At 37.2% G+C, this 72089-nt stretch overlaps 1 pseudogene; it reads left to right on the top strand.

Annotated features, from left to right (window-relative positions):
- Positions 1 to 38847: 38847 nt before the first annotated feature.
- On the top strand, positions 38848 to 58563 carry LOC102119595 (26S proteasome non-ATPase regulatory subunit 14-like; annotated as a pseudogene).
- Positions 58564 to 72089: the final 13526 nt, after the last annotated feature.

Genomic DNA, 72089 nt, shown 5'->3' with positions numbered 1-72089 from the left:
TTCCATCTAGTACTGTGGCATAGGGAGGTGGGAACCCAGGAAGAACCAGGTAGTCTACCTGGGTTAGGGAAAGGTAACTGAAAATCTGGGAAAACTGAGGCAGCTAACATTTGCAAGATAGATGACCAGAAGAGAAGAAGTTGCACAGCGTCCTAAAAATCTGCAGAGGGTCCTCCTCAGGTGTTCAGCACTGTCCTGATAAGAGCACTTATGTAAAGAAACTACCCATGTTTGAGAAAAGAAGCACCCACAAGTGTTAGAGTAAACAGTACTTGGTCCTCATACAAGGCTGAGAATTGTGCCTGTTCCAACAGAATAAAATGGAAAGCCTCATACATGATGGGGAATTGGGCAAAGTGTTCAGTGTCAGTCAGATAATCTCTAATTAACACATTCTAAAATCAAAATCTGGAAAGATCAAACCATTTCCTCATAACTGAACTGCACCCTAGAGCAAAGCTCTAGAAAATTATCGGGAAACTAATATTCAACTGTCTAAAATTTATGATATCTGGCATACATGCAAAATTATCAGGCATTGAAGAAGCCAGAAAATATGACCTCTGCTAAAGTGGGAAAAAAACAAAACCAGCAATAATCAATCAAAACTTGGAGTGACTGATGTTAGAATTAGCATAAAAACACAAAAGTAGTTACTGCATTAGTTCTGCATTTTGTGTATTCAAAACATTAAGTAAAGACATGAAAAATATTAAAAAGACCAAAGCACACTTACAGAAATAAAAACTTTAATGTCCAGGTTGAAAAATACACTATATAAAGAATAAATAAAGATTAAAAATTGCAGAACGAAAGATTAATGAGTTTGAAAACATGATAATAGAAACTAAACAAAATGAAACACAGCAGGAGAAAAAGAATTTTTAAAAATAATTAAAGCTTCCTAACTATAGGATAACTTTAAGCAGCTTATTATACATGAATGGAACAGCCAAAGGGGTTGAAAGAAAAAAAAATGGTTTGAACATATAATGAGTACATTTTCTTTCTAAAGTTAATCAAAACTATTAACCTACATAACCAAAAATCTCAATGGACCTCAAGCATATAACACATGAAGGAAACTACACCAAAGTACGCTGCAAGCATATTGCTCAAAACTAACATAAAAGAGAAAATGTTAAAAATAACAAAAGAAAAAAGACACATTATAATCATAGGAAAAAGTACAAATTTCTCCTCACAATGAAAGTGAGACAACAATGAATGAAGATTTTTAAAGTACTGAAAGAAATATAAACTGTCTGCCTAGAATTTTATATGTAGTCAGTCAAACCATCAGCAGTGACACAGAATACATAAGAAATACTATCAAATGACTTGACCTAACCTAATTTTGTAGAATACTCTATCCAAGAATAGCAAAATACACATTCATCTCAAGTGCACAGAAAACATTTATTAATTTTAACAGGATATTTTAGAACAAAAAGCCCAACTATCAATAACTTTATAAAAATGTACGTCATACAAAGTATGTTCTGTAACCACAATGAAATTAAATTAGAAATACATAAAAAAGATTTCTGAAAAATCCTCAAGTATAGGAAACTAAATAACAGATTGTAAAATATTTATAAGGCAAAAAATTCTAAAGGAAAATTAAAATGTATTTTGAATTGATAATGAATACACAAAATATCAAAAATTGCTGGTCACTACTGAAGCAATTCATAGGTGAATTATATATCACTAAATGTTTATATTAGGAATAAAAAACTGTCTTGAGTCATTGTCCTCAGCTTCTACCTTGAAAACTAGCATAAGAAGCCTAATTAATCCAAAGGAAAACAGATGAAAATAAACAATAAAGATTACAGTGGAAATTATTGAAACAAAATATCAAAAACATGTAGAGAAAATAAATGAAACAAAAAGCTAGGCCTTTGAGAAGATTAATGGAAAAACATGTAGAGAAAATAAATGAAACAATAAGCTAGGTCTTTGAGAAGATTAATGAAATTGACGAGCCTTGAAGCCAGCTAATCACAAAATAGGGAGACGACACAAATGATCAATAACAGGAATATAAAGGTGGCATTGCTACAGATTCTAAAGAAAGGACATTAAAGGGATTATAAAGCAGTTTATTAACAAGTCTATGCAAACAAATATAAAGAATAAAGTAGATTCCTTTAAAGACAAAACTACCAAACTCACTCAAGAAGAAATAGATAAACTGAGTAGTCCTGTATTTGTTAAAAGACACAAAATATATATTTAAAATTTTTTTCCACAAAGTAAACTAATGAAGTGTGCCAACAATTAAGAAAGAAATAATATAGATTGTATAAAAATTGTCAAAAAATTTAGAGAGGAGGGAATGTTTCCGATTTCATTCTTTGAGAATAGAATCACCCTGTTGTCAAAACCAGATAAAGAAAAATGGAGGCTAATATTCCTCCTGAGCATAGATGCAAAAATTATAGAAAAAAAAGAAACAATAACATAGAATTAGCAAATCTAATCCAACCATATTATCAGGGATAAGATATAATAACCACGTGTGACTTATATGTAAGATTTGTTTAAAATTTCAAAATCAATTTATCACAATATTAACACAAAAAAGATAAACAATATGATTACCCCAATAGATGCAGAAATAACATTTGACAAAACCCAACTTACTGTCCTGATAAAGACATTCAGCAAATAGGAATAGGAGGAAACTTTGTCAGAAATTCATCATCTGAACACCCATGTGAGAAATTCTTTAAACATTTGGGAGGAATAAAATATGCAAGGAAATTTCAGCGGCAAAACATAATTTCATATTACAACAAACTATTTATCTGTTTCTTACATATGAAGCTGGGTATGCTAAATCAATCTCTCCCCCTCAACCCACACTTTTGTCTCTCCTCTATTCTCCCTCCCTCTTTTCATTTACCCACCAACTCCTGCCCACCTCCCTGTCCTTCTCTTGTCCATTTCCCACACATATTTCAGCTTCTCTAGTGCCTCATTTTGTTTTGTTTTATTTTATTTTGAGATGGAGTTTTGCTCTTGTTGCCCAGACTGGAGTGCAATGGCACAACCTAGGCTCACTGCAGCCTCCACCTCCTGGGTTCAAGTGATTCTCCTGCCTTAGCCTCCCAAGTAGCTGGGATTACAGGCGTGTGCCACCAGGCCCTGCTAATTTTTGTAATTTTAGTAGAGATAGGGTTCCATCATTTTGGCCAGGCTGGTCTCGGACACAGGGCCTCAGGTGATCCGCCTGCCTTGGCCTCCCAAAGTGCTGGGATTACAGGACTGTTCATCTCATTATTAAATGTCCCAAATCTTCACCTTACTCCCAAGTCTTACCTCTTTCTCTCTTGGGGGAAAGTGGAATTTCAATTCCGTATCTGGCCACTTCGTGCTTTTGGGTTGATGGATACCAGGTGGCTCTACTTTTTACTCATCCACTATGCCATATGCAGATTTCCTCTAGAGAATGTACGAATACAAATCTTGTTGCTGTACTTGAGATGATCAAGCTTCTCTGTTTCTGCCTGTGCCACCTCGTCCCTCTTCTCCCCAGCTCTGTAGGGGTGGGAGTCACTGAGTGGAGTGTGCCCAGTTAATGTGTGTGTTTGTCCATTTGTGTACTCAAACAGGAGTCGGCAGCAACCAATCAGATTAGATGGGCTAGCCAATACTTAGATAGAGCCAATACTTAGCTGGTATGTTCTGGGATAATCAGGACAGCTGTTACTCTTATCCCAGAACATACCAGCTAAGTATTGGCTCTATAAATATCACTTATATGCATGTACATTCATTATCTAACTATATATTCATTCATAATTCCATAATTTGTCGTGTTTATATTAACAATTACATATATAGGCCTTAATAACTTTTCTTGGAATAAAAAGCTCATAAAACCAAATTTATCATCTTAATAATGTACGCACGTATAGTTCAATAGCGTTAGGTACATCCACATTGTTGTTTAACGAATCTCCGGAACTTTTCATCCTGTAAAACTAGAACCTTATACATTTAAATAGCGCTCTGTCCCCCCGGCTGGAGTGCAGCGGCGGGATCTCAGCTCACTGCAAGCTCCGCCTCCCGGGTTCAGGCCATTCTCCTGTCTCAGCCTCCGGAGTAGCTGGGACTACAGGTGCCCACCACCACGCCCAGCTATTTTTTTGTATTTTTAGTAGAGACAAGGTTTCACCGTGTTAGCCAGGATGGTCTCGATATCCTGACCTCGTGATCCGCCTGCCTCAGCCTGCCAAAGTGCTGGGATTACAGGCGTGAGCCACCGCGCCCGGCCCACACTTTTGTTTCTATGAGTTTACTACAGATAAATCATATAAATGAAATCAGATAATATTTGTCTTTTTGTGTTTGACTTACTTCATTTAATGTAAGGTCCTCAAGGTTCATCCAGGTTGTAGCATGTGTCAGAATTTCCCTTCTTCGTAAGGTTGAATAATATCCCATTGTATATATGTAACATATTTTGTTCATCTATGTAGCTGTAGATGGATATGCAGATTATTTCCACATTTTGGCTATTGTGAATAGTGCTTCAATGAATATGGATGTGCAAATTGCTCTTCCATATTCTTCTTCAATGCTTTTGGATATATATCCAGAAGTAGAATTTCTAGATAATATGATAATTCTCTTTTTAATGTTTTGAGGCACTGCTAGCTATACTGCTTTCCATAACAGCTATGCCATTTTGCCTTCTTACCAAAAGTACACAAGCATTCCAATTTCTCCACATTCTAATCAACATTTGTTATTTTCTGGGTTTTTTGTTTTTGCTTTTTAAATTTGAAAGTAGCCCGCCTAGCCCTTTAGTAACATGTAGTCTTTTGGTAACATGTAGTCTTTTGGCTTCATAGTCTTGAACTCATAGTAAACTCTTAATTAAATCAACAACAACAAAAATCACTATTAGCAAATTACACTGGTGAAGTAAATATTCCTTTGCTGATAACTAATTTGGTCAAAAAAATTGAGATATATAATAAACTTTCATGAACACATTGGAAGTTCCATGCAGGACCACTAGTTCACATTATTTACACATGACCAAGAACTACACAGCAACTTCCTGATGCATTATTAATTCCTTGTGGATGCCTTCCTGCTTTTCTATGCTTATCCATAAATGTATGAGTGCTTAATTTAATCTGATATCACTCCCCAAAGCTGGTGCAGAGCTCTATCATTCCTGCTGTCACGGTTAAGAAGGTCAAGTGGCATCGACAAAGGAGGCCTGAACATGAGGACAGACTTCTGGTTCAGACATAATTATAATGTATAGTCAAATTAATATTAAGTTTATGAAAGCTGTATTTTACAAATAATCTATTTATTATTTAAAGGCGTCCCTGGGTTCTCTCAAGCCAGGACTGTTGCTCTGACAGAGCGGAGGCATGCCAGGAACAGAGAGCAGACAAATTGTTCAGCGTGGTTTAATTTTTTATGCATGTTTTATACATAAGTAAATTGGAACATGGAGATTAGATCACACTCCAGCTGTTTCTTTTTAAACTGTCTTGTCCCTTCTAAGCTACTCCAAGACAATAATCAGTGCTTTCTTCTCTTGGGGTTAAATATGAACACAGTGCCAACGGGATACTAACCTGAGGCAAGTGGATGCATGTTTCCTCTTCAGGCAGTGGTCACCATGCATGCCTCCTTTGGCTGCTGCCATCAAATTGCTTTTCAGCTTTTTCTTGAGTTTTTTTTTTTTTGACAGTCTCCCTCTGTTGCCCAGGTTGGAGTACAATGGCGTGATCTCGACTCACTGCAAGCTCCACCTCCCGGGTTCAAGCAATTCTCTGCTTCAGCCTCCCAAGTGGTTGGTATTACAGGCTCCTGCCACCATGCCCAGCTAATTTTTGTATTTTTAATAGAGACAGGATTTCACCATCTTGGCCAGGCTGGTCTTGAACTTCTGACCTCGTGGTCCACCAGCCTCTAACCCCTGCTGGGGTTAGAGGTGTTCTTTATAAAAGTGAGAACCAGAGAGATTAAACCAATTGCCAAAGGTTATCTAGCCAGTTGCTGTGTGAGGTGCTATTAAACAAAGCAGTTTATTATCCTCTGCTCTTAATTAGGTCATACTAAATGTAATCAGAAATTATTTTCTCTAAGATAAACTTTTATTTCAATTCACTAGCACAGAGCTTTTATCTTCCATGCACTTTCTCTGGATGAAATAAATGCTGAAAGAAATGAACATAGAAACAGATCCATCTCACTACAATAGCTGTTTAAAGTTGTCTATGGAGAATAATGTCTATAGGCAAACAAAATAAGTCACCTAACAGGTATTCATTGATTGTTTTTTATATATAACGTGCTGTTTAGGCAATCTCAAAGATTAAAAGATATCATGCAAATGCATGATCGGTATGCTAAAGGAGCATATTCACTGGCTATAGAAAGAAGATGCAAAACAATCCTAACTCCCCCACAAAACTCAAACATCTTGTGTGACAAGTGCATCCCCAAAGGTACTGTTAATTTAAGGACCACCCTAAACAGCGCCTTGCTTTATCTAGCACCTGGGAGCCTCCCCTTCCTGAATGCAACCTTTGAACGTGCTTCCTTCTCAAGTATCCCTTTCTTGTAAGGGATACTAACCCAGGGAAGATATGTGCATGACTGACGGTGGAGGGCCTTAAATGTGATGCAAACATTTGGACATTGTCACGTTTGTGAAGTCAACCAGTGATGCATAAACTGAAAAAGAGGAGTGAATTGAGTTCCTTGGATAGATGAGGTTCCAGATGTTTTGACATGTTATCAAAGTCCAGTAAAGTGACTATGTTATATCAATAATGCAGAACATTGGGTAATTTACAAGTACTCATTAGGAGGCTGATGATCACATTCCCTAAGAAGTTGAGGCAGCCGCTCAAATACGTTTCTTCAATTTCTTTGCCAGCTATAATAGGAAGCTGGCATCTATATGACTTTTTTTCTTATTGAAATCTTAATAGACTTCTGTGTCTCTTACTTACGACTTACAAGGCACTTGGAGCACCCTCAATAAAAATACTCTATAAATACAAAGGCCATATTTTTCTTTAGTTTTAAATGTTGTATTTCCCTCTATAATTGTAAGTGGTGTTTTTACTCTAATCTTCGTAATTTATTAAGTGATTTCTTCTTTTAATATCAGTTAATATTTCAAACATCTTTCCACAAATAATTGGACCATTATGTTACTGGATATGCAATGGTTCACTAAATCGTAGCTATTTCTCAAATACCGTGGTTCAATAGGATGAGGAATCCTCTAAAAAACACCAATTATTGTATACCTTTAAATTGGATTTGAAAAGGAGGAAACTACCTTTGAATTGTGTTCACTTGGATTTAGAAGTCTTCAAACAAATTTATTCATCTATGAACATTTAAGTGGAATGATTTAAGAGACATAAAGTGCTCCATTATCTTCAGGATGTTTGTTTCTTCATCTGGAGAATCAAATATTTGAGCCAATTAGAAGAACATAAACAGCTACACATGATATCAGTACTAAACAAAACAAACAATAACTGCTATTGAAAGTTTAAAGAGAGATTTGTATGGACAAGAATAAAAAATTATAAATCATTAGATAATATACATAGATTATTTCATATACAACCTCCAAATTTTGTCAGTCTTAAATAATGAGATAGTTAATTTCACCACAGTTAACTACTAGGAAATGTTCTTCCAGTTTTTATTTTTATTTATTTTTTTTGAGACAGTCTTGTTTTGTTGCCCAGGCTGGAGTGCAGCGGCATGATCTCGGCTCGCTGCACCCTCTGCATCCTGGGTTCAAGTGATTCTCCTGCCTCAGCCTCCTGAGTAGCTGGGACTACAGGCATGCACCACCACACCTGGCCAACTTTTGTATTTTTAGTAGAGGTGGGGTTTCACCATTTTGGCCAGGATGGTCTCGATCTCCCGACCTCGTGACCCACCTGCCTCAGCTTCCCAAAGTGCTGGGATTACAGGAATAAGCCACCGCACCCCGCCATTACTGGGAAATTTTCTATGTGCTAGGAACTATGCTATATGGTAAGAAAAAAAATTAGGGATGACAGACAGTTTGCTCTGGCAGACATGAGTTCAACTGAGGTAACTGCCATACAAACAAATATTGCTAAACTTAGAACAAAGTTAAAATAACAAAGCCATGACTCAAACATGAGCTGTTGAAAAGGAGGGATTAATTGAGATTTGTTTGAGGTGATTAGGGGACAGGAATGTATGCTAATGGATGCATTTGCTAGGATTATATTGTGTAAGGGACAGGGTATAACAGGATTTATTTCACCTTTGAAAAGCAGAATTACATTTGTTTCCTGTTGTCATTACCACACATGTAGTGGCTTAAGGCAATACACATCGATTGTCTCACCATCATGGAGAACAAAGGTCTGTCAGCAGACGTCCATTTTGTTCTGAGGGCCCTAGAGGACAATCCATTTGTTTCCTTGCTTTTTCCACCTGGATTCTTTGACTCACGATTCCCTTCCTCCATCTGCAAAGCCACCAAATGCTTGATTTTTTCCTCCCCTCTCAGTTTTCTCTTATCACAGCTAGAAAAGTTTCTTTATTTTTAGGGATTGAAGAGATTAAATTGACCCCTCCTGGATAATTCATGATAATCTCTTCATGTCAAGGTCTTAACTTTAATCACATATGACAAATCCCTTTTGCCAGGTAGGGTAACATATTCACAGGTTTCTGGGGTTAGGATGTGGACATCTTTGGGAGAACATTGTTCTGCTTACCGGAGATAATTTAATGTGTGTAAAATTTGTGGTTTTTTCTTTTTTTAGTCAATTTTTTCCTGTTGAGCAAATGGGAAAAGCTTTTTGTTAAATAATAATAATAAATCTCTACTTTAAAGGAACATAGGAAGAGATGAAGAGAGAGAAATAAATACATATGCAGATATCCCTATGTGTACAAAGGTGGCATGTGTGTAATTCATATATATATAATCTTTATGTTGTCTTTTGTCTCAAACATTTTCTTTTTTTCTTTTCTTTTCTTTTTCTTTTTTTTTTGAGACTTAATTTCACTCTTGTTGCCCAGGCTGGAGTGCAATGGCACAATCTTGGCTCATTGCAACCTCCCCATCCCGGGTTCAAGAAATTGTCCTGTCTCAGCCTCCCTAGTAGCTGGGATTACAGGTGCCCGCCACCACACCTGGCTAATTTTTTGTACTTTTAGTAGAGAAGGGGTTTCACCATGTTGGCCAGGCTGGTCTCCACCTCTTGACTTCAGGTGATCCACCTGTCTTGGCTGCCCAAAGTGCAGGGATTACAGGTGTGAGCCACCACACCCAGCCCAACATTTTCTAAATTGTCTAATATTGGGTTGTCTGCAGAAGAGATATTTGGTAAATGCCTACTGATGAATCAAGTTCCATCTCTTTTTGCTATATATATATTTTTAAATTTTTGAAGCTTTAGAAAGTGACCACCATGGGTGCTCAAACTGTAATGAATATGTTGAGATGGTCCTATTTTATCAAAAAAAAATCATAGACAAAGCATAAAACAATTTCTTACACTATATTCATCACTCTCTCTAATCTTGAGCACCGATGAAAAATACAGGTACCAGTCTCCTGAGCCTAATTCCTCATATAGTTTAACCCAAATAAGGAAATTCTTCCCATTGTGCCCTGTCCTGTGGTGCCGACAACTGTGTACTGATGGTGTTGCCTTATATCTCAACTAGTTTTTGCACATATAGGTAATTCATGTGAGTCGTGTTTGTAACGACATTGACAACTAGACAGGTTTCGCATTATAGCCTCATAAGCAAGAGAAAGGGAGGTAGCTCTGCTTGAGTTCTGGTGTTGTGCCAGGAAACAAAAACCAGCAGACCCTGAGGCTATAGTCATCAGCTCAAATAAATACTTACTGAATAGGGGTATAGTAGGCAGTAGTACTTGTTGACTAATATATAAGGAACACACACAGACACAGACATACACTGCATGGACTCCGGATCTGTATCATATGCAATGGTTGTCACTAGCCATATATGATCATTTGAACCTAAATTAAAATTAGTAAAATTAAATAAAAGTAATTCAGTTTCTTAGTCACTGCAGCCACATTTTAGTGCTCATGAATCGTGTGTGGCCAGTACTTATTGGAAAGTTCAGATACAAAATATTTCCTTCATGGTAGAAGTTTTTTGTATAGAAGCTGACCATGTATATAAAAACATATACATGGTCAGGCACAGTGACTCACACCTGCCTGTAATCCCAGCACTTTGGGAAGCTGAGGTAGGCAGATCACCTGAGGTCAGGACTTTGAGACCTGCCTGGCCAACATGGTGAAACCCAATTTCTACAAAAATACAAAAATTAGCTGAGCATGATGGCAGGTGCCTGTAATCTTAGCTACTCAGGAGGCTGAGGCAGGAGAATCCCTTGAACCTGGGAGGCGGAGGTTTCAGTGAACCGAGATTGTACACTACACTTCAGCCTGGGCAACAGAGTGAGACTCCATCTCAAAAAACAAAACAAAACACCACCACCAACAGAACATATACAAATATAGTCTAAATTTGAATTTTGCTTTATAATATGGCATACTGTCAATGCAGTTCTAGTCAAGCACACTTCTCAGATGCAGAAAGACACCATGATAATTTATCTTTTTTAGATTTCAGAGAGTAGATGATATAGATTCCAGTCCATGTTTGAAGGTCTGAGAACTCTTCAGAAACATTGAGGGCAGAAGATTGATGCCCTAGTTCAAGCAGTTAGGCAGAGAGCAAATTCATTTTTCCATCGCCTTTTGGTTCTATTCAGGCCCTCAAGGAATGGAATTATGCTGAATTACGTGGGGGCAGCAATCTGCTTTACTGAATCCACCAGGTCACATGCTAATCTATCTTAGAAACCCTCAGAGACACACCCAGAAATAATGTTTTACCAAATACCTGGGCATCCTGTGATTCAGTCAAGTGGACACATACAATTAACTATGACATTTCCTATCTGAATGCAAGGTTAAAGCCACATATAGCTTCCCAATTCTTTCTTTGCTAGTATGAACCGCATTAGCCCACTGGTTAATAAATATATAACTATGCAAACATATTGTTTAATCAATCAAAGTCATAGTTTTCAATAACTTTGCATTTTTAAAAATTATTACTGTCAGGCCTCTGAGCCCAAGCCAAGCCATGGCATCCCCTGTGACTTGCACGTGTACGCCCAGATGGCCTGAAGTAACTGCAGAATCACAAAAGAAGTGCATAGGCCCTGCCTCACCTTAACCGTTGACATTCCACCACAAAAGAAGAGAAAATGGCTAGTCCTTGCCTTAAGCGATGATATTATCTTGTGAAATTCCTTTTCCTGGCTCATCCTGGCTCAAAAAGCTCCCCTACTGAGCACCTTGTAACCCCCACTCCTGCCCGCCAGAGAACAACCCCCCTTTGACTGTAATTTTCCTTTACCTACCCAAATCCTATAAAACGGCCCCACCCTTATCTCCCTTCGCTGATTCTGTTTTCGGACTCAGCCCACCTGCACCCAGGTGAAATAAACAGCCATGTTGCTCACACAAAGCCTGTTTGGTGGTCTCTTCACACGGATGCGCATGACATTTTGGTGCCGTGACTCGGATCAGGGGACCTCCCTTGGGAGATCAATCCCCTGTCCTCCTGCTCTTTGTTCCATGAGAAAGATCCACCTATGACCTCTGGTCCTCATACCAACCAGCCCAAGGAACATCTCACCAATTTTAAATCGGGTAAGCGGCCTCTTTTTTACTCTCTTTTCCAACCTCTCTCTCTATCCCTCAACTTCTTTCTCCTTTCAATCTTGGCGCCACCCTTCAATCTCTCCCTTCTCTTAATTTCAATTCCTTTCATTTTCTGGTAGAGACAAAGGAGACACGTTTTATCCCTGGAACCCAAAACGCCGGCGCCGGTCACGGACTGGGGAAGGCAGCCTTCCCTTGGTGTTTAATCATTGCAGGGACGCCTCTCTGATTACTCACCCAGTTTCAGGGGTGTCTGACCATGCTGCCGGGACGCCTGCCTTGGTCCTTCACCCTAAACGGCAAGTCCCACTTTTCTGGGGGAGGGGCAAGCACCCCAACCCCTACCCTCCCTGTCTCTACCCCTTCTCTGCTTTTCTGGGGGCAGGGGCAAGCACCCCGACCCCTTCTCTCCATTTCTACCCCTTCTCTGCTTTCTGGGGGAGGGGCAAGCACCCCGACCCCTTCTCTCCATTTCTACCCCTTCTCTGCTTTCTGGGGGAGGGGCAAGCACCCCGACCCCTTCTCTCCCTGTCTCTACCGCTTCTCTGCTTTCTGGGGGAGGGGCAAGCACTCTGACCCCTTCTCTCCTTCTCTGCTTTCTGGGGGAGGGGCAAGAACCCCAACCTCTTATTTTTGCATCCCCTATTATTTTTACGCCCCCTCTTATTTTTGTGCCCCAATCTCTTATTTTTGCACCCCAATACCTTATTTCTCCCCGACCCCTTTCCTGCTTTTCTGAAGGGCAAGAACCCCCGAACTCCGTCTCTCCATATCTCTACTCTCTCTTTTCTCTGGGCTTGCCTCCCTCATTATGGGCAACCTTCCACCCTCCATTCCTCCTTCTTCTCCCTTAGCCTGTATTCTCAAGAACTTAAAACCTCTTCAGCTCACACCTGACCTAAAACCTAAACGCCTTATCTTCTTTGCAACACCGCTTGGCCCCAATACAAACTTGACAATGGGTCTAAATAGCCAGAAAATGGCACTTTAGATTTTTCCATCCTACAAGATCTAAATAATTGTCGTAAAATGGGCAGTCTGAGATGCCTGACGTCCAGGCATTCTTTTACACATCGGTCCCTCCCTAGTCTCTGTTCCCAAAGCAACTCCTCCCAAATCTTCCTTCTTTCCCTCCCTCCCGTCCCCTCAGTCCCAACCCCAAGCGTCGCTCAGTCTTTCTAATCTTTCTTTCTACAGATGCATCTGACCTCTCCCCTCCTCGCCAGGCCAAGCTAGGTCCCAATTTTTCCTCAGCCTCTGCTCCCCCACCCTATAATCCTTTTATCACCTCCCCTCCTCACACCTGATCTGGCTTACAGTTTGGTTCCGTGACTAGCCCTCCCCCACCTGCCCAGAAATTTCCTCTTAAAAAAGTGGATAGAGCTGGCCAGCTGCGGTGGATCAAGCCTGTAATCCCAGCACTTGGGGAGGCCGAGGCGGGCGGATCACGAGGTCAGGAGATTGAGACCATCCTGGCTAACACGGTGAAACCCCGTCTCTACTAAAAACACAAGAAAAATTAGCCGGGCGTGGTGGCGGGCACCTGTAGTCCCAGCTACTCGGGAGGCTGAGGCAGGAGAATGGCGTGAACCTGGGGGACGGAGCTTGCAGTGAGCTGAGATCCGGCCACTGCACTCCAGCCTTGGGCACAGAGCAAGACTCCGTCTCAAAAAAAAAAAAAAAAAAAAAAAAGTGGATAGAGCTAAAGGCATAGTCAAGGTTAATGTTCCTTTTTCTTTATTCTACCTCTCCCAAATCAGTTAGCATTTGGGCTCTTTTTTATCAAATATAAAAACTTAGCCCAGTTCACAGCCTGTTTAGCAGCAACCCTGAGACGCTTTTCAGCCCTAGACCCTGAAAGGTCAGAAGGCCATCTTATTCTTAATATGCATTTTATTTTATTACCCAATCTGCTCCCGACATTAAATAAACCCCCAAAATTAAATTCCGGCCCTCAAACCCCACAACAGGACTTAATGAACCTCGCCTTCAAGGAGTACAATAATAGAGTAGAGGCAGCCAAGTAGCAACTTATTTCTGAGTTGCAATTCCTTGCCTCCACTGTGAGACAAACCCCAGCCACATTTCCAGCACACAACTCCAAATGCCTGAACTGGAGCTGCCAGGGGTTCCTCCAGAACCTCCTCCCCCAGGAGCTTGCTACTAGTGCCGGAAATCTGGCCACTGGGCCAAGGGATGCCCACAGCCCGGGATTCCTCCTAAGCCGTGTCCCACCTGTGCGGGGCCCACTGGAAATCGGACTGTCCAACTCGCCCAGCAGCCACTGCCAGAGCCCCTGGAGCTCTGGTCCAGGGCTCTCTGACTGACTCCTTCCCAGATATCCTCGGCTTAGCGGCTGAGGGTCGACGCTGCCACATCTCCTCGGAAGCCTCCTGGACCATCACAGACACTTTGGGTAACTCTTACAGTGGAGGGTAAGTCTGTCCCCTTCTTAATCAATACGGAGGCTACTCACTCCACATTACCTTCTTTTCAAGGGCCTGTTTCCCTTGCCTCCATAACTGTTGTGGGTATTGATGGCCAGGTTGCTAAACCTCTTAAAACTCCCCAACTCTGGTGTCAATTTAGACAACATTCTTTTACGCATTCCTTTTTAGTTATCCACACCTGCCCACCTCCCTTATTAGGTCAAGACATTTTAACTAAATTATCTGCTTCCCTGACTATTCTAGGCTACAGCCACACTTCATTGCTGCCTTTTCCCCAGTTCCAATCCTCCTTCACATCCTCCCCTCGTATTCCCTGACCTTAACCCACAAGTATAGGACACCTCTACTCCCTCCTTGGTGACTGATCATGCACCCCTCACCATCTCATTAAAACCTAATCACCCTTACCCCACTCAACGCCAATATCCCATCCCGCAGCATGCTTTAAAAGGATTAAAGCCTGTTATCACTCGCCTGCTACAGCATGGCCTTTTAAAGCCTGTAAACTCCCCTTACAATTCCCCCATTTTACCTGTCCTAAAACCAGACAAGCCTTACAGGTTAATTCAAGATATCTGCACCATATCAACCAAATTGTCTTGCCTGTCCACCCCGTGGTGCCAAACCCATATCCTCTCCTATCCTCAATACCTCCCTCCACAACCCATTATTCTGTTCTGGATCTCAAACGTATTTCTTTACTGTTCCTTTACGCCCATCATCCCAGCCTCTCTTCGCTTTCACTTGGACTGACCCTGACACCCATCAGGCTCAGAAAATTACCTGGGCTATACTGCTGCAAGGCCTCACGGACAGCCCCCATTACTTCAGTCAAGCCCAAATTTCTTACCTATCTCGGCATAATTCTCATAAATACACACTTACTCTCCCTGCTGATCGTGTCCGGCTGGCTAATCTCCCAAACCCCAATCCCTTCTACAAAACAACTCCTTTCCTTCCTAGGCATGGTTAGTGCAGTCAGAATTCTTATACAAGAGCCGGGACTGGCGTCCTGTAGCCTTTCTGTCCAAACGACCTTACCGTTTTAGCCTAGCCCTCATGTCTGCGTGCAGCGGCTGCCACTGCTTTAGAGGCCCTAAAATCACAAACTATGCTCAACTCTCTACAGTTCTCATAACTTCCAAAATCTATTTTCTTCCCCCAACCATCGTGCAGGACAATGCTTATGCTGATAAGTTAGCTAAAAAAGCAGCTAGCATTCCAACTTCTATCCCTCACAGCAGTTTTCCTACTTCACATCGGCCACTCCCACCTACTCCCCCGCTGAAATTTCCACCTATCAATCTCTCCCCACACAAGGCAAATGGTTCTTAGACCAAGGAAATTATCTCCTTCCAGCCTCACAGGCCCATTCTATTCTGTCGTCCTTTCATAACCTCTTCCATGTAGGTTACAAGCCGCTAGCCTATCTCTTAGAACCTCTCATTTCCTTTCCATCATGGAAATCTATCCTCAAGGAGATCACTTCTCAGTGTTCCATCTGCTCTTCTACTACCCTTCAGGGATTGTTCAGGCCCCCTCCCTTTCCTACACATCAAGCTCTGGGATTTGCCCCTGCCCAGGACTGGCAAACTGACTTTACCCACATGCCCGGAGTCAGAAAACTAAAATATCTCTTAGTCTGGGTAGATACTTTCACTGGATGGGTAGAGGCCTTTCCCACAGGGTCTGAGAAGGCCACCATAGTCATTTCAGACATAAGTCTTCGATTTGGCCTTTCTACCTCTATACAGTCTGATAACGGACCAGCCTTTACTAGTCAAATCACCCAAGCCATTTCTCAGGCTCTTGGTATTCAGTAAAACCTTTGTATCCTTTACCGTCCTCAATCTTCAGGAAAGGTAGAATGGACTAATGGTCTTTTAAAAACACACCTCACCAAGCTCAGTCACCAACTTAAAAAGGACTAGACAATACTTTTACCACTTTCCCTTCTTAGAATTCAGGCCTGTCCTCGAATGCTACAGGTTACAGCCCATTTGAGATTCTGTGTGGACACTCCTTTTTATTAGGTCCCAGTCTCATTCCAGACACCAGACCAACTTAGACTGCACCCCAAAAAACTTTCATCCCTACTGTCTTCTGTCTAGTCATACTCCTATTCACTGTTCTCAACTACTCGTAAATGCCCTGCTTGTGTTTACACTGCTAGTTTACACTGTTTCTCCAAGCCATCACAGCTAATATCTCCTAGTGCTATCCCAAATCACCACTCTAAATTCCCTCTTAAAGTAAATAAATAATCTTTGCTGGCAAGGCTATGCTGAACCTCCTTAAGCACTCTCTAATTAGATGTCCTAGGTCCTCCCAATTCTTAGTCCTTCAGTGCCTGTTTTTTCTCCTTCTCTTACCTTGTGTCTTCCGTTTAGTTTTTCAATTCATACAAAACTGCATCCAGGCCGTCACCAGTCATTCTATACGACAAATGTTTCTTCTAATGACCCAACAATATCACCCCTTACCACAAAATCTTCCTTCAGCTTAGTCTCTCCCACTCTAGATTCCCATGCCGCCCCTAATCCCGCTTGAAGCAGCCCTGAGAAACATCGCCCATTCTCTCTCCATACCACCCCCTAAAAATTTTTCGCCGTCCCAACACTTCACACTATTTTTATTTTTCTTATTAATATAAGAAGGCAGGAATGTCAGGCCTCTGAGCCCAAGCCAAGCCATCGCATCCCCTGTGACTTGCACCAGGTGGCCTGAAGTAACTGCAGAATCACAAAAGAAAGTGCAGATCACAAAAGAAGTGCAAATGCCCTGCCTCACCTTAACCGATGACATTCCATCACAAAAGAAGTGAAAATGGAAAATGGCCGGTCCTTACCTTAAGCGATGATATTATCTTGTGAAATTCCTTTTCCTGGCTTATCCTGGCTCAGAAATTTCCCCCACTGAGCACCTTGTAACCCCCACTCCTGCCCGCCAGAGAACAACCGCCCTTTGACTGTAATTTTCCTTTACCTACCCAAATCCTATAAAACGGCCCCACCCTTATCTCCCTTCGCTGACTCTCTTTTCGGACTCAGCCCACCTGCACCCGGGTGAAATAAACAGCCATGTTGCTCACACAAAGCCTGTTTGGTGGTCTCTTCACAGGGACGCGCATGACAATTACCTCTTTTTGAATCTGTAAATTTGAAGTTTCTGAAACAAAGTGCCAAGCACTTGTTTCTTGGTATTCAGTGTTTTACCATTTTAGCCTAGCCCTCATGTCTGTGCACAGCGGCTGCCACTGCTTTAGAGGCTCTAAAATCACAAACTATGCTCAACTCTACAGTTCTCATAACTTCCAAAATCTATTTTCTTCCCCCAACCATCACTCAGGACAATGCCTTCTTATATTAATAAGAAAAATAAAAATAGTGTGAAGTGTTGCGGTGGCGAAAATTTTTTGGGGGGTGGTATGGAGAGATTGCTGATGCCAAGCACACTTTGTTTAGGGTTTTTAATGCCTGCTTTAATCCATGTCTGAGAACACGTGTAACAATTTAAACCTCCACTAGTATTGCATGAATATGCCCATGTTTATGCCTACTCGATTTCATCTTTTGCCTAATCAATGTGATTTAAATTATGCGGTAATTTTAATCTGTATTATGAATGTAATGTTAATCTGTATTATTGATTTTATTTCCTTGAGCAGCACTTTAAAATATGATAGAAAATCTTCATGTTGTACAATCCAGAAAAGAAACAGGGATGAAAGGAGAAATTTTAAGGCAGAAAGAAACCAATCAATCTTGAACTTCAGAGATTCAACTGAAGAATGTTTCTTGCTAGAACTAGGAGTTGATCAGATAAATGTCAGGTACACATGCATGTGTTATGGTCATCCTGGAAGAGTAAGAAGGGACCCCACCCAAAGTTCATTCAGCCTGATGACACCACACACACCAAGAGGCTACGATAAAGGTTTTACTCACAGAATTGAGGTCTTAAGGAGAGGGGGGCAGGTCTCCCAAGCAGTTCTGAAATATCTTGGGAGAGCAAGAAAGGCCTGGGTGTTCATTGCATTTAGTGTATGGGACAGTCCTCTGGTGCAATCAGGACATTGTATGGTTTTAATCGCCCACTGGCACCAAAGAAGGAAACACCAGCCTTTTCCATCAGCTTGCCCATTGTGGGGAAGAGGAGAGGGTGAGACTTTAAAGTTGCCAGCAATTAGATATCAAAAAGTGGGGTCACATTCCTCCTTACAGTATATCACTGTGTTTTAACCATCCTAGACTACTGTCTTATATATGTGTGTAGTTCTGTTCTGTGTATCTACAAGTAACTCAATTTCATGGAATTGCTTTGTTTGCTTTCAGCCTTCGTTTTCTATAGCTTCAGCAAGAAGTCCTTGATTTGCTGTCTTCTTTCCTTTGTTCACAACCATCTCTGTTGCCCTTGAGAACTAATTTCATTTTTATCTTTGCATAATCTGGGAATCTATAAAATGTTGTTCTGCGTGAAGTTTTTCTAAATCCCATTTCCCATAAAACCTAATGAATAAAGGAAGTGCTTTGCCTTCAAAAAATAAATGGCTTTTGTGTAACTTGTGTTAAGACAGTTCCCAAATTCAGTATCTAACTCCTGTTCCTTTAAATAGCAACCTTGTGAAGATGAGGATGACAGTGTCTACTACAGGTAATCTCAGGTGTCCCGTCTGTGGGAGTCAGCATTGTAAGATAATTTTCAAGATTCCCACTCCATAAAATACGTGCCCTGCATTATTCCTGGGTTCATGAATATAATTAGAGAGTCATGTCCATGATGAAGTTATGTTATACCACGTAGTTGATGTCAAAAAAGGGAGAATTTAGATTGATGTGACCTAACCAGATGAGCCCTTAGACAGCACTGAGGTCTTCCTAAAGGAGATGCTCCATTGCTGGCTTTGAAGATGGAAAGACTACCTTCACTGAGCCTACAAGTGTCTAAGGAAGTTATGGACAGCTCACTGGATCCTCATTAGTTCCTTCCTGAGGCTCAATCTCCTTTGCCCTTTGACTCCAGTGACTAAGAATAGTGTTTATTGAGTACCCTACTTTGTGCTATGTACTGTTCTTCAAACAGTCACGGTAGGAGACTGAGCTGTTGGCATAAGATTTCTGTCATGGTCAAAAATGTTCTCAAACTTCTCTGATGCCAGTCAAACAAAACCCATGAGCACAGCATCCTCTTTATTTTAGGTAAAACCTCATTGGTCACCCTAAATGATATGACTCAGCTGGTGGTACAATATCTCTCAAGCTTACCCCCTGAGACAGGGTTGGGATGGAGAAACTTGCCAGCGGAAGAAATCTGTCTGAACCTATGAAAGCTAAGATATCCAGAATAGCTTCAAGCATCTGGATATTTTAAAAGCTGGCCACACTCCTTAATTCAGTGGTTTTCAAATACATGCTTCCTTGGATTAGTGAAAAATATTGATTTCATGTTTCAAGATGGGTTAAAAAGGTATGTGGTTTTATTAGCAAAGCTCTCTGAAAGTGCTGAAAAAAGCAAGAGACCCAACTACCAAAAAACATAAACTGGAATGATAGCTAAAATTTTATTGTTTTAACCCATTTAACATATCTCTGATTATCTAAAGAATGTATGTACAACTGTACTCCTTCGTTATTTTATGATTGTCCTGGATTTTGTCTATCTAGGCTAACTTGATATCTGTGCCATCCTCCCCAGTCCAAACTGTCCTCTTGCCATGAAGTTCAGTATTTCTTAGGCCATCACAGAAAAATAATTAAACCAACATATACTAAGCATCTACTGACTATCAAGTACTGTGCCTTTGTGCCTTTTGCATAGAAGGCCACATGTCGGTTCCAGTTAGGATTTTTTGAGGTATGCATGAATTTTACCATTTTGGAGGGGAACAAACTGAGGATAAAAGAGGTAAATCACTTGCTGTAAAGTCGCTATTCACTACAATTATCCATGTTTCTTCATTACAAAATGTTAATTATAAGAAGCTATGATAAGTTACTGATGTTGTTCTGATTTCAATACGTTTAAATAGAGGAAAAAAATTACCTGGATGGCCGGGTTTGGTGGCTCACGCCTGTCATCCCAGCACTTTAGGAGGCCGAGGTGGGCAGATCATGTCAGGAGATCCAGACCATCCTGGCTAACACAGTGAAACCCCATCTCTACTAAAAAACCCCATCTCTACTAAAAAATACAAAAATTTAGCCAGGCGTGTTGGCACGCGCCTCTAGTCCCAGCTACTCAGGAGGCTGAAGCAGGAGAATCACTTGAACCTGGGAGGTGGAGATTGCAGTGAGCCCAGATAGCATCACTGCATTTCAGCCTGGGTGACAGTGAGACTCCGTCTCAAAAATAAATAAATAACTTAATTAATTAATTAAATAAAAAATTACCTGGACAATCCTAAGTGTCTCTTCATAACAATTGTGCCTCTGAATTGGGGTTGCCACACAAAAGCCCACAAAAATGAAAACACCTTTATGATCATTCCAAACCATTCTCCTCTTAAATGAATTAAAATCTAAGAAGCACTGAAAGAGCATAGGAAGCCAATCTTGAGTTTATGTCCAGCACCTTTAAGAATAGAAAGAAGAGGAAGAAAATGAGATTGGTACCATTGATCTCCCCAATTCAGGCAACATGGCTGAGGCACATAGAATTACTGACAAGACGCAATCCGAGACTCAAATCTCAGTCAAGCTGTTCATGGAGGCAAGGTGAAGCCAGAGTCTTTCTTGAATGTGGTAGAAATAGAGCCAGACTTAAGCAATATCTACTTTAGGTAAGCATGGTTGATTTGTTAAATATGACTAAATGATCCCATGTAACAGCTTAAAACAGCACAGAGAAATACAAAGCTTTTTTTTCCTTTCCTAAATTATTTTTGGAAGTCACCAGGCCTCTTTTAAGAATACATTAAGCCAATGTTGTATTAATTACTAATTCTTTTAAAAATTGCAATGATTAGAAAAATGGAATTTTGCATTTTTCAAAGGCATCTTCTGATCTTTAGAAACTTTTGTTCTTTAGTTCACTAATTGTATGCAAATGAAAAATCAGTAAGCATATTTAAATGTAAATTTTACATCGCTTTTCCCCTCACTATTAAAGTAGTTCTAGTTCTTTCATTGGTTTTGCACCATGATATCAAAAATGTGATTTATTTATGTTTTCATTTCTTCGGTATACCTAAGATGTGAAAACAATTTGTGCCATCAGTAGAACGTCATTTTAACCAATGACCCTAGAAAGCCTCACTACTTCCAACCACCTTCCTCTCCCTCTCCAGAGGAACCACAGCACTGAGGTTCACACTCTGAAGAAGCTGGGGCACTTTGTGTCCTAACTAGAGTTGCTGTGAGCCCAATTCTTATCACGCTGTCACCACTTCACCACCAAACCAGAGGCTTCCACCCAGGACTCCCCTGAGCTTATCCAGTTTCTATGTCAGTTAAGCAGTTATAATTAAAGTCAGCTATTTAATACCAATGTGGTGGACACAAAGGAACATGAGGACAAAAGGGGATGAGGGCAAATCCCTGCTGAACATGTGATCTGTGTCCCATACTGCACAAGGCATTTTGCATATTTCATGTCATTAAATACTCATAACCCTGAAAACTGGCTATCACTGTAGTCATTTCCAAGTGACATATATTAGTATCACATTTGAAAAAAAAGTCAAAAATCAAACAAGTAAAAAGATTTAAGTCTAGATGGTTTTTCTGAGTCCAAATCCCTTGAGGTGATATGATTTACCTTGCTATGTTTATTTGGTTTATTTGTTTGTTTCATCTTCCTCCCACTGCCTTGCTTTCCCCCAAACATACAAATATAAAGAAAACCAGAAGGTTTTCTTGGCCTTTCCTTATATATAAATTCAACAAATAGTATTCATGGAGTATGATGGAAGGCCTTGCCAAGGGCTCCTACAAAACAATACTTCCCCATAGTGTTTGTCAGCTTTTGACATTTTCATCATTTGAATTCTTAGAGTATTACGGGTTTCACCTGTCTCACTACCCACATGTTAATTTAATCCTTGTAAACATTTGTCTTGCTTCAACTATGCCTATGCCTGGTTCTAATGATAAACCTGCATTAGATAAATAAAAGTTATTACATGCGAACCACCTGAAACAAATACATAATTTTTATTCTGATACCAAGCCCATGCTGGTAAGTTGGAGCACATGACATAGAACATCCAGGAACCTGTCTCACCTGTGATCTCCACAGGTGCTGTAAGCCAACTGCGAGCAGCTCAGAGTCCTTCACCCATGCATTCCTTCTTGCTCCTGCCTAACCCTGCAAGACTTCAGCTTCCTCTTTGCAATCACTCACCTGGCTCAGGCCTGATCATTCTGATGGGAGAACAGAGGTATGAAATCATGGGAGAAGAGCTGACGTTTATCCCTCTTCAATCCATGATTCTATCCATCTGTAAAAGATAAGTAATAACTGCTTTGCAATGCTGTGAAAATTACATAGAAAGCAGCTCTCTCAGTGCTCTATATGCATTCTTTGAGTTTAGTCATTGCATCATTTTTAGAGGGCAAATTTCATTTCATCTTAAAAATTGGCTGCCATTATCTCATAGGGTGAATTGGTTAATTTCTGTCTAACCCTTCAGACAATGAAAGACCATTAAATAACAGACACAGTATACAAATTTAAGTGCGTTAACAGTGTCTTGCACATAGCTAACATTACCCATACATATAATAAACTACTTAAGTATGTACCTATAATCTATCCATTACCCTATTTTCTATGTATTTATGTATCCACTTATCTGTGAAGAGGGACAAAAAAGTAAATCCATTTTATGTAAGTTGGTGTAAGTGATCTTTCAAGGACAGGATACAGAGAGATATATAAAAACAAATAAAATAAGTCCTCCACGGATTTATATGTAAGAATTATACATAAAAAAGGCTTAGAAATACTCAGAAAAATATGAAGTGCAGGCCAAATCTGAGATGCAGTTGGAACACATTCTGTGTGCTCAGAAGAGGGAGAATTGCAGGCTAAGGAAATCAGGGAAGCCTTGGGAATATGGAACTTAAAAGATGAATAAGGGAGATTACTACTGTTTGCCAGGCACTAAGGATGGATATAGATATTTTTTATGACTTATCTCACCAATTTTCACAGCATCACAAGGTGGATCATTGTAGCGATGAAAAAACTAAGACCAAGCTCACATAGCTGCTGTGAAGCAGAGCAGACATCCTGGACTCACAGTCCTTTATTCTTCACAAGATGCTGCCTCTTCAAGGAAGAACAGAGACCTGGTTGGGGAAATGGCAAACTCAAAGATGTGTCTGGGAAAGGGGGAGGAAAAGACATTTTATTGAAGTCAAAGGCAGGTATGGTATAGTTTTGGCTTTCATATTTATTTTAAAATAAAGGGAAAATAGAAAACGCAATCACTATAGACTATAGCACAATTCAGCATTTTTGAAGTGTTTTGTACATAAACCAATATCTAAAATAGAAGTCTGAAATGTTCTCGCCACAAGGAAATAATAAATAATTAAGATAATGGATATACTGATTCTCTGATTTGATCATTTCGCAATGTATACATGTATCAAAATATCAACTTGTACCTCACAAATATATGCAATTTTTGTGAATTAAAAATAAAACGTTCAAAATGAAGAAAAAAGAATAAGACAAAAGTGATGGAATGTCGCTTTTGAGATTGTTTTATAAAAGACTGATTTCTGTCTGGAACACTTTCTCTGGTCATCTAACTTGACAGCTCTAATGATGCTAACTGCTACACAGAGAGGCCCACTGTCAAGGATCTGAAGCCAGCCTTTAGTTAACAGTGAAAGAAATCAGGTTCGCAGCCCAATGGCTCACAAGAAATATCATCAGGCCACATGAGTAAGCCTGAATAAAGTCCTTCCCAAAACAAGCCTTGAGATGAAACTGCAGCCCCTGCTGACACCTTGCTCACAGTTTGTTGGACCCCGAAGCAGAGGCTGACAGCTCAGCTACATCCAGATTCTAGGCATACAGAAAATGTGAGATAATGAATGCTGTTTCAAACCCCTACATTTTAGCAATCATAGCAATAGAACCCTAGCACATCGTGCTATGGGAGTTTAAACATTATTGTCTTTTTTTGTGGGTACACATACACACACACGCACACACACACAGATATACATACACCTTCGTAATCTCACTACTTTTTTATGATTTGGACAGTCCAATGTACTGTTCAATCTAGGTACATATTTCCAAAATAAGATACGTTCTCAGGTGCTAAAACGAGTTGAATACCCTTGGAAATTAAAATGGACCCTGGATACAAAATAACTCTCAAATCTCAAAAGCATTAGCCATAAGAGAAGTTTATCAAGCTGTAGTTCTACTAGAAAACGAAATCCTGAAAATCAGGAGGATAACACTTTTTATACAATACAGAAAACAATTTTCTACAACATTTGATGCATACTCATAACATATTTTCCTTATTTTTTATTTTATTTTTTTGAGATAGGATCTTACTCTCTTCCCCAGGCTGGAGTGCAGTGTTGCAGTCATGGCTCACTGCAGCTTCAACTACCTGGACTAAAGAGATCCTTCTGCCTTAACCCCTGAGTAGCTGAAACCACAGCTGCCACTATGCCCAGCTTTTTTTTTTCTTTTTTTTTTTTTTTTTAATTTGAAGAGGTGAGGTCTTACTATGTTGCCAAGGCTGGTCATGAACCCCTGAGGTCAAGCGATCCTCCCACCTCAGCCTCCCAAAGTCCTGGACTTATAGGCACAAGTCACTGCATCCAGCCATATCTTTTAATGACAACATCGCAGTGCAAATTCAATTTTTCCTGGAATTATTTAATGACATTAATTGTTATTGTCCTCACCTACAGGCAATGGGAGTATCTAGTTTTCCCTCTCAAAATGTTCAGGGGATAATATTCAGGATCTTTAATTAATGAGATTCAAGGGCCATCAACTCGGCATCTCTGAAAAGACATAAAAATAACAAGAGAAACAAGAGAAAATAGTCAGGCAACACAAAGGAAAGCTGAAGGTGTCAGTGAAACTTCTCTAACACAATATACTTTAAAGAAATATGTACTTTAACAATCCCATCCATCTGATTTTTTATTGTTAAATGAACATTCTAAGTTGAAGTAGAGCTGAGAAATGGAACTTTAACCCAAATAAAGCATGGCTATCTAGCCGGTTGATTCAAGGGGCCCAATCTACTGATTTCTTCTCAGAACATGAGGCAGAGACCATGCAGTGTTCGAGGTCAGAAGTTTCCAACTGTGCAGTAATTGCAATAAACAAATATTCTTACCAAAAGGCAGATACACTGAAATTGCTAGAGCCAGGACAGTAAATGCATAGAGAAGTGAGTTAAAGAAATTCATTCTAATTGAATGCATTGTACAACTTATCACCACAGACCAAAGTTAATACTTAATATAATTCTCAGAAAGCAGGAGAACATGCAACAATCTGACATGTGCAACTGCATAAACAGCGTAAAATTCAATGCAGTGGAACTATAAAGTAATGAGACTGTTGAGGTGTACATGTGTGTATCTTCAAGTGTATGTTTGTATGAAAATGGAGCAAGAATTAGAAATTTAAATGAGTGTTGTTTCTTTTCCTTTAGAAAAAAAAACATATATAATGCAGTGATATCATACATGTCTTAGTTTAGTCATTATGAGAATTTTTACTTAAAGACCCCCTCAGAGGCAGTTGCTGAGGCATGCCCTAAAATAAAATGTCCACGGGGTCAGCGGTGGGGGCAGGTAACCTAACTAATCTTAGCAGATTGTCTAAAATAAGGAAAACGTGCTGGGGTCAGATAATCTGGAAAGTGAGTACTCCACATATAGAAGACACCTCCACTCTCCACTCAGCCCAGGCTAATTGATGCCATGAGGGCCCTCTATTACCAGACTCTCATTTTTCAAGAGAAGTTAGAAATATTTATTTAATGTAAATTTTCCTGATTTTTAGGTTAGCAATTAATCCAAGTATAAAATTACTTTGCAGACTAAAATGCTTAAGGAAAACAAAACACATCTATGGTTTAGATTCAGCCCAAGATCACTGCTGTATGATCAGTCTATGAATTCCAGTGATAACTCAACACTCAACTCAATACAACTCAACACTGCTTGATTGAAAGCAGTGGCTGGTTGACAAGACAGGAGAAGGAGGTAGTGTTTGCAGTGCTACAGAGAACAGCACATGGAAAATAAATGTAGTGGCAGGGAAGAAGGAAATAAGACTGAGGCACATTTTCAAGGCCAGTAATCTAAATCTAAGATTAGAGTAATAGCAAAATGTTTTTTTGTTGTTGTTGTTGTTTTTGCAGAGGAAGATATACACAATGGAAAATAAATCAAGGATAAGACTAAAGTAATAGAATTAGGTGTAACCATTGTTATTCCTTAGAGTCTTCCAGAGAAAGAGAACCAATAGTATGTAAGAAATGAAAGAGATTTACTTTAGGGAATTGGTTCATGCAATTATGAGCCTTCAAATTCTGCAGGATAGGGAAGCAGGCTGCAAACCCAGGGAAGAATCAATGTTGCAGTTCAGGTCCAAAGGTCTTCTTTTGGCAGAATGTCTTCTTCCCCTGATGAGATCTGTCTTCATTCTGTTAAGGCCTTCTACTGATGGGATGAGGCCCATCCATATCATAGAGGGTGATCTGCTTTACTCAGTCTATCAAATTAAATGTTAATCTCATCCAAAACATGTTTACGGAAACATTCAGAATAATGTTCTGGCTATTGTGGTCCAGCTGATTTGACACATAAAACCAACCATCACAACCCCAAATACAACAAGATCACTGTGTCAAGCTTCCCAAGAGACTACTGGAATAAATAACCTATTCTTCATTCTGTTGTTTGGATAGAAATCTCTAGTGAAATTAAAGTTTGCTTGTTTGCAAGCGACTGCTCCCAAAAGAGGATAAATACTTCTGTGAAATCAAAAGCAAATTATGATTCTATTGTTTTTGTTTTAGAGAATCTTCAAAATATATAAAGATCTTCAAAATGATCCTATTGTTTCTGTTCTAGAGAAATATTGCTTATTTGCAGAATTGTTAATCAAGTAGACAAGAGAGGAAAATTTTAATACCACTCAAAGCATCATAGAATTAAATCATTAAGTAATTTTGTATTGGGGATTTTAGAATTATGTATGGCTATTCATCTTTTTATTTATCTTTTATACAAGATTCGAGCCTGATATTTAAAAGACACAATCAATAAAATATATAAATACTAAACATATATTCTAGAACAGATACATACATTTTAAACACCAATTTGAACAGAACATGATGAAAGTAAAATGTTGGCATGCAAGTCATGAAGAATCACAGAGCTTTTAAGATATTTTGTTCTAAACTTCCTGGAAGCCAGTGCTAGAAAGGTAATGTGAAAATGGTATTTAGTTTCGTTGTGGCTAAGGAGGCAGATTGCGTGACTCACTAGCTAAACAATTTGTTTGTTTCTAGATAAGAACATGGGGGCCGGGCGTGGTGGCTCACGCCTGTAATCCCAGCACTTTGGGAGGCCGAGACGGGCGGATCACGAGGTCAGGAGATCGAGACCATCCTGGCTAACAAGGTGAAACCTCCGTCTCTACTAAAAAACACAAAAAAACCAGCCCGGCGAGGTGGCGGGCGCCTGTAGTCCCAGCTACTCGGAAGGCGGAGGCAGGAGAATGGAGTGAACCCGGGAGGCGGAGCTTGCAGTGAGCTGAGATCGGGCCACTGCACTCCAGCCTGGGCAACAGAGCCAGACTCCGTCTAAAAAAAAAAAAAAAAAAAAAAAAAAAAAAAAAAGAACATGGGTACATAACACATAAACTCCAGGATGATGATAGGTACTAATGCAGGACGTACGCATTCCTGACTTCCATTTAGTAACTATTTAAGGATCACCATGAACGTTTACTTATTTGAAATATTACTTCATTTCTTTGAACATAGAATTTCTTTGTCCCCAGGATATCAATCAAGCCAGCATACAATACCTGATGTTCATGCCTCATAGAAATTCAGACAAATAAGTCTACGAATAAACCTATCCAAGTTTATCCATGTTGTAGCATGTACTAGAATTTCATTCCTTTTCAAGGCTAAATCATCTTCTATTGTGTCTAAGATACCACTTTGCTCATCTATTTAACAGCTGATAGATATTTAGGTTGTTTCCACTTGTGGGCTATTGTGAATAATGATGATGTGAACATTGGTGTACAAGTATCTGTTTGAGTCTTTGTTTTCAATTTTTGGATATATACTGAGAAATGAAATTGCTGGATCATATGATAATCTCATGTTAAAATCTTTGAGGAATCACCAAGCTGTTTTTCATAGCAGTTGCACCAGTTTAAATTCCCACGAAAAAGAAAACAAGAGGGTCAATTTTTCCAAAATTTTCACTTTCTTTCTTTCTTTTTCTTTTTTTAATAGTAGCTATCCTAATGTTTTCTAAATGATACCTCAGTTTGGTTTTAATTTGCATTTTTTAATGATTCAAGGTATTGAACATATTTTCATGTGCTTATTAGCCCTATATGTTTTACTTGGAGAAATATCTATTCAAACCCATTGCTCATTTTTGAGTTGCTTGTTCTGCTTGTTCTTGTTGTTGTAGAGACCCTGTATATATTTTGTATATTATCCCTTATTAAATCTATAATGTGAAAATATTTTCTCATTTTATGGATTTTTTAAAACTCTTCTGATAGTTTCTTTTGGCAACAAAAAAATGATAATTTTAATGAAGTCCACTTTATCTATTTTTCTTTTTGTTGCCTGTGTGTTTGGTGTTTATCCAATAAATCATCAGTTATTCCAATGACATGAAGCTTTTACCATGTTTTCTTCTAAGCGTTTTGTCGTCTTAGTTGTTACTTTTATGTCTTTGAATTTTGTGTCGATTTTTTATATGGTATACAGTGAGTTAACCTTCATTCTCTTGTACATGGATATCCAGTTTTACTAGCTCTATCTGTTAGAATGACTACCCTTTCTTCATTCAATGGTCTTGGAACCATGGTTCAAAATCATTTGACCATTTACACAAACGTTTATTTTGTGGCTCTCTTTTCTATTTAATTGGCCAAAATGTCTATTTTTATGACAGTACCACATTGTTTTGATTACTACAGCTTTTAAATAGGTTGTGAAGTTGAGAAGCGTGAGTCTTCCATCTTGATCCTTCCTTTTCAAAATTGTTTTTGCTATAAGGGTTTGCTCGAGATTCCAAATACATTTTAGAATTATTTTTCTATTTCTGCTAAAGCACCGTTGTGGTTTTGATAGCGATTGCATTGAACTGTAGAAAGCTTTGGATGGTATTGTTATGTTATCAATATAAAGTCTTCCAATCCATAAACATGAAATATGTCTCCATTTATTTATGTCTTCTGAAAATTATTTCAGCAAACTTTTGTAGTTTTCAGTGTGCAATTCTTTTGCCATTTTTGTTATGCTTATCATTCTCTTTGATTTATTGTAAGTACATTTTTTTCTTTATTTTCTTTTTGGTAGCTTATTGTTAGTATATGGAAACAACTGATTTTTGTGTATTGATTCTGTATCTCATAAGGTTGGGGAATTTATTTATTAATTCTAATAAATGTGTGTATACATAATTTTTAGAGTTTTTTACATATAAGATTATGTCATCTGTGAACAGGAACATTTTGACATCTTCTTTTCCAATATGGATATGTTTTATCTCTTTTTCTTGCTATTTCTAAGACCTTTCAGTGTTATGCTGAGTAGACGTGGGAAATGTGGGCACCCTTGTCTCGTTCCTGATCATAATGGGGGACATCTTTCATCTCTCAGCAGTTACTATGATGTTAGTTGTGGGTTTTTCATGTACTGACTTTATTGTATTGAGTGGTTTACTTGCTTTTAGTGTATTTAGTATTTTTATCATGAAAGGGTGTTAAATTTTTCAGAATACTTTTTTGCCTCTGGAGAGGTAATCATTTTCCCTTTGTTTTAATAATGTGGTTTATTATATCAATTAATTTTCATATCTTAAAACTTCCTTACAATCCAAGAATAAATTCCACTTGCTCATGGTATACAATCCTTTCAGTATGTTGTCAAATTTGCTAGTATTTTGTTGAAGATTTTTGTATCAGTACTCATAAAGGATAGTGATCTATGGTTTTTTCTACTTGTAGAAATTCTTTCTGATTTTGGTATAGGGGTAATGTTGGTCTCAGCAAATAAGTTAGGAAGAATTTCCTCTTCTTCAATTTTTTGAGTGCTTAAGAAGCATTGTTGTTTGTTCTTTTATGTGTTTGGTAACATTTACCATTGAAGCATCTGGTGGAAGGCTTTCTTTTTTGGGAAAATTTTCAATGACTGTTTCAATCTACTTACTAATTAAAGGTCTATTCAGGTTTTCTACTAATCATAATTCAGTCTTGGGAGACAGTGTGTTTCTAGAAAGCTGTTCGTTTCATCTAGGTTATCCAAATTGTTGGCATACAGTTGTTCATAGTATTAATTTATTTATGTAAAGTCTGAAGTAATATCCCAAATTTTATGTTTGATTTATTAATTTGAATCTCCCTCTTATACTCTAAACGATCTAATGATTTGTTAATTTTCTTTATATTTTCCAAAAAAAAATTTTGGCTTTATCAGATTGAATCCATTGTCTTTCTAGTCTATTTATCTCTGTACGAATCTTTATTACTTCCTTTGCTAGTTTAGTTTTAATTGGTTCTTTACCTAGTTGTCTAAGTTGCAGTTAGATTCTTGATTTGACATTTTTTCTAAATGTACAGTTTTACAGCTATATCTTTCCCTCTTAGCACTGCTTTCACTGCATTCCTTAAGTTTTGGCATGTCGTGTTTTTATTTTTATTTTCCCAGCAGTACTTCCCAATTGTACTTGTGATTTCTTTTTTGACTCATTGGTTGTTTGTGTTGTTTAGTTTCCATTTATTTGTGTATTTTTCAGTTTTCTTTCCGTTATTTATTTTTAGTTTCATCCTATTGTGATTGAAAAAAATACATGTTTTTAATATTCATAAATTTATTAAGACTGGTCCTGTGGCTTAAAACCTAGTCTATTCTGAGGAATGTTTTATATTCACTTGAGAAAAATATGTATTCTGCTGGTACTGGGTCAAGTTTTCTATATATCTGTGTTAGGCCCAATTACTTTAAAGTGTTGTCTAAGTCTTCTACTATAAATCTTCTTTCTAGATGTTCTATTCAATATTGAAATTGAAGACTTGAAGGTTCCAGCTATTATTATGTCTATTTCTCCTTTCAATTATAGTCTCATTTGTTTCATATATTTTGGAACTCTTATATGTGGTAAATATTTGTTTATAATTGTTGTATCTTCTTGGTTAATTGACTCTCCTATTAATATATAATGTGCTTTTTAAAACTGTCTTGTAACAGTTTTTAGTTAAAGTCCATTTTGTCTGCAATTATTATAGTATAGCCATCCTGCTTTGCATGAAATATGTTTTGATTACTATTTGCATGAAATGTTTTCTCATATTTTCACTTTCAATCTATTTGTCTACTTAACACCAAAGTGTGATACTCATAGAAGGTAGTATACAGCTGGACTCTGTGTTTTTATTAAGATTGCACACTTCTGTCTTATAACTGAAGAGCTTAATCCATTTCCATTTAATGTAATTACCAAGAAAGAAGAATTTAGTTCTGCCATTTGTTATTTGTTTTCTGTATGTTCTTTAGTTTTTTTTTGCTCCTCATTTCCTTCATTATATCTGATTTTGTATTTAGTTGAGATTTTAGAGTGACACATTTTGTTTACCTTTTTTTGTTTTGTATATGCTATAGAATTTTTCTGATTAACATAGAGATTAAATAAAATAAGAATTTAAAATAATGTATTTTTAATCAATCACCACTTAACTCCAATTATATACAAAAATTCTATTCCTATATATTTATATCCCTTTTTATATCATTTATGTCAAAAATTGTATCTTTATACATTAATGCCCAATAGCATAGATTTATAATTGTTTTTATATGTTTATAGGTTAAATAACATAGAAAGTTCTAAGTTGAATTAAAAAGAAAAATTATAATGATATTTGGTTTAATATTTGCCATGTATTTACAGTTACCAAAGAACTTTGTGAATTCGAATTACTGTCTGGCATTCCCTCATTTCAACTTAGAGGAATTCCTTTAGTCTTTCCTGTAGGTTAAATCTAGTGGTGGCAAACTCTCTCAGCTTTTGTTTTCTAGAGATGTCTTAATGTTTTCCCCATTTTTGAAGGACATATTTGCCGGATACAAATTTTTTATTTTCTCTAGCACTTTAAATATATAATTGCACTACCTTCTGGTTGTGGTTCTAAGGTTGTTGAGAAATTTGCTGGTAATCTAATGATTTCTCTTGTGAGTGAGTTGCTCCTCTCTTGTTACTTTCAGGATTCTCTTTGCCTTTGGCTTTTTGTAATGGGTTGATTAAATGCATCCCAGTGTTGATTCTCTCTTTATCCTCCTTGAAGTTTGATGAGCTTCTTAAGATTTGCAGATTCATGTCTTTCTTCAAATTTCAGAAGTTTTAGCTATTATTTCCTTAAATAGTCTTTCGACACCTCCTTCTCTTTTCAAGATTTCTTAAGTGTGTAGCTAGTCCGCTTAATGGCATCTCACAAGTCTTGTAGGCTCTGTTCGTGTTTCTTCAGTCATTTCTCTTTTTTTAAACTCATACTCATTATTTAATTTTTTCTTTCTCCAGGTTCTCTGTTTTTCTTTTTGTCTGTTTAAATTTTTCATTAAACCCTCTAGTGAATATTTCACTTCAATTGTTTTATTTTTCTGCTCCAGATTTTCCTTATGATGTCTTTTCCTAATTTCTACCTCTGTTGTATTCTTATTTTGTTCATTTATTATTTTTCTGATTTTCTTAGTTCTTTGCACATATTTTTCCCATAACTCTTTTAGAATATTTGAGACAAACAATTTAAAATATTTGTCTACTCACTTTAATATCTGGGCATTGGTAAGATTGGTTTGTATTTACTTATTTTGTTCTATTGTATTACCTGTGTTTTTCTTTGCATGACTTACAAACTCTGTTGAAACTTGAGCATTTAACTATTACAGTGTAGTAATTCTGGAAATAAGATTCTCCTCTTTTTTAAAGGTTTTATGTATGTATGTATGCATGCATGCATGTCTATATGTCTGTATACATATTTTATAAAAACTGTAGTATTCCTTTTGTTTTGAGACTTTTCCAAACTTCCTTTTGCAAAGACTGTGACTTGTTGAATATGATATCCAAAACCTCTCTTCTTGTGGCTCATGTTCAGCTAGTGTTCAGATAGAGATTTTCAGGAATGCTAGGAGTTAAAACAAAACAAAACAAAAAATAAACCTAGAAAAATAAAGAACAGCAACCATTCCCATTCTGTCTGGGGCACTCCAACAACACTTAGATAGATAGGTTTTATCCGGGCCTAGGATTCAACTAAAGGTGAAAGTTTAAGTTCTCAGCACTTTGTGTGGCTGCTTTTTAATGTCTAAATTTCCAAAAGAGTTTTATTCTAGTTTCTCCTCTAGCTCTAAGATGTCCTATTGCATACATCTCCACCTGGAATCATTTGTCCCCGGCATCTGTATCACCTTTTAGCTTTGGTGACATGCCTGCTGTTTTTCCTGGTTGAGTTAGGCAGAGATCATCATTTTGCTTCAACACTTTAGATATCCTCCAGTCTGATTAGAACACATTTACACAGTAATTTGCAAATAAGACCTGTTCTGTTTCCTCTGATTCAAGGGGGAAACAGTAGCCAGCTGCTACTGCTCAAGACTACAGTTGCTGCCACACGGAGCAGGATGTAGAGCAGGGGTGAGTAAAAATGCCACAACACTTTATGACTGTTTTGTAAACAGCTTTGTCTTGACTGAAAATTTACTTGGATGCTATAAACCTTTGGCTATTTTCCAGACCTCTTACAAAGTTTGTTCAGTTAGTTTCTGGTAGTTTAATCAGGGGAGGAAGGACCGCTTAGTGCTCCAAGTCTTAGGGAGCTTCGTGCTCCTAGTCTGCCATTTTGCTGATATCTCTTCCCTTATATCTCTTTTTTTGTTTTGTTCTGTTTTGTTTTTTGAGACGGAGTCTCACTCTGTGGCCCAGGCTGGGGTGCAGTGGCCGGATCTCAGCTCACTGCAAGCTCCGCCTCCCGGGTTTACGCCATTCTCCTGCCTCAGCCTCCTGAGTAGCTGGGACTACAAGCGCCCGCCACCTCGCCCGGCTAGTTTTTTGTATTTTTTTTAGTAGAGACGGGGTTTCACCGTGTTAGCCAGGATGGTCTCGATCTCCTGACCTCGTGATCCGCCCGTCTCGGCCTCCCAAAGTGCTGGGATTACAGGCTTGAGCCACCGCGCCCGGCCCTTATACCTATTTTTTAAAACATTTTTCTAAAAGGCTTGTTTGGATTAGTGGATGAGAGCATGTCAAAATTATTATTTTTTGATTACCAGTAACACTCCACATGTTCCATAACTTTACCAAGGAGATACATTTTTTATTTTGTAAGTATTTTGTTTCTTGAACGTGCCACTTTATATATTGAAGGTTTTGAATTTGGATAAGTTTTATAGGGTAAATATATTAGTCATTGTTATTATATTTTCTGAGATACTCAGAAAACATTTACAAGTGAGGGAACTCATATTGTCTGAAATTTATTATATAAAAAATAAAAAATAATCAATAGCTGATTACAATGTAGGATATATTTGTTATCCTGAGATTCTAATAATTTCAGGAAATACTTCCAGACTACCTTATATAAATTTTCAAGTTTTCTTTTTTCCATCCTAAAGAATGTTAAACTTTGGTTTTGTCTCTGTGTTCTAATTTCCCCCATTCTTTTACTGAAAAATGTAAAATGTATTTCTACATTTTTATTTCTAAAAAGTGTATTTCTAAAAAGTGTTAGTGCATTTGCATGTTTATTGTTTTCTCCTCTCCATTCATTACAAATGCATGTATTATTTTTAGGCAAGCAGCATTGGCTATTGCCGAGGTTGATAAATCATATTGCTCAGTAGCACTGGGCAAGATTTGCTGCCTAGCTTACTGACCTCCCAGTTGAATCACTTTTTCTAATATCCTGAGTTAGGAGATTTTAAATCTTGCCATTTCAACCTTTTCATTCATTAAGACACTGCTCATTCAATTTTATATTAACTTTCCATAGTGTTTATATTCCCTGCCAGTTGTATAAACAAAGAGGATGTTTTGGAGACCCTGAGAAGTTTGGAATTATTAACAATTTGAAAAATGTCCTGATCAGACAAATTTGGAAAAAAGGAAGAACAAAGAAATGAATGCTTTTAACATGTTAGCAGTAGTCAGACCCACAGCCCATACACACCAAGGGTTTCAGGGATGGGAACATAGAGATATGTCTGATCAGAAATAAATGTCCTCATGGTATGATTCTTATAATTATCTTAATAACATAAGTGCTTGATGATGTATTCTTATTTGTTTCATGTGTTTCTTACTGAATTTCCCTCTCCTTCAGCAGCTTGTCTTTTTCTACCACCACCATCAAGTCATAAAAACCTAGACTTTGAGCAAATCCAACAAGAGTCTCCTATCACTTACTGAAGACATAACAAAATACTAGATTCCCAATATGTGTTTCACAAATATTAATTTTGAATTTAAGTAAAGATAGGTAGGAATTAATGGGAAACTGAAAATTATAATATACTTTTCTTCGATAATGTTATATTAATACCTAACATCCACATTTTCAAAAAAATGTGTATTTCATAACAGATTTTGATATGCATTACATAATTTTCATCCCCATAATAGCTCTGTGTAGTAGATGCTACTAATGTTTTTAATTATAATTATTATGCATGGTTAAGGTTAGTGAGTTCCTGTGTTGGACCAATGTTTAGCAGCTCATAAATTTCAGAGCCAGTCCTCAAACCGTATCTTCTAAGTTCATACCTTTAAAGAAAAAAGCAGCATAGGAACCTGATAGATGATATTAGACAGACAATCTGAGATCGAAATCTTGCTCACAGAATACTGGCAGTAGCTGTATCTGTAATAATTAATAATTTCTATAAGAAATGCCATTCTATGCCCCTGTTATCATTTAATGGGTTTTGAGTATAAAATATTTTGACTATAAGAAAATCATAAATACATAAATATTAAAGGACAGTGGGATGAATAAGATAAAGAAATAAACTTTAATATTTTAATCAAAATTTAGAAATTTTATAATTAAGGTGGCCATCATTTCTGACAGAATGTGAAAATGAGCTTTTTACTGAGATAAATGGCAAGATAGATAACACTGTGGTATCCAATTTGAAGTGGCAGTAGATTTTGTAAGCTACTTGGGACTTATTGTGACAATTTTTTTTTTTCCTGTAAATGACAAAGCTACAGAAACATAAAAGAAAGGCAATATCTAAGTAAAACAAAGTAAAATATTTAGTAGACACAGTCCATTGCCCTCCATGAAATATTTATATGCAGAACAAGTTTCCCTAGTTGACTCTTAAAGACTTATTTGTAGAGTATACTATTTTTAATGCTCTTATTTCATCTATTACAACTTGGAACTTGCTACACAGGTCAAAACGGCAACATTGTGTGCTTCAGTTTTTCTCTTTATTACCACCTCAGAAGATAATAAACTATGGAGTTTATGATTATCATATCTATCAGCCCTTTGCTTAAAAATTTTCCTTGTGGAAAGAAAAAGAATAATCACAGTTATATTTTTACAAAAATGTGTACATATTTATCTTAAAGCTTATGAAACAATACTGGCAATATGCATACATGAGACAGCTCTGATCTCTTAAAATGCAATTCTTCCTTGTCTGTTTACTGTTTAAATAGATTTGCTAGTTTCATTTGCAATTTCTAAAACTTGCAGACCCTTCACGGTTATATCTGACACTTCCACATTTAGAGTCTGTAACATGTTAAGAATATTTATTCATTCTGGATTAAAAACGTGGTAAAATACGATAAATCTTGTTAAAACTTTCTCTATCCATCCCCACAAGGGCACATAACCTCATTCGATACACTTAATGGTTTATCATTAATATTCTACCTACCTTGAAATAACAATTAGCAGTTATCAAAAAAGATTATTATAAGTTAACACATATTTTATATGTATATTTTATCCTTTTCCACAAAGTTTGTAACAAATTTGTCTCCACAAAACAACTCTATAGGAAACAGAAAAAGTATCTCAATTTCCATTTGATACATACAGAAACTGAGGCTATGAAAAGGAGCCAGGCTTGTGGTAAATCTTATAACAGACATCCTGATATATAGTTCAATGTATGACAATTAGCTTATATATAATCTATTGGAATGGTGAAGGAGGGTCAGACACTGTGGCTCACACCTGTAATCCCAGCATTTTGGGAGGCCAAGGTGGGCGGATCACCTGAGGTCAGGAGTTCAAGACCAGCCTGGCCAACATGGTGAAACTCTGTCTCTACTAAAAATACAAAAGTTAGCTGAGCGTGCTGTCAGGCACCTGTAATCCCAGCTACTCGGGAGGCTGAGCCAGGAGAATCAGTTGAACCCAGGAGGTGGAGGTTGCAGTGAGCTGAGATCGCACTACTGCATTCCAGCCTGGGTGACAGAGTAAGACTCCATTTCAAATAATAATAATAATAATAATAATAATAATAATAATAATAATAATGGTGTAGAAGGTGGAAAAGAGTGAGGAAGAGACAAAGAAAAGTACTGATAGTACAAATACTGGAAAGGATGAAGAGATGATGAGAATTAATTGGAACTGTCATTTCCTGGTGAGAATGCAAAATGTTACAGCCAATCTAGAAACAGCTGAAATTTTTTATAATGTTCGACATACATTTACCATATAACTCAACAAACCCACTCTTGGGTATTTACCCAAGAGAAATGGCAGCTTACATTCATACAAAAACCTGTATGGAATGCTTACAGTAACTCTATTCATACTCATACCAAACTACAAATAACCCACATGGCAGTCAATGGTAAACTGGATTGCATCTATACAATGGAATACTAAGGAACAGAATAAGAATAAGAATGAACTAGAGTATTGAGATATACGACAACTTAAAGATATTATGATGAATGAGAGTCAGTTTCAAAAGTTACATGCTGTATCCTTTCCATTATATGATTTTCTCAAAAAGACAATACTAGAGTGATGGAAAAAAGATCAGTAGGTTTTGAAAGTTATGAGTGGAAGACATAATACAACTAGTAAGGGATTATAAGGAGTTTTTTAAACTGATGGTACTGTTTTGGTTTCTGATTGTCATGGGGCTACATGAATCTATGAGTGTGTTGAAATTCATCAAAGTCTTACTTTTTGATTTACAAAAAAAGTTTTACTGGAAGGCAATTTAAAACTAAAGTTTAAAAATAAATATTTTTTAAAAAGCTACATATAGAAGGTATAGGTCAAAGTAAATTTAAGTGATCTTCCAGTATTCTTTGACAGAGCAAATAGCATCTACAAGACAAAGAAAAACTTGAAGATTTGAGATTTAAAAAATGGTAAATGAAGATAATGCAATGAAATACAATGAAACGTTCAGAGTATTGTTTTTAAGCACAGCCATTTTCCCTACCTTATGTGACCCCAAATGTATGTTTTCTCTTTAGATGGCTGTCAAAATAGGTGTTATATCCTCAAAATAGGCTACATTTAAAGGGACTATCTCTTTACTTTTTGATCAGAATTGATCAGTTTTTAGAGAATTTTATATTGTCATTAATCATTAGGGGAAAAGCTAAAACTAATTTTTTTCAAAGATGGTTCAAAATAAGACTATGGACTGATTAAAGAGGAATTAAGTTCTGCTCTTATTTCTAGGATTCTGAAATTCACAGCAGTTGCCCATAAATATCGAAGGCAGATTCTTGAATTCCTCAGGGGTTTCATTTCACAGTTTTATATTATTTCTGATTAACATGCTAATGAAGAGTGAACTAATTCAATAGTAATATGTTAACATTCAGAAAGCAAGCTGATAATATGCTGTAGATAAATTCAGATTTCATTTAAGCTATTTCTTTTCTATCAGATTATTTTGGGTCATCAAATTCAGATAGAAGTTGTTTTATTTATGGCTTTCAAATTATAGTTTTTAAACAGAAATAATTAGAGTAAAGAAGATCTGCATAATAGTATTGGGGACTCAATAACATAGATATTGAATGAATAGTTTTTCTAATAAATGATAGAAAAAAAGACTTGTGGTTGGGTGTGGTGGCTCACGCCTGGGTGGGCAGATTGCTTGAGCCTGGGAGTTCAAGACTGGCCTGGGCAACATAGTGAGGCCCCATTTCTACAAAATATATATAAGATCAGCTGGATGTGGTGGTGCTCACCTGTAGTACCAGCTACTCAGGAGGGTGAGGTGAGAGGATCACTTGAGCCCAGGAGGCGGAGGTTGCAGTGAGCCATGATTATGCCACTGCACTGTAGCCTGGGTGACAGAGTGAGACCCTGTCTCAACAACAACAACAACAACAACAAATGAAGAAAAAATCTCCCTCAACACCGCCTCTCAAATTTCTTTGGATTTAACAGCTTTATTGAGATATTATATATATGTGTGTGTGTGTGTGTATATATATATACACAATTTTTCTATTAAAATGTTAAGTATAAAATTCAATAGATTATAGCATATTTATAGATTTATGCCACCATCAGTATAATCTAATTTTAGAATATTTTCATCACTACAAAAGTAGTATCACACCCATTTGCAGTTACTCTCCATTCCCCGCTCTGAACCCCACCTTTAGGCAATCATTAAATAGCTTTCCATCTCTATAGATTGGTTTATTGCAGACATTTCATAAAGATTGAATCACACCATATATGACCTATTGTGACTTGTTATTTAACTTATTGTTATGTTTTTGAAGTGTATACATGTTATAAAATGTATCAGTTCTTGTTTATGGCTGAACAATATTCTAGATCTGAAAGTATGACATTTTCTTTATACATTTATTGGTTAATAGACATTTGGGCTGTCTTCACATTTTGTCTATTAAAAAATTTTTTTTTATTTATATTTTTTGAGACAGAGTCTCACTCTGTCGCCCAGGTTGGATTGCAGTGGCACGATCTCAGCCCACTGCAACCTCCGCCCCCCTGGTTTAAGTGATTCCCCTGCCTCAGCCTCCCAAGTAGCTGGGATTACAGGTGCCTGCCACCATGCCTGGCTAATTTTTGTATTTTTAGTAGAGATGGAGTTTCATGATGTTGGCCAGGCTGGTCTCAAACTCCTGACCTTGTGATCTACTCGCCTCGGCGTCCCAAAGTGCTGGGATCACATGCGTGAGCCACCACAACCAGCCACATTTTGTCTATTTTTAATAATGCTATAAAATTCACTTACACACTTTGTGTGAACCTATGTTTTCACTCTCTTGGGTAGATACCTAGGATTGAAATTTTCGAGTCTTATTGCAGCTCTGTTGAACAGTTTAGAAAAATGTCCAACTATTTCCCAATGTGGATATATCATTCTACATAGCCACCAGAAAATTATAAGACTTAAAATTTTTCCATATCTTGCCAACACATTATTTTCTATTTATTATTGTAGCCATTTACTGGGTCTAAAGTGGTATCTCATTGTGGTTTTGATTTGTACTTTCTTGGTGACTGATCCTGTTGAAAATCATTTCATGTGCTTATTGGTTGTTTATGTATGGCAATCCTATGCCCATTTTAAAATTAGGTGATACATTTTTATATTTTGGGGGTGTAAGTGTTCTTTATATATTCCAGATTTAAATTGCTTATCACATAAATGAGTTTTATATATTTTCTCTCAGTCTGTGAATTGAGTGTTGACTTCCTCAATGCTGTGTACCAAAGAACACAAAGGTTTTCAATTTTGATAATCAAGAAACAACTTCAGATGCATGCAGAACATGTACACTACTAGGGGCATGTAAATAATAGCATTTATTGCTAGTTTGTAGTATGTTGAATCACAAAAACAAATGTGTCTTCTTTAACATAAGTTATGCACTTACTTAAAGTAGTGCACCCTCCCACAATGTTGGATTGCTGCTGATAAGGAAACGGTAGTGATAACATTTTGGTCTTACTTTCTGGCAGTTGTAGTTTGTGCTTATAAGGCTCTGAGTTTATCTTACTGTGATTCCTGAAATCAGGAGATGGCCAGGGAACATATAAAAATACTGACAACTCTTTAAGGAACTCCAGTTCTGTCTTTCTGAGGTGCATGATAAGATTGCACTTCCACATTCTTTCCAAACTTTGCCCATGTAACATCAGTAGAAGGGCAACAGTATTTCAACAGTAGTTGTTGACAAGGATCACCATTTCTCTTTTTTTCCATGGAGACAGGCAATGTTCCAGAGAGGGACTGCTCCAGCATCCTAGCTTGTAGAAAAAAGACAGCATAGAAAACAGAACCCTGGTTATTTTCAGAGGATGTGGTACATAAATATGAAATAACCCTTTGTTGTGTCAAAAAACTAAAATGCCATGGCTGTTTGTTTCTGCAGCATAACCTAGCTTCCTCAACATGGCAATCACAAAATTTACTAAGTATATGTGTCCTGTGGTCATAGATCATCTATTTCTTAAAATTACGTAGATATTTTATCTATATTTTGGATGTAGTGTGGCCAGAATTGGTGGATTCTTGGTCTCGGACCATCGCGGTGAGTGTTACAGCTCTTAAAGATGGTGTGTCCGGAGTTCGTTCCTTCAGATGTTCAGACGTGTTCACAGTTTCTTCCTTCTGGTGGATTTGTGGTCTGGCTGGCTTCAGGAGTGAAACTGCAGACTTTCGCAGTGAATGTTATAGCTCGTAAAAGCAGCGTAGACCCAAACAGTGAGCAGCAGGAAGATTTATTGTAAAGAGTGAAAGGAAAAACTTCCACCCTGCGTAATGCGACACCAGCCAGTTGCCACTGGCTAGTGCAGGCAGCTTGCTTTTCTTTCTTTATCTGGCCCCACCCACACCCTGCTGATTGGTCCATTTTACAGTGAGCTGATTGGTCCTTTTTACTGAGAGCTGATTGGTCCGTTTTGACAGGGTGCTGATTGGTGCATTTACAATCCCTGAGCTAGACACAAGAGTGCTGATTGTTGCATTTACAATCCTCTAACTAGACATAAACGTTCTCCAAGTCCCCACTACATTAGCTAGACAGAGAGTGCTAGACAGAAGAGTTCTCCAAGTCCCCACTAGGTTAGCTAGCTAGAGTACTGATTGGTGTGTTTACAAACCTTGAGCTAGACACAGAGTACTGAGTGGTGTATTTACAAACCCTGAGCTAGACACAGAGTGCTGATTGGTGCGTTTACAATCCTTTAGCTAGACACAGAGTGCTAGACAGAAAAGTTCTCCAAGTCACCACTAGGTTAGCTAGATACAAAGTACTGATTGGTGTGTTTACAAACCTTGAGCTAGACACAGAGTACCAATTGGTGTATTTACAAACCCTGAGCTAGACCTAGAGTGCTGATTGGTGCATTTACAATCCCTGAGCTAGATACAGAGTGCTGATTGGTGCATTTGCAATGCTTTAGCTAGACACAGAGCGCTACACAGAAAAGTTTTCCAAGTCCTCACTAGGTTAGCTAGATACAGAGTACTGATTGGTGTATTTACAAACCTTGAACTAGACACAGAGTGCTAGACAGGTTCTCCAAGTCCCCCCTAGGTTAGCTAGATACAGAGTCCTAATTGGTGTATTTACAAACCTGGAGCTAGACACAGGGTGCTGATTGGTGTAGTTACAGTCCCTTAGCGAGACATAAAAAGGTTCTCCAAGTCCCCACTAGACTCAGGAGCTCAGCTGGCTTCACCCAGTGGATCCCGCATTGGGGCTGCAGGCAGAGCTGCCCTCGGGTCCTAGGCCCTGCGCCCGCACTCCTCAGCCCTTGGGCAGTCCATGGGACCAGGCCCCCCGGCACAGGGGGCGGAGCTCGTCTGGGAGGGGCCGCTCAGGAGCCCACGGCGGAGGACGGGGGAGGAGGAAGGGGGAGACTCCAGCAAGGCGGGCTGCAGGTCCTGAGGCACGCTCTGCCAGGAGGCAGCTGAGGCCCGGCCCCGCTGAGGCCTGGGCGAGAATTCCAGCGCAGAGCCCGCGGGCCGGCACTGCTGGGGGACCCTGCACACCCTCCGCAGCTGCTGGCTCGGGTGCTAAGCACTTCACTGCCCGGGGCCGTGGCGCCAGCCGGCCGCTCCCATCGCGGGGCCTCGCGGAGACCACGCCTATCCGGAAGTCGCGCAGGCGCGCGAGGGCCTGGCGCAGCCCGTGCTTCCCGCCCCAGCCTCTCCCGCCACACCTGCCTGCAAGCAGAGGGAGCTGGCTCTGGCCTCGGCCGGTCGAGAGACGGGCTTCCACAGTGCAGCGGCGGGCTGAAGGGCTCCTCAAGCGCCGCCAGAGTGGGCGCCGAGGACGAGGAGGCGCCGAGAACCAGCGAAGACTGGGAGGGCTGCCAGCACGCTGTCACCTCTCAGTAACATAGTGTATTACTATAGATATAGTAGTTTGGCAGTTACTAAAATTCATAATCCTTAGTTGGGATCTACAGCCATTTCTGTCTGAATTCAAAGCTTCTACTCATCCCCCAAAATCTTGCTTTCTGGACCTGTAAGTACTTGTGAAAAATATTGGTGACGTTTAGAATTGGAATTGGAAATTTAAATAGTACTAAGTTTATTTTATCTTCCATTGCCTCCTCAAATAATACTTCTGTACAAAATATATAATTAATTTGAATCCACAGATTTACAAAATTGAATTTTGCAATCAATATGGTACAGTCATGACCCTCTATCTAGAAAACAAAACCAAGAAAATGAAATAATTTTCTCTTGCCTCTTTCTTGGAGAGAAGAGTATGTTTACATTTATTAGAAAGTCTTATTTGAGTTGTCCTTTATAAAAAATATAGATTTATTTTTAAAATCTATATACATTGAATAGGAGATATAATAATCATAACCGACTATAACCTACCATTTCGGGGACTTGACATTATACAAGTTTGTGCAGCTCTGGCTCCTTGCATCAAAGGATATATATTTGAAAACAATTTCTACACAGCAATTATTTGACAGGATTTATCAAAGTAAATTTTACAAAAACAAAAACCAATCAAAAACCACATAAAGATCTTTCTTAAATGTGAATTTCATATTGGACTTCTGAATGTAGGCTTCTTTTTTTTTTTTTTTGGCATTTCTCCCTTTGTATTTGTAAAGCTGTCCTGTAGCTCCCTTATTTCCTGTTTATTTGGTTACATCTTACTTCCCTAACTAGTGAGCGGACAAGCAACGTCACTGACACAGTCATCAGTGTATCCTCCAAAGAACATAGATCAGTAACTGGCATCACATTCATGATAAAGATAAGCTTTGGTATAATGCATTTTCATTTTTTAATGGGAACTGATATATTGTGGAGAGAATATGGACTTAGTAATCAGGAAGAACTGGGTTTGAAAACTGGCCCTGCCATGTATTAGGTGTGTCACTGTAGGAAGGGTTGTGTAAGCCCTTTTCTTGATCTGTAAAATGGGGATACTAGCATTTGGCATGATAGGCTGTTTTGAGGATTAAAACAAATGATGTTTTAAAGTAGCCCATTCAGTAATTGAGATTTTACATTTTACAAATGAAAGAATAAAGCTCAGAGAAGTAAAGGTCATGCAACTTGTTATTGCAAAGTCAGGAGACTTAATTTCTAATCTTCTTTATAAGATTATGTCTTGCTGTTCATATAACCCTGCCGCCTTTCCTCAAGGGAAAGTCAATCTCTTTTGCCCTGAAAATTCAAATTTATGCATACTCTGACCTACAGAACCCTTATTTTAAGATGTCAGTTAGATAACACATTCTGTTACATGATTTAATTAATATCTGAGGTCCAAGAATTTGTAGTTTGAATTATGCTTCATTGTTATAAGGTGATCATATGATCCAAATATGGCCTATCTGGTTTAAGACATGGAGCTTTCAAGAGTGAAAGATGATGAAACAAATACTAAACCAGTTAAAATACCTGGACAAGAGCAAAACCGAACTGTTCCAAGGAAGCTAGGACATATAATTATCCTATGTACAGGATAATTATAATAAAATTGAAGTGGCAGCCTTAGAAATAGGTTAATTACCTCAACTTTAAGTAAGCCTAATAGTATCTAATTTGAGTGGAAAATGAGAAAAAGAGACATTAATGAGTTATTAACTAGTAGTTAAGATCATTATTATGGTACTCGTGAAACTTCCCAGCTAAAATATCTGAAAATATGGCCAACTATGGCAATACAAGAGCAATGTTTGTGTCAACTGCTCAGAAACAAATGAGCAAGCTCTTTTCTCACATTGTACAAATGAAGCCTGCAATGTATTTTCAACATACGGAGGTGTATTTTCTGACATCAGCGGCTGAGAAGAGTGCATGTGTGAGTTGGGGAGACCCCCTTGTTTTGAACAGATTAGCAAAAAATTCATCTTAGTCCCCTTCAAGTTTCCAAAGCTTACAATGGGTTTCTAAAATGACTGCCTAGCTCATTACTTCTCTATAGTTAAAAGAAAAGCACATCCATGCTTGTTAATGTTTGGTTTTTACAGGACATATGTGCTCATGTGCTCAATAGCATGCCCAGATTTGCATTGAGGATGAGTTTTCTGGGCCTCTTCTAGTAACATATGTAGTTATTATTGACTTTTTCATGGCCAAAAAACAAAACCAAAAATATTTTGAAAGTCAAATAGCTCAGATATAAATCTTTGAGATTAAAAAATCTCAAAACTTCTATATAACATTCAGGATTAATAATCTAAAATAATTATCATCTCAAAATTACATTACCAAGTTTAATTAATGAACAGAGGCATATCTACCATTGGGCATTATATATAATTTTATGGATAATAAATGGATAGAGTATTTCTCTGTGTCACCTCCATGATGGGGACTATCTGAATTCTGCCTTATTCACTGTTGCCAAGACCTGAATCTTAAGAAACAGTCATACATTTGTTCAATGTGTAAACAATGAATAAATGAAAGTTTGGATTGGTTTTAGTGGCACATTCTTTCCCTTTCTTGCATATAGAACTTGGACAGGCAGCTGCTTGACAGTCAGGTGTTACATGTGGTTCATGTTTCTGACAATCTAGTAAACAAGTTTTTATTCTCTTTGTATCAATGCATCCTGTGCCAGTGCAAACCTATTTCCCGGGTCCTTGGGCATAATGTACTACAGTTGACACTCATCAGTTAAGCAAAAATATTAATATTATATATTGGGTAGAATGCTCAAATATTAGTATTATACGTATGTTTAATATTATAAACTCAGTATTATAATCTCCATTTCACACATGATCATACTGCGACTCAGAAATATTCAGTGACTTGCTAAGGTCATATGTAAAGTTATAATATACAGAAATTGTATTTATCTCATTCAAAGTTTATGCTATTTTCACAAGGTCACTTTGTTTTTTTCTAGGAAAAAACAAGTCTTCGATTGCGGTGCTGGAAGCTTTGAAAAGGTAATGTTAAACTGAAGTAACTAAAACATCTAGAGATTGATGAATATTCCCACCTGATCCTCACTTTGTTAATGAAAGCACAGAATTTGGAAGGTCTAGACAAGATTATTGAAAAAATACAATACACACGTATCTAATTTTGGAAAGTAAACTTTATAGCTCTTTCGTAGTCAGGGCTTTGGCAATGTGTTTATAGCCTCAACAGCTACAATAATTTTAAGAATGATCAAGTTTTACCCTGCAGAAAAGTTAATTCATTTTCGACAATGTTTTAGTGAAATTAAGTGGCAGATTATTTTTTAATTAATCAGAATTTTAATGTTTCTGTTTTATAACGTTGAATGCATTTCTAAGGGAGCCACTATGTCACACACACACACACACACACACACACACACACACACACACACACACAGAATAAGAAAAATAGAATGGTTCCACTTTGATATTCTTGGGCTCTAGTTCCTTGCTGAGCTTGGAAGTATTAACTTTTCAACATCTTAATGTTCTTACGGTTTCTGCAAAGATCTATATTCTTTATTTGTTAAGTGCCTAAGAACATTTGTTTATATAAAGGGAGTCTTAAAGGATTAGATGTGAAATGTTTGCCTGGTTTAGAGAAACATGGATCTTTTCACGTAAGTAGATATGCCACCAGCAAAAAACGTACTGAAAAATAAAATGTTCACTGTGTCCAGTATTTTTTTTAGTAACTCTAAATTTATTTATAGAATTTGACTTTCTAATCATTGTCAGTGTACCTGTTTTATGGCAAGCAAGGGCACCCAGAGGGATAATTCATTTTAATCAAATTTAACATTTCAGGAATAACCATATAAACAAAACAGCCAGCCCATTACATTGTAGACATTGGGTAGACAGATGATTACACTGCTAAGCTGTTTTACCTTGAAACTAACTCTCAGTGGTTGAAATGTTGATTTATTTCCTAGAAACTGCAATTTTTTTCACTGTAGAATAATTCTCAAGAATCTAGAAACTTTGGAATAAAATCTGAATACTTTAAATAATTATTTTTACATTATTGATTGACCTATACCATTTGTCCAACAATGGACTTCACAATAAAATTTCAAGTAAGACCTAAACATATCAATGCAAATGCAAATAAAATGGTAATAAAATAAAGAGGGTAAAGACAATAAATACACATATTCACATACATACACGTGGGTTTATGAGATCAAAAAAGAAACCCAGTGTGTCATACTGTAAAGTATAGATTGATTTGATCAGGAACCTGAAAATGAAATCCCCCACATTCTTTTCTCCTTCAACCTCATTTTGACATAATTGGCACCAGACACCTATGTTATGGATATACTTACAATTCCTTAATTTAATTTTTTTTGCCTCTTTGCACATATAGGTCCTGCTTCTGTATCTTTCAGTTTGTCCTGAAACTTCACATCACCTATTTATAAATAACCAAAATTCCTCTATGATTTTCTGTTTCACATAGGGTAATAAATATAGGCATGTGTAAACAAGGTATGAGACATATGAAATTAAGAGCAGAAAAAAAAGGACAATCTTTTCACTAAATGGTGTTGGAACCATTAGGTATAATATAAAACAAATAAAAATTGATTCCTACCTCTATCATTCCCCAAATCAATTTTAGGTAGAAAAAGCAAAACAATAAAATTCTTTTAAACAAGAACACAAAAAGCATGAATCATAAGGAGAAAGCAGACAGCCTTCAATGAATGAATGGAGGAAGATAGTCAATTTTGAATGGATTGACTATCCTGAAGGGCAAAATATGATTACACTTAAATGTTAATTAATTTAGTTATGTGTTTCTAGTACCCAATATAAAGCTGAGGCTGTGACTTTTGTGTTATATGTTGTTGCTGTGGTTACATCTCCAATAAGCTTTCCTGAAAGGGCAAAGGGAAGAAACTTACTGAATGCCTGAGAGGGCAATTATATAAGAGAGTTGTCTGTTGGAAGTGAGGCCGTAAGCAGGGTGCGGCAGCCAAATCACTAAATATGGGAAAAGAGGACCCAAATCTCACTTACTACCTATGTTCTGCTCTGATACATTCTACTCTGCTTTCCCTCCAAGTGGTTAAACCCAACCAGAAGTTAAACAGAACAGGAGTTTTTGTATTCCATAGAAATCAGTTTCTCAAGACAAACAGCAGCATGATCAAAGGTACAAAGTGGATCTAGAACAATATGGGAGTGTAAAGTTCTGAGAATAGCCAAGACATTCATGAAGAAGATTGAGTAGGAAGAATTTGTTCTATCAAATATAAAGATTTCTCATAAGGCTACCCTAATTAAGACAAAATGGCATTGGCACAAGTTAGACAACTAGGCCAATGAAACAGAATAAAGAGACTAGAAACAGACCTATGCCTAAGTAGACACATAACGATGTAGATGCCTTTGCAGAACAGTAAAAGTAGCAATCAGAGGAGAGAAAGAGAGAGAAAAGAAAGGAAAAGTAAAAAGATACTGAGGCAACCAGGTATTGTATGGGGGAAATATAAGACTTAGACTGACCTCATACATTCCCCAAATTTAATTTGAGGTGGATTGTAGAACTACCTATAAAAGGCAAAACAATAACAGTTTCTAAAATAGGATACTAAAAGTATGGATCATAACTTATGAGAATCTAGATATTACTTTTACATAAAATTTAAGAAATCCTGTCTATTCAAAAAGACCGTGAAGTTCAATGCATACGTCAGAAAGACTAAAAAGACAAATTTTATATACAAAAGGTATAAAATAACTCTATACATCAAGAAAAAAATATAATGAAATATGGTCAATATACTTAAAAAGATACTTTACAAAAGTGGATATTGAAGTTTTCAAGTAATGTATGAAAAAAAGTACTTAATTGGGAGCAAGGACAATTCATCCATAGGAACAGAAGGGAATATAGATTTTATAGATCCAGGTTCATATTAGTGGCTATATGTATGGAAGAGGTATCATGGTTACCTTCTTATTGCTGTTATTTTCTCACTGAAATAAGGAATAAGGTCAATGACTGATAGTGAAGATGCTGAGAGGAAGTTCTGGGGGACTGAAAAGAAAGCAAAAATTAATAATCATCTGAAAGGGTGGAAACTATAGTAGATCAGGACAATGGAGTCAGAATGAAGAGATGACTTGATGGTAGTTAGCATGAGCTTAAGATGAAATCATTTAGAATCACTGTGAGTTTTTCTTCAGATCCGTTCACATGATCATGTGGAACACTAAGATTTGAGATATTTAACCAGAATTGAAATTCTGTGAATGGATGAAGACTAGACAGGAGCTAATGTTATAGGAAATAGACTGTAATAGCTGACCGTAAGATTTAAACTATTAAGAAGAGAAGTGGGGGAAATGAGCTGGGGCGGGGGTATGAAGAACAGTGAAACCACCAAGAATCTGCACAGTATTAGTTGGAGAAAGTCCCAGCCACCCAGGAGTTAGAATCTTAATGAACCTCGATATTTAAATAAATGTGGATTACTCGCTGGCAGAGTCTCCTGTCAATTCAAACCGAGTGTTTTTTTGTTTTGTTTCTGTTTTTTGTTTGTTTGTTTGTTTGTTTTTAGAAGGAGCTAGAGTGATTTAGATTCAGTGTAAATATTAAGAAGGGTACCTGGTTTTTCACTAGTCCAGCGGCAGAAGAAGTAAGAGAGAGAGAACAGTGAAGTTTTGCAAGGGCTAAAGGAAATGTGGTGTCTTCAAGAGAAGGAGGTATGAAGGAGATCAAGAAGGTTAAGGAATATTTAAAGAAGTGAATGAAGAAATATAAACGCAGTTTCCCCTCTCTGGAAAGAATGCTATCACAAAAGGCTAAGTGAGAGTGACTTAGGGAAGTTAACAGTGAGATGACAGATGGTGGCCAGATTCAGAATAGATTTTTAAGGCAAAGCCAAAAGGATTTTCTTGCACATTGAAAGTGGCCTATGAATAAAAGAGAATAATCACAGATGATTCTGTATACTTGAGCCAGAGATCTGAATTATTACTGTCTTTGACTGAGATAGGGCAGGCTAGGGGAAGGACAGCATATAGAGAGAAATAGAATTTGAAATTTGAGTATATGAATTTTTAGGTTCCTATTAAACAAAGGGCTGGTGAGATGAAAAATAGATGGACAAGGTCAGGAAAGCAGTTGATAGGATCAGCATATACCCAGAGTGTATTTTTACCTTTTAATGTGAAAGATACTTACCGAAAAGTACATAAAATATATATGTAAATTTAAATAGATATCCATAAAGCAAACACCAATTTACATCTAGATAAAGAAATAGAACACTACCAGAACCCTAGAATCTCCTCACCCGATATGCCTTTATCTAATCATAAACCCCTCCCTCAAATCCAACCGAGGAAATTACAATCCTGAAATAAAATGTGGTACTAAATTTTTTATTTGCTTCATGTTTATATCTGTAAATGCATTCCTAACCAATACAAGTTAGTTTTGCTTGCTTTTGAAATGTGCTTAAATGGAATCACTATGTATACGCAATTTCAACTTGCTCCTTTTGCTCAACATTAGTTTGTGGGCCTTATCCATGCTGTCGTATATAGCTTTAGTTCATTATTTTCCTCTATGTACTCTTTCACAATTTATTCAGTGTGGATAGACGTTTGGCAGATGATATATATGACTTTTTGTGTTGATTTGACAAGCAGTGTTTCCAAAAACATTATCGTATGAGTATTTTGGTGGCCATATATTTCGTTATCTTGAGGCTTAAAAGTTGGAATTACTGAGTCACAACATTGCAGGACTTTTCCTTAGTTCAGCTAAAGACAGGGTCCTTGTCACAGGGGCACCAAAAAGTAAGCTAGCAGACGATTTGAAGGGTGATCTAGGGCAGGGTTTTATTGGGTGAAAAAGAAGAAAAGGGGAAACAGAGACTCTTAGCGAAGCAAGAGAGTATGCTTCCTGCCCGTGGGCTTCCGGCCTCAGATTGAATTCCAGGTTCCACCCAGGAAGAGAAGGGGCCAGGTTCCTCCTGGCTGAGAACAGAGTGAACTTCTGTGACCCACCCCAGTGTGCACTCTTCTCAATGCACAGGTCATTTGAAGGCTCTGCCAGGGAGCCCTTCCCACTTGGCTGTCTCAATAAGTCAAGAGATTATCTTCAAGATCACTAAGCAATCAAATTTCATTCTCTACTTTTTTTTTTTAGTAGCTTGCATTCCCGATTGTGTATGAGAATTTCCTTTGCTACGAAAATTTAATTATTGCAAATTTGGTGTATTTTATTGTGGTTTTATTTTACTTACTTTGGGGCAGATATTCTTTTAAGCTAATGAAGTTTGAGTTTCCATGCTCAATGGAAATGCTTCATGGTGATGACCATCACTGTTATGTATGGATTAGGTGATTGCTAGCAGTCTATGTGTAAGGAATGACTTCCAGGAATATTTTGTACTGATTTACCCCATACCACATCATGTAGATGCTGAGTTATCACGAGGACACTGAGTCAAAGGTTTTACCATGTGCATGTACTAAACAGCTGACACTTTAAAACATGTGTTTTAAAGTGTATAAAGAATACTTTTAGAAAAATAAGTTAACTGAAGATTAAAAACAGAAATAATCGAATGTTGAATATTAACAAAACAATAAAATAATGAATATGGGTGTTTAAATCAATATGTATATATTTTTCTGGTATCAAAAGCACATTGTAACACCAATTTTTGTTCAGATTATACGAAAAGTGATGATTCATTAAACGATAGCTTTGAGACCGCCTTTAACAAGTACATTCAAATAAATAAAAGAGTTGAATTCTCAGTAGAAGTAGTAAATAAGTCTTTTGGTTACTTGATTAAATAATTAAAAATATTGAATCATATAAACATTGAGAAAAAATAACTATCTTGCTAATTTGACTTGGAATATTGACATTAGAAAATATTTTATAGTATTCTACTCTGAGGGCATCAATGAACAACTGGTAGAAGAAAATGTTCCTCAGCAAGCACATTTAAGTTGTCCTTAAGTCTTACAGCTGATATATCAAACAAACTTAATAGAGATCTCTCAATTAGGACATAATATTATCAATTACAATTATGAAACTGAAAGAAACAGTTTCAAACTATCAACTAAAATGATTATCAATAATGCCACAGAAAACATAGATCATCTTTATAACCTACAGAAAAATATTTCAAAATCCATGTCATATGAGGAGTCTATCAAAAGCAGGTAGTCAAAACATGTACAAAAAATAGTATACAATTTGTGTGTCAGGCAGTTAGTTCATACACACACACACACACACACACACACACACACACATTGTATTGGTACAAGACTGGATAATTTATAAAGGAAAGAGGTTTAATTGACTCATAGTTCCACATGGGTGGGTAGGCCTCAGGAAACTGACAAGCATGGCAGAAGGGAAAGGTACTTCTTACATGGCAGCAGGTGAGAGAGTGAGCAAGAACAGGGAAAACTGCCTTATAAAACCCTCAGATCTCGAGAACTCACTCACTGTCATGAGAATAGCATGGGGGAAACCGCTCCCATGATCCAGTCACCCTAGACCAGGTCCCTCCTTCAACAAATTCAAAATGAGATTTGAGTGGGGACAAAAATCCTAAACATATCATACATGTTTTTTTTTTCTGGATTTGAATATAATTTATGACATTTATCATCTTTTTGAAATTGTGCCTAATTTCTAATGCAGAAGTTTATTTTCTACAGATTCTCTAAAATAAAATTCAGTCTCCTAGAATTCTAACCATGTTCCTTTCTACATAATTCCTCATTTACTGTGTTTGGCCTCCTTTTGATACAGCCTTTGGCCATTTTTACCTCTTGCTTTTATAATGCTGTACGTGTCCCTTCCCCACTTTCTCTATTAAAATATCTGGCTTGGCCGGGCGCGGTGGCTCAAGCCTGTAATCCCAGCACTTTGGGAGGCCGAGACGGGCGGATCACGAGGTCAGGAGATCGAGACCATCCTGGTTAACACGGTGAAACCCCGTCTCTACTAAAAAATACAAAAAACTAGCCGGGCGAGGTGGCGGGCGCCTGTAGTCCCAGCTACTCAGGAGGCTGAGGCAGGAGAATGGCGTGAACCCGGGAGGCGGAGCTTGCAGTGAGCTGAGATCCGGCCACTGCACTCCAGCCTGGGTGACAGGGCGAGACTCCGTCTCAAAAAAAAAAAAATAATAAAATAAAATAAAATATCTGGCTTATTCTTACTGATTTCTTTGTATTCTTTATATAATGAATTCTAGTCTGTCATTATATCAATATATACCCATACATATATATTTATATACTTATGTAGAATATTGTGAATTGACTACTTTTTACTCTGTTTAGGATGTTCTTTGATTAATAGAACTTTTTAGTTTTGATGTGGCTGAATTTATTATAACTTGTGATAACTTACTGCTTTTATTTTTCTTTAAAGAAGTTGTTCCCTGTGTAATAGTGATGAAGATATTCTCCTATATTCTCTTTTTATTTTATAGCTTTTCTTTCACCTTACCTGTACAGTCTACCTGGACTTGAGTTTTGTATATTGGTATGAACTTCAGATCCTATTTAACAGACAAATAAGCATAGACAAATACCTCATCAATATTAATAGAAAAGCTTCTCTGTCCTTTTCTTAATAACTGCCAGTGCCATATATCTCATTGGCAAAGTTCTCATTAAGTATATGGTTCCATGTAAGTTCCTTTCTTGTGCCATTGTTATTTTTTTAAATATCTGAACTAATGGCAAATCATCTCAAATACTATAGTTTTAACACAATTCTTGTAATCTAGGATAGCACATAGCCTGTTTACATCTTCAGATGTATCTGGATTGTGTCCCTTTGCACTTTGACATAAACCTAACTTAGCAAGTTATTGTAATTACACTGAATCTATAAATAAATTTTAGGAGAGCTAACAATCACCATATTAAGTCCTGTAATCTATGAATTCGTAAATCTTTTTTTTGTTTTTGTTTGTTTGTTTGTTTTTTGGAGATGGAGTCTCACTCTGTAGCCCAGGCTGGAGTGCAGTGGCACAATCTCAGCTCACTGCAAGCTCTACCTCCTGGGTTCAAGTGATTCTCCTGCCTCAGCCTCCTGAGTAGCTGCAATCACAGGTGCCCACCACCACGCCCAGCTAATTTTTTTTGTACTTTTAGTAGAGACAGCGTTTCACTGTGTTAGCTAGGATGGTCTCAATCTCCTGACCTTGTGATCCACCTGCCTCGGCCTCCCAAAGTGCTGGGATTACAGGTGTGAGCCACCGCACCCGGCCAGGAAATGGACAAATTGCATACAACCCTCCTTGCTTGAATCAGGAAGAAACAAAAATCCTAAACACACCATAACAAGCAAGAAGATTGAATCAGTAATTTTTTAAAAAAATACTGCCAACACAAAAAGCCCAGGGCCAGGTGGATTTACTACCAAATTCTACCAGAAATTGAAAGAATAATTGGTATCAACCCTACTGAAACTATTTTAAAGGATTGAGAAGGAGAGAATTCTCCCTAACTCATTCTATGGAGTCAGTATCATCCTGATACCAAAACCAAGAAAGGGTGTAACAAAAAAGAAAACTTCGGGCAATACCCCTGATGAATGTTAAGTTTTAATCATAGATTTAGCCTTTTCTTGAATCATTCTTTCTGTATGTTTAGTATACCTTCTATTTGGGATTGCATTCCTTCTTCTGAAAGTGCTTTCTTGAAATTTTCTTTTAATAAAGTTATTCTGTTATCAAATTCTTCAGTTTTGTTGGCTAGAAATTGTCTTTAATTTGTTTCTCAAAAGACTCTTTTCCCTGGGTATAAAATTCTACACTGGAAGTACTCGTAAGATAATAAAAATATTTTTTTATTATTTTCCAGCTTCTATTAATATTGCTATTCTATCATTACATGAAAGTGAATGTGTCTTTTTGTCTCCGGCTCCTATTAAGATTTTCTTTGTCATTATTGTTCTGCTGTCTCCCCTGTTAGATGCACCTCATTTTCATCATGTATTTTCAGTATTGCTTCCGACCCAGTCTCTGTCTCCTCCAATCATTTAATCACTTTCTCCACGTTTTTTCTCCCATCTTTCTATTGTCTTTTCTGAATTCTTGGAGATTGTTTTGATTTATCGTCACAGATTCTTTCTTAAGTGTTCTTTATCTACTAGTAAACCCATACATTATGTTTTTAAATATTGGCTATTGCATTTTTTAGAGCACATATTTGATTCTTTTTTTCAAATCTATTTGGTAACATAGTTTCCTGGTCCTTGGAGAAATATTCAAGCTAATTTCTTAAACTAAATTTATATCCTATGGATTTTTTTGTAATTTTTGTTGTTGCTTATTTGTTTTATGTCCTTTAGTTTTAGACATATGATCAGGTTTTAGCTATAGCACCTCAGGACGGCCGTGCAATTCTGAGCCACAGTATTTATTCTTCCTGTTTGTTGTGATGTGGTGGATGGAACTTTTAGGTCTGGTTTATCTTTACCCCGTACATTACAGTTCCTTTGTGCCTTCAGCCAAATGTGAGAAGGATGTTCTACTGACTAAAAGTGTTTGACTTGTGATTCCTGCTAGCTTTGTGGCCATCAAAAACAAAATTTCCATATGTTCAGGGAAATTATTTTGAGTATGTAAAAAGGATATTTAACGATTATAGAAAAGTTCTCTCTAAAGAAATTGTAAAATGTTGTTTGAAATTTCTGACTACATAATGAAAATATTTACTGGTTATATAAAAGTTCCCCTTTAAACATTTCTGTTAAATTTAAAATTACCTGTGATTTTTTCTTATGGGGAGCTGGCTGTTGTGGTACACCTTTATCATAATGCTAATATGTAATTTTCTAATTAAGGTTCTATATATTCTACAAATTTGTTTTTTTATTTTCTGTTTACTTAAATTACTTGGATTGCTAAAGCTTTCCAAATAGTTTGGAGTTTACCCATTAGTACTCCACCGATTAAATATACACTAATAATCCAAATAATATATTATTATGCCCATATAAGAAAGAATAAGTAAGATCTGAAAGTTTCAATTTGAAATTACCTTTTGATATTAAGATGCAAATATAATAAATTCTGTCATAGTATTACTTTTAAAGCAATTTCTAGTTGTAAGTCATGTCAGGTTATTTGTACAAAACCTTTTAGTGAAAAACAATAAAAATTCTGAATAAAAATAGAGTTTAAAATATTTTACTTAAAATATTAAACCATTAAAGATAATCTAAATAAGCTGCCCAGAGTCCAGTGAAAAGCTAGAATGTAGACAGAGAGTATTCTGAGTAGACACGTTGACTTGCTTATATGATATTTATTGATATGATATATAAGAAATCAAGGAGACCCAGGCAACTCTTTTGAATGGAATTGGGCTGATTCATCTCTGGTTTGTGGAGTAAGAGCCAGGTTAAGTCTGAGCCACTGCAACTGCTGCCTCTGTCTTTGCTTTACCGCAGCGGCAAGACAAAGGTCTGCACTGTGGCCTTGCGCCCCTGTTGGCCTTCCGGAGAGTCACATCACACAGGAAAATTACACCTGCCAGAAATAGCAAGAACTTTCGGTAAGAAGAAATTTGTCAAACAAGAAATTGAAGCTGAATGCCTTAAGAATTGTAGTTACTGACCAGAAATATAGACAGACTTCTTAGACTCGGAGAAGATATGCCTGGACTGGGTCATGGCCACCTACAGATGCTCCTGTAGTGGAAACAGCAGAACAAGTCTGTATTGCTTCCCTGGCACTGTTAAAAATGTTAAAGCAAGGTGATGCTGGTGTTCCAATGGAAGTTATGGGTCTGAAGCTTGGAAAATTTGTTGATTATTATACCATCAGAGTGATTGACATGTTTGCTATGCCACAGATGTCAGTGTGGAGGCATTTGATCTAATGTTCCAAGCTAAAATGGTGCATGTATTGAATCAGACAGGAGAGCTTGAGATGGTTACTGGTTGGCATCACAGTCACCTGGCTTGATTGCTGGGGTTTCTGGGGTGGATATCAGTACTCAGCAGAGTTTTGAAGCCTTATCAGGGGGATCTTTAACAGGTGGTTGTGGATTCCATTCAGAGTGTAAAAGGGAAGGTTGTTAGTGATGCCTTCAGGTTGATCAATGCTAATATGATGGTACATGAACCAAGACTAACAACTTCAAATATGAGTCACTTAAGCCATCTATTCAGGCATTAATTAATGGATGAAACAGACATTATTACTCTATTACTATTAACTATCTGAAAAATAAACTGGAATAGAAGATGTTGCTAAATTTGCATAAGGAGTTGAATGGAAGATTTGACACTTCAGGATTACATGAACATTGTAAATACGATGATTTAGTATTAAAATAGATGCTAGAATTAGCCAAGAATTACAAAAAGGCTGTAGATGAAGAAGATGAGATGACATCTAAACAGCTGGCAATAAAGAGTGTTGGCTAGCAGAACGCTAATGTCATTTGGAGGAACAAGTGGATTTAGGCATGACTTCAAATATTGTTTAGCAGCTATGTTGAATACTGTTGTGTTTAATTGAAACAACAAAAAATTTATTAGTGATACTTTCAGTATACATTTCTGTTCCTAATGCTCAAAATTAAGGGACCTCTAAAGACGTATTTGGTTAAATGTAAGACATTTGGCATCATTTGTAGCACCGTAATCTTCAGTCTCAGCTATGCAATTATTTTTGTTTCTTTAGTCAGGGTCTTTGCAGATTCTAAAGTTATATAATAATTCATAAAAGTGGATGTATTTTGTTAATATCCCATTTAATATTTGCAAAAAGCAGTACTACAAGTCTATTTTGATTGTTGCTTACTAAATAAAATATATTTACAATTTGAAAAATAAAAGTCAGTTGGTAGTAGATGTGTGGATATATTTCTGGGCTCTCTATTTTGTTCTGTTGATCTGTGAGTCTGTTTCTCTGTCGATACCATGATGCTTGGTTACCATAGCTTTGTAGTATATTTAGAAATCAGGTAGTGCAATGCTCCTAGCTTTGTTTTTGTATGTTTGTCTTTCAAAAAAGAAACACAAGATTATTTTGATTATTCAGGGTCTTTTTTAGTTCCATACGCATTTTAAGATTTTAAAAATATATTTCCGTGAGGAATGTCATTAGTAGTTGATAGACATTGTATTGAACATATAAATCACTTTGGCTGGTATGGACATTTTAATAATATTAATACTTCTAATTCATAAATAAAGAATTTTTTACTATGTGTTTCCTCTTCAGTTTCTTTCATCAATGTTCTATAGTTTTCATGTAGAGGTCTTTCACTTCCTTCAATAAATTAATTTCTAGGTGTCTTTTTTCTTTTTTAACTATTGGATTTTTTTTCATTTTTTTATAGATTGATCACTGTTAGTTTATAAAAATTCTACTGATTTTGCATATTGATTTGTATCCTGCAGTTTTACTGAATAAGTTTATTAGCTAAGAAATTTTTGTAGTCTTTAGGTGTTTCTAAATACAAGGTTATATCACATGCAAAAAAAAAAAAAACCAAAAAAACCAGAGAGAATAATTTGACTTTTTCCTTTGTAGTTTGAATGCCCTTTATTTCTTCCTCTGGCCTAATTTTTCTGTCTATGACTTCTGGTATTGTGTTGAATAGAGCTGATGAAAGTGGGTATCCTTGTCTTGTTTCGGACCTTAGAGGAAAGGTTTACAACTTTTTACCATTTCATATAACGTTACTTGAGGGTTTCTCATATATGATCTTTATTGTGTTGAGGTACATAGCTTCTATGCCTGATTTGTTGAGAGTTTTTTTTATGAAGGAATGTTGAACTTTGAAAAGTGCTTTCTCTGCTTCTATTGACATGACGATAAGTTTTTATCCTTCATTCTGTTAATGTGATATATCACATTGATTAATTTGCATATGTTAAGCCGACCTTACATTTCTGGAATAAATCTCACTTGATAATAAGTGAATTATCTTTTTAATGTGTTGTTGAATTCATTTTACTCATATTTATTTTGAGAATTTTTGCATTTATGTTTTCTTCTTGTATCCTTGTCTAATTTTGATAGCAGGGTAATGTACTTGGTGGTTTCTTCAGATTTGCATTTTCTATTTTTTCATAAGTCCATCATACTAGGTTGTATGTGTCCAGAAATTTATCCATTTCTTCTAGGTTTTCTAATTTTTCAGACAGTAATTGTTCTTAATATTCTATTATGATTTTTTTGTATTTCTGTGATAAGAGTTTTAATATCGCCTTTTTCTTCCTTGATTTCATTTGAGTTATTGCTCTTTTTTTCATAATCTAACTAAAGGTTTTTCTATTTTGCTTATTTTTTAAACTAACTCTTGTTAATATTTTGTACTGCTTTTTAGTCTCTATTTCATTTATTTGTTCTCTGATCTTTACAATTTCTTTTCTTTTATTAATTTTGTATTTAATCTGCTTTTATTTTTGTACGTCCTTGAGTAATGATGCTAATTTTTTTATTTGCAATCTTTCTACTATTTTGATATAGGTGTTTATTGCTATACCTTTCCTCTTACAACTTTTCTTCTGTACTCTGTAGGTTTGGTTGGTATATTGTATTTTCATCTGTGTTTGTCTCAGGAAACTTTTGAATTTCTCTTTTAATTTCTTTATTGAACCATGGGTTTTCAGCAGAATGTTGTTTCATTTCTATGTATTGTAAAACTTATGAAGTTTCTTCTGTTATTGATTTCTAATTTTATACCATTGAGGTCAGAAAATACTTGATGTAATCTCTATCTCTTTGACTCTGTAAGACTTTTTTTTGGCTTAGTATATAATCTATCCTGGACAATATACTGTGTTAGTTGAGAAGAATGTGTATTCTACAGCCGTTGGATAGAGTATTCTGTAAATGTCAATTAGGCCCATTTGGTGTAGAGGGCAGTTTAAGTTTGATGTTTCTTTGTTGATTTCCTGTCTAGGTGATCTGTCCATTGTTGAAAATGGGGTGTTGAAGTCCCCTATTATCATTATATTGAGGTTTATCACTCCCTTTAAATCTAGTAACATTTGCTTCATGTATTTGGCTGTTCTGGTGTTGTATGGATATCTATTTACAAATGTTATATTATCTTGCTGAATAAATTCACTTATCTTTATGCAGCGAGTTTCTTTGTCTCTTTTTACAGTTTTTGACCCAAAGTCTATTTTATTTCATATAAATCTAGCTACTGCTGCTCACTTTTGGTCTTTGTTTGCATGGAATGCCTTTTCCATCTCTTCACTTTCAGTCTGTGCAGTGCTTACCAGTGAAGTGATTCTCTTGTACAAAGAATGTACTACATGTACTTCTTGTATATGTAGGCAGCATATAATCGGGTTTCATTTTTTTCAGGGGCGCTTGTTTTTTTTTTACCCATCCAGCCACTTTACATCTTTTGACTGGATAATTTAATCCACTTACATTTAAGGTTATTGTTGATAGGTAAGGACTTACTTCTGCCATTTTGCTAATTGTTTTCTAGGATTTTTAAAAATAGATCTTTTGGTCTTTTCTTCCTCTCTAATTGTTTATCACTGTTTTAGCTTTGTGGTCTGGTATTTTTTTGTGTTGCTAAACTTTTATTCCTTTCTCTTTCTCATCGTATATGGTGCAATTTCTTTCTTTGTAGTTATTTACAAGCTGACATAAAGAGACTTGTAGTTATAATAGACTTATGTAATCTAATAATAACTTAATTTTGGTTAAATGAAAATATTTTAGATTTTTATCCTGCCCTCATAATTTATATTTGCTATTCTAAATTTGCATCTTTATATATAGTGTGTTCCTTAGCAATTGATTGTAGCTCTAATTATTTTTGACCATTCTGACTCGTAACCTCTGGTAGAGGTTTGAAAAATTTACACAGCATGATTATGGTACTGAAGTATCCTGTTTGATTATAAGTTTAGCTCTACTAGTGGGTTTTTTACTTTCACATGTTTTCATTACAGGTATTATCATCCTGAGAATTAGCTGCTGATAAGTATTCTTATAACCTAAAAATATTCTGATAGTCTAATATTCTTATGGTCTTTTCTTATATGTGACTTGACACTTTTGCTGCTTTAAGAATTCTCTCCTTGTCTTTGACTTTGGACTGTTTGATTATAATGTGCCTACATCAGGACCTTTGTGAGTTGTGTGTATTCATGGATCTTTGAGCATCCTTGATCTGGATGCTCATATCTCACCCAACAATTGTCTCTTCAGCAAGACCTTTATCAAATATATGATTAACAAATATTTTCTCCCATTTTTTAGATTTTGTTACAAAAAAAATCCTGCAGACCAAACAGACCCTCAGTCCACTTTGGGTAGCTGCCTAAAGCAGATTTTGTGTAGGCAAAGAGGTTTTTGTTTGTTTGTTTGTTTGTTCGTTTTTTCTGTAGATGAATCCTAGGGTGTCTGTTGGGTATGGCACATTGACTTTGGCTTTGGTGAATGTAGCAGTGTAGTCTCCATGCTGTTTCTTCACCTATAATACACAACAGCAATGTCTGTGATTGCCTCATTGGCCTAGAATACAGGAGTTAATTGTGTCAGTGGCATAGTCTTACTGGGTGTAAGGTGCCAGTTTGGTTCTCAAGCTAGAGGTATACATGCAGAGCAGTTCAGATGTCTCTAGAGTGGGCTTGGTGCAGACCACTGGGCTAGTTCTCCAGCTGGGGATGCACATGCATGGTAGTTCATCTGGCTGAGGGGCAGGCTTGCCAGAGATAGAGTTGCTGGGCTGATTTTCAGGAGGGGGATGCTTGCTCATGGCGGTTCAGTCAGCCCAGGGTTGGCCTCCACACTGTGAAGAACCACTTGTTCCTGTGGGCATAGAATTGTCCGGGTTCAGGCATCAGTCACAGACATTTATCTGAGCTTCTGCTCCAAGAAGTCAGTGTCATGGCCCTGCAGCCACTTGTGTGAGCATGATGAAATAATGGTGAGCACTCAGGGATAAAGAGACACAATGGCAACTGGCCCCCAGAGCAGGGAGCAATCTCGCAGTGACTCTGGTTTCAAGATGATACCATGATGTAGCTGCTTTGTTCCACAAAGGGTAGTGGGGTGCATAATGTGGGCTTTACTCTGGAGCAGTGCATCCATGTCAACTTCAGGCAGCTCCCCAAAGTGGACTGAGGGCCTGTGAGTTCTGCAAGACTTTTTGTGACAAAATCTAAAAGTGAGAGAAAATATCTGTTAATCATATGTTTAATAAAGGTCTTGCTGCATGTTTTTGTCCCCTCAAATTCCATATGTTAAAGTCCGAATCTCCGATCCCAATACTATTTGGAAGTAGGACCTTTGGGAGGTAATTAGGTTTAGATGAAGTCAGGAGGGTGAAACTCTGTGGGTGGGATCAGCACCTTTATAAGAAAAGAAATAAATCAGAGCCCTCTCTCTCTTTATCATGTAAGGATAGAGCAAGAAAGTGACTGTCTGTAATCAAAGGGGACCCTCACTGGATACCAAATATGCCAGCACTTTGATCTTGGACCTTCCAATCCTGGAAGTGAGAAAAATATTTCTTGTTTAAGCTGACCAGTGTATGGTATTTTGTCATAGCAGCCCAACTGGCTAAGGTAGTTCTAGTATCCAGAATACATAACGAACTCTTACAACCCAACATAAAAAGGACAAATAATAATTGACAAGGACTTGAATATACATGTTTCCAAATGCAAATAGCCCAAATGTACATAAAAAGATGACAAATATCATTAGTGTATTTTCCTTCCTTCCTTCTTTTTCTCTTGTCTTCATTCCTCCCTGCCTTCTTTCCTTCCATTTATCTTCTTTTTTTCTTTCTTCCCTCCCTTTCTTCTTTCTTTCCTGTCTTTCTTCCCTCCTTTCTTCCTTCTCTTCTTTCCTCCTTCCTTTCTTCTCCTTTTTTCTCTTTCTTTCCCTTCCTTCCTTCCTTCCTTCCTTCCTTCCTTCCTTCCTTCCTTCCTTCCTTCCTTCCTCCCTCCCTCCCTCCCTCCCTCCCTCCCTCCCTCCCTTTTCCTTTTTTCCGTCCTTCTTTCCTTTCTTCCTCCCTTTTCCTTTTTTCCTTCCTTCTTTCCTTCCTTCCTGCCTTCTCTCCACCTCTTTCCTTCTTTCTTTCCTTAATATTTTCTTTGTTTTTGGTGGGAATTGAGTTTTTTTTTTTTTTTTTAAGAAAAACTGCTCTTTCATAAGTCAGGCCTCATGAAAGTGTAATCTCCAGGACTAAAAAAACACACAGAATTTAAATTCATGAAGCAAAATCTAGGGATTACCAGGAAAGAAAGTAGAACTGCAACTGGGATGCACGTAGAGAAAGATGAGGGTGAATCGTTGATCAAAGTCAGCAAATAAAACTGAAAGTTTAAAGCACAGTCACTTTCTGAGACTTTAATGAAATGACAAGGATGTAATGCTTGAGTTTGTTGAATTGAATTAAAAACCCAATAGTCAAATTTTATAATGTAGGCAAATCATGCATATAATGTTTCTATATTTGTTTAACATCTCCCCAGTATCTGTGACATGAGATCAGACTTCTGTGAGCCAGGTGCAAAAACTGGTAAAAGTCTTACAATTCACTAAACATGGAAAAGAACCATTAAAAAGTGTAATTACCTTACATTGTCAACAATATTATCTTTACTTATACATCATTGTTCAAGAAGAGGGAAAGAGGACTAAGGGAGTTCCATGAGCAGCTGCGAAAAGGAAGCAATTTAGTCATAATGCATTTTGTTGTTATCAACTGACGTCATCCAAAAGAAATAAATAAACCAAAACTATAATTTTTGAAATTACATTTATCCAAACTGATTCTTAAAGAAAAATAATTCAGTATTTCTCCAAAGTCTGTCAACTATGTTACCAACTTGTTCATTTTTGTTTCAAAACTAAATTAGATAAGCTTTGTAATAAAAAGGTTTTTGTTTGTTTTGAAACGGAGTTTTGTTCTGTCACCCAGGCTAGAGTGCAGTGATGCAATCTTGGCTCCTGCAACCTCTGCCTCCCGATTCAAGCAATTTTCCTGCCTCAGCCTCTCGAGTAGCTGGATTGCAGGCTCCCGCCACCACGTCCAGCTAATTTTTGTATTTTTAGTAGAGATGGGGTTTCATCATGTTGTCCAGGCTGGTCTCGAACTCCTGACCTCAGGTGATCTGCCTACCTTGGCCTCCCAAAGTGCTCGGATTACAGGCGTGAGCCACCACGCCTGACCTTAATGAAAAGCTTTAAATTTATGTTTCTGCATTTATCAGTTTCATAAATGGAATGGCAGTTGTTGACTACCCTTCATAAAAGATGAGGAAATTAGCACATTTACAATTCTTCCCACTTGTTCTACCCCCACACCTCCTGGTTTTATGGGCGTCACATGAGATTTTTTTGCCCAAAGCATTAATTGTTAAACTATTTTTATGTCATATGACTATTATTTTAAGAACTGTAACATTTACACTGTGTATTATATGACAGTTGTATAAACTTGATTTCATTTTTAAATGAAAAAATGTTGTCTGTAAATTCTTTCATATGCAAATTCCTAAGTTTTCTTTGAACAGAATTTATTTTTTAATCACAGCTTGAAGTGCATATTTGTTAGTTTAGTTTTGTTTTCTTCATGACAAGTCAGTTTTAATAAAGAAATTCGTTTTTTTTTCATAGCTGAGGTGTCTTTGCCTTGAATTCACATGTCTACAACAGCTTACCTATATATTGATATCCAAATTCAACACAGATTTCTTTTCAAAGTCAAAAACTATATTCTAGCTCATTCTGGAATATGAATATGATGTTGAGTAGAAGTCTGAGAGTATCCTAACTGTTTTTACTTTAATATTTTGGTTGATTATTACATGTTTGTAGGATTTTTTTTAACTATGCTTAAAATTAAATATTCAACAACATAGCCCCATGCCTGTTGCCTCCATCTATCTTGGGGACATACTAGAGTATGTTTATCTACAAATCCCTTTAGCCTAGAAACTTGTTCCTCTAATTTCATTTTATAAAATTACCCTTTTTGTAATTATGTTCTCTATTTGAGAAGCTCCAAATTTATAAATTGTTTGTGTTCCTTGGAACACTTCACTACTTTCAATGCCATATAATTTTTTTAGTCTACATTTTTAAATTTTATCTATTGATTCATTGCATTAATATTTTAATTATTTTTCTTTAGAGAGTAAAATAGTTTATGCTTAAAATTATGTTATTTTCTAGAGCTGATTTTTTTCTAATTATATTTGTCTCTAAAAATTCACTTAATATTTTTTTCCTTTTCTTTTTAAAAAGGATTTTCACAGGTCCTGTGGTTTATTGGTTTACATTATTTGTTTATCTTTGAATAGAAACATTTCTATTCAAGTTTCCTTTTTTTCCCTCTGAAAAGATTCTTCTTGGTTCTTTTGTTTACCATTGCATCATGTCAATAATTCCTTTGGAAACACGACTGTAGTACAAGGCCATGCATTTCTAAATTATATATGGCAATGCTGTCAGGTACAACAAATAAAGCCCAACATTTCAACAGATCAACACAAAAGAAGTTTGTTTCCTGCTAACATAACAATCCAGTATGGGCATTCCTGGTCTGAGGTCATTAAGGGACCTAGACCCCTTCCATCTTATAGCCATCCTGTTCCTGAAGGCTGTATAGTTTATTCATCCAGTATGCAGAGGAATAAAAAGAGGAAGTAGAGGTTCAGCTGCTGCCAAAAATGCCCTGTCTTAGAGTGACACTCATTAAATTCCTTAACACTTTATTGACAAAATTCATCCCATAATGACACCTAGAAATGAGGGTGGGGTGGGGGAGCTGTTAAGTGTGATGTCTGCCTGGGCAATTTCTTTATATGCATTTCTCTATGTAATAGGAGGGAGAGAGAGCACATGTTGATGGACAGCTACCATTTTGTCATATTCTATCCGTCTGACAGAATTATCAGTGAAGATCCTTCTCACATATAATACCTATTTAATCCTCTCTAAGGAAGACAACTAAAAACCCCATCTAGTCACAACATCCAGCTCAGGGTGTAGACTTTCTGGGTGATGTGCGGTCTCCCACTTTAGTTCTGGGTGTGGTTGTTGTGGTCTTGACAAGTCACTCCCCCACCATACTGGTAGAAAGAAAACAAAGTAAGTGCAATGAAAGCTCCCATTCAGAAAAGGGAAGCATAGGAAACATAAGCATCAAGTATCCAGCATAACACCTGCTGGAGAGGTGACATGAAGAGCCTCTGTCCTGGCAATGCTGAGCGATGGGGAATCCTTGTTTAGATGCTGGCTCTGCCTCCTGGGAACAACTGTCTTGTTCAGGGCCCTCCATATGGCCTTTGCCTTGCCTTCATGGATATGTTGCCTTGTTTCTCCCACAGCCATCTCTGTGGTGGCCCCTAGGAAATATGCATTTATTGGACAATATAGTTAGTGCCTCCTCCTTATGCCAACTAGTAAGAAATTGTTTCTCAGTTGACTCCTGCCCTTCTATTTCCTGTCTGTGATACTGACTCTGGAACTACAGAAACCAAATTTCTGTTTTGCCAACTGAGCCCTTATTATTCCCTGCCAATAGTGACACTAAAGATAAGTTGTTAGGAAAAAGGAGAGAGAAGAGACTTCCTCTTTTCTGTCTGCATGCCACACTAATGATTCTTCACCACAACTACAGTAGTTCCTTCCTATATGACGCTGAATCTAGCTTGGGCTTTGTCTAATCCTTGCAGAGTTAGCTGAGTTTCACATCCCTCAGAGGCACAAGCACCAGCTGAGTAGCTCCTCAGGGTCACAGGTCTGAGTTTTATTGCTCAATAAATCCCGTTCACAAAACTCCTGAGATTTAAAACATTCAAACTCTTTCCTTTGTTTCTCTGTCTCTAGTGATAGTAGCTGCTCCCTGAAGTGACTATCTCTGAGATATCTTGGTCCTAATTTCTTTTAAATCCTTTAAGTTAGCCAGTTAACAACTTTATACTTGATTAGTCATTGTTTACATTTTCTTTAGTAAAATAACTCCTGTGATTTTCATTTCTTGCCTGGGCCCTACCTAATACAGACAATTTGTGCCAGAAGAGGTAGTAGGAAAAACAACGTCTACAATAGAGTTTGGAAATATAGATTGGGTTCCATTCCTGTATTTGCACACAATGTTGACTTTAATAAACGGTTATGGGATTCTGCTAATCCATGGAATATCACAGCACTATGATTAACCAAACTTTCATCTGTGGTTGAATGCAATAAAGTCTAACTAGAGAAGGTCACTTGGGGTAATCAAGAGGCTGCTACTATTGACTCACGGCAGTTGTGATGAACATAACCCTGGTGTGGGGTCAGTTCTCACAATTACCCTGGAGCATCTTCAGAAAGGAAATAACAAGCTCAGGTCACTAACCTGCTGGCTCAAGTCACAGAGAACCAGAGTTCTTTTAAGAAAACCCTACACATGACCTTATTTCTTGCGGCCACAGACATAATTTTGCTGAAAATCAAAACCAAAATTGAATTGTGTGGGTGATAGAATGATGATGTATCCTGAATTCACAACCTCACCAACATTTCATGTAGAAGTTAGAGCATTCCTAAAACTTGGAATAGGATCATCTGGTTGGATTCACATGAAGCAAAGGATCCTGGAATCTTAAGTCATTCAGTTTTCCTTGCGTATAGAAAGAGCATTCCCCTTTAAAGGTTGAGAAGACTAACCCTCCAGTTCTTGACCATCCTGTAGAAAATTTATATAGGCCAGTTCCTTTATACACAGATACCAGTTTTCTCCAAGATACTACCCTAACAAGGCTTTATTGCCACTGGACCAACAACAAGGGTCAGATGTAAGCATATTGCAGGGGTCAAGTACAAACTTTGATCTAGTAGGAGGCAATGTATACACCTAAAGTATTGCAAGCCATTATTAACGTAAATGAGAATAAACCCAAGGAATATGTATGCAATGCATGCAAAGGGTGTTAGACAGAGGAAGCAGACCTCAACAGGTTATGGCCAGTTGACAGTATAATAATACCGGCAGCTAGTAATTATGTCTATTTTATTGACGTGAATGCACTTACTAAGGACTCTGAAAATGGCCCAAACATTTTAGTTGGTTAGTTGACTGAAACTTGTACTTAAAAATGACTGATAGTTAATGCAGTTACATTGTCAGAACTTCCTTTGCAAAACATACAAAGAGAAAACAAACAGCTGTTGGAGACAGAAACCTTGAAAGATATTGATCACATGCATCCTCTACTTCATTCCCCAAGACAGTCCAGAGACCACTCCATTCACTAAGGCATTGAAAAATCCTTTAGTGAAGGGACCATCAATGTGCTTGGAAAGCTCTGTAGTGTTATTTTGTCTTGGCCAGGGTTTACTATGTCAAAGGGCAATAGTAAACTTACCAATTTCTGTGGGAATGACAAGATGTCAGAGTAGCAGGCCCCAAATGACAGTGTTTAGCTGTTAAAGACATGGCCAATGCATTTATGTTAATGGTTAGCAAAGATTAAGTAGTTGTCAGAATGTTTTGAAAAGCAGGGTGACTGGCAGTAGCTGCTTTTATGACAGCAATCCTAGGAATTAGATAGATGAGTATTTCCTGATATAACAGGAGAATTCCAGTCTGGTGCCCAGAAATGTGGATTGAGTCACACAACAGGGAATCATACATTCTTACCCTATTTTCGAACCTATGACACTTTGCAGATCAGAGCCTCTTGATTATAGAGAGGCCAATTCCCTTCTCTTTTTATCTGTGTCATTGTAAATCATCCTCCAATCCTTTGTCTAAGGAGCCTGTGGCCAATTACTTGAGTGACCATACCTAAGGAAAAAGAACTATGTAGATCTTCTGGAGATTGCTGGATAATGATTCTATGTCACTACTCCCTGGGTACTGGAACCTGGCTATTATGATCCACAAATTACAATAGAGCTTATGATAGAACTTTAACCCAGGTTTAAATAGAGCAAGTGTAGTAGGTCTGCAGATTCCTTCTGTGGTTCTTTCCCCAGTTTCTGAATGCATACCTAGAGTACTCATTCTTTAGAAAAAAAAATAAAAGGCATAATGCCCACATTAAATCACAGGATTTTTACACTGGGAACATGTTCTCTCCAACAATCTATTTCTCTCAGGAGCAATGTAGGCGTTTGATCTAGTTGCAACCAATCTATTCAAAGTCTGAGGAACCAAACTGAAAATTATGACTTAGACCTAAGCTAAGGTCTTAACCTATTTTTTTTTCCTCCCCTACCTCATAGGCCTTAACTAATAGATCACATAGGTTATGCAAAAGAAATAGGCCATAATGAGAAGGCAATACTCTTAATCTGACTTGCTGTTTAAGTTATAGCAGGCAAATATTGTATTAAATATTTTACCCTTTTATTAAAACGGGCTTCCAAATTTAGCATCTGTGATACTTTTCTCCTTGCTGGAGGAGAGGGTATGAGGAGCAATAATTTTGACTAGGGCGTGAACCCCTACTACCAGGGTATCCTGACTATTCTTTCAATGACTGAGTCAAGAGCTGGTAAAAGTGTGGTATCCAAAAGATGGAGAGTGCTGTGGCCTACAGAAACCTAGAACTGGGGGCTCTTCAATGGAGAAAGTACACCCTATAGCAGCCGAGTTTGTGAGTTACTCTAGAGCAATGAAGTGAAAACCCTTCTCTCCTTCAGTGTTTCTCTTGTACTTTCTACTCAGAGGATTGACATTGCACCACTGGTAGGAAAACTATTTTTAGGACCTAGCTTTATCGTGACAAAAAAAGCCTAAAAGAGTGAATTCATAGTTGAGAGACAATGAATTGATAACTGGCATAGCTGGTAGTAAGACATCACTTCTGTTCATACAACGCAGGCCAAAAAACTAGTCACATGGCAACATTTAGACAGGAAGGGACCAGGAAAATACAGTTCCTGGGTGGGCAGCCATTTCTCAGTAAATGCTGTGCATGAAATCCAAAGTTGGGATTTTGATGGCAGCAACCACCTCTACAATTCACGCTGTCCATATACTCATCAGTTTTTGTGGGAGTTCAGAAGAATCTGAAATTTAGAAATCTTTATCTACATTCTTTTTTTTTTTTAAATTATTTTTTATTTTACTTTAAGTTCTGGAATACATGTGCAGAATGTGCAGGTTTGTTACATAGTTATATATGTGCCATGGTGGTTTGCTGCATCCATCAACCCGTCATCTAGGTTTTAAGCCCCACATGTATTAGGTATTTATCCTAATGCCCTCTATCCCCTTGCTCCCCACCCCTCGGCAGGCATCTGTGTGTGTTGTTCCCCTCCCTGTGTCCATGTGTTCTCATTGTTCAGCTCCCACTTTTGAGTGAGAATATATGGTGTTTGACTTTCTGTTCTTGTGTTAGTTTACTGAGAATGATGGCTTCCAGCTTCATCCATGTACCTGCAAAAGACATAATCTCATTCTTTTTTATGGCTGCATATTATTCCATGGTGTATATGTGTCACATTTTCTTTATCCAGTCTATTATTGATGGGCACTTGGGTTGATTCCGACTCTTTGCTATTATAAATAGTGCTGCAATAAACATATGTGTGTATGTGTCTATATAGTAAAATGATTTATAATCCTTTGGGTATATACCCAGTAATGAAAGTTCTGGGTCAAATGGTATTTCTGCTTCTAGATCCTTGAGGAATCACCACACTGTTTTCCACCATGGTTGAACTAGTATTTGTTAAATTAACTGTGGGTCAGCTTTGCAAATATAATGAGTATCCAAAACCCGCTGTTATTGATTTCCTATTTTTGTCTGGCACAGTCACATTAATGAGAAGTTGAGTCAGGGAAAAATAAGATAATCCCTGGCTTTTCTGTTTTGAGGATAGCATATGCTGTCTGCATGTAGTAAACTTTGCTTCTCTTATATTAAGATTGTAAAAATAGTACCCACTAAATTATTTTCTGGCTCTGTAAGTGCTCCCCATTGACAATAGATTTCCATTATACATTATCCCTACTCCAGCTCTTGTACTTCAAAATGTGGGATATTAGTTATTTTTCTGAAATCCCTGTTTTTCTTCTTGTGTAATATGCTGCTGCTTAAGAAGAGGAATTGTTTCCCTGATCAAATTTTCGATTCTATTTATTCCTTATGTTTAATCACTTATTCAGATTTTTAGGCATGTATTGTTTTTAAATTAAGTTTTATCATTGCCACAAGTTACTTTCTTTTTTTCTT

Source organism: Macaca fascicularis, chromosome 12 (genome assembly GCF_037993035.2).
Source record: "Macaca fascicularis isolate 582-1 chromosome 12, T2T-MFA8v1.1".
Lineage (NCBI taxonomy): Eukaryota > Metazoa > Chordata > Mammalia > Primates > Cercopithecidae > Macaca > Macaca fascicularis.
Note: the sequence above shows the minus strand (reverse complement) of the source record. Positions and strands in the feature narration are given on the sequence as shown.